At 46.6% G+C, this 60,948-nt stretch overlaps 3 protein-coding genes and 1 long non-coding RNA gene across 7 annotated transcripts; 2 read left to right on the forward strand and 2 right to left on the reverse strand.

Annotated features, from left to right (window-relative positions):
- The first annotated feature begins 127 nt into the window (after positions 1–127).
- On the forward strand, positions 128–9,794 carry C1S (complement C1s). 2 transcript variants are annotated; one of them, XM_045463086.1, is made up of 12 exons: positions 128–327; positions 1,293–1,404; positions 1,663–1,870; positions 2,002–2,179; positions 3,299–3,424; positions 3,869–4,068; positions 4,281–4,434; positions 4,874–4,989; positions 5,403–5,481; positions 5,972–6,100; positions 7,141–7,215; positions 8,546–9,794. In XM_045463086.1, the coding sequence occupies exons 2-12, from the start codon at positions 1,382–1,384 to the stop codon at positions 9,343–9,345; spliced, it is 2,088 nt and encodes a 695-aa protein (XP_045319042.1). In that variant the 5' UTR covers positions 128–327; positions 1,293–1,381; the 3' UTR covers positions 9,346–9,794. The 2 variants fall into 2 exon arrangements, with proteins under 2 accessions (XP_045319042.1, XP_045319043.1); XM_045463087.1 differs by having other exon boundaries at positions 145–327; positions 1,238–1,404.
- A 21,041-nt stretch (positions 9,795–30,835) lies between these two features.
- On the reverse strand, positions 30,836–40,983 carry C1R (complement C1r). 2 transcript variants are annotated; one of them, XM_045462587.1, is made up of 11 exons: positions 40,765–40,983; positions 39,805–40,033; positions 38,052–38,244; positions 37,581–37,727; positions 37,284–37,480; positions 36,848–36,995; positions 36,619–36,740; positions 34,596–34,674; positions 34,084–34,239; positions 32,203–32,277; positions 30,836–31,728 (listed from the first exon to the last, which is right to left on the reverse strand). In XM_045462587.1, coding segments are annotated over exons 1-11 (2,127 nt in total). In that variant the 5' UTR covers positions 40,767–40,983; the 3' UTR covers positions 30,836–30,949. The 2 variants fall into 2 exon arrangements, with proteins under 2 accessions (XP_045318543.1, XP_045318542.1); XM_045462586.1 differs by lacking the exon at positions 40,765–40,983 and adding an exon at positions 40,128–40,297.
- On the forward strand, positions 40,319–42,855 carry LOC123589934. Its single transcript, XR_006708519.1, has 3 exons — positions 40,319–40,596; positions 41,137–41,233; positions 42,430–42,855. It is a non-coding gene; the product is annotated as an uncharacterized LOC123589934 (long non-coding RNA).
- A 2,251-nt stretch (positions 42,856–45,106) lies between these two features.
- On the reverse strand, positions 45,107–58,644 carry C1RL (complement C1r subcomponent like). Of its 2 annotated transcripts, XM_045462588.1 has the most exons (6): positions 58,487–58,643; positions 57,773–58,001; positions 51,385–51,574; positions 49,575–49,688; positions 49,363–49,437; positions 45,107–46,153 (listed from the first exon to the last, which is right to left on the reverse strand). In XM_045462588.1, exons 1-6 carry the CDS (start codon positions 58,567–58,569, stop codon positions 45,381–45,383), a joined length of 1,464 nt encoding a protein of 487 aa, XP_045318544.1. In that variant the 5' UTR covers positions 58,570–58,643; the 3' UTR covers positions 45,107–45,380. The 2 variants fall into 2 exon arrangements, with proteins under 2 accessions (XP_045318544.1, XP_045318546.1); XM_045462590.1 differs by lacking the exon at positions 51,385–51,574 and having other exon boundaries at positions 57,763–58,001; positions 58,487–58,644.
- Positions 58,645–60,948: the final 2,304 nt, after the last annotated feature.

A 60,948-nucleotide genomic window follows, 5' to 3' on the forward strand; every position in this document is an offset into this window, starting at 1 on the left:
CAGTCCTGACCGGAGTATGCAGTTCTTGTTTCAAAAGCAGAGGGAGCTCCAAGATCAAGGCTGAGTTACCCTTTCCCTATGTCCTGGTCTCCCAGCCCCCCCCCCCCCCCCCCCCCCCCCCCGTTTGTTTAGATCAGGGAATTTCAGACATGCACACTGGGGTAGAGAATCATATGAACAGAACCAGGACAGGGAGGCCGGCAGAAGTTCCTGCAGAGGGAGCGTCCAGGCCCTGAGCTGCTCTCCCTGCGAGTCGGCAGGGTCGCCCAGCATGCCCGCTGGCACGAGAGAGGGGACTCACCCACTTGCTCCCATCAGCTGCTGAAGGTAAAAACCTTAAAAACGGAAGAGCAGAGCTTTGATGGAAGACAAAAGAAAGGCAGAAAACTTCACATAGGAAGGCTGCGGGCAAAGATGGGGGGGTGCTGGAAGGAGCAGAATAAAAGAAGGCAGAAGAGAGGCAACCTACTTCTCTTAGGTTGACTCCCCCTCCCCCCACCGCCACCCCACTACTTACCACTGTTTTTAGGGTTAGAAACATTTTTGGCAAGCCTCTTAACTTTGGAAAGAGATCTCCTCTTTTTAGTAAAGGGAAAAAAAAGAAAAAAAAACAAACAAACAACAAACCCAAACCCTGGAAAATTAACATAGGAAATTGAGGGAATACCTTTCCTTTCCTTTTGTGTTTCTGGTCATTCAGCTGCCCTTCTTTTCATTTCCCACCCGACCCTGTGTCAGACCACTTCTCCCAAGGTCACTGTCTTCCCCTAGTAAAAGAAGCTCTTTCCTCCATCAGTGGTCATCGGGAGCACCAAAAGAAATATGTGCGACAGTAAACATAGTAAAGAGAGCTGGCGTGAAGTGATAAGGGGGATCTTTGCCAAAAGAGGAGGGAGAAATGTCTTAGATGGATAGTCATGATGGGGAAAGACGCCTGAAAGCCTGAGTGGAAACGGGGATATTGTTTTGTGAGGGCAGGAGAGAGGCTGATAGAGAGGGGGCAGGGGTGGGGAGTAGGGGTGAAGGAGGGCAACAGGGAAGGAAGAAAATCGGGAGAAAGTGCTTATTCTTTTGGAGAAAAACTGGGAGAAGATCCTGAGAAGCAATGGGAGAAGGATTAGCTCTAGTTTTAGTCTAGAAAATGAATTGAAGTAGAACCGGGGAGGCGGGGAGAGGACAGGCCTCATGCAGTGATCAGTGTGCGGCTTTGTTTAGCTTGTGTGTTATTGTCACGAAGGTGACACTGAACCCCAGGTGACCCCACCACCAAAGAAGGTGCCTGTGTTTGTTAGACAAATACAGCCGGGCCTGCCACCCCTTTGCTCCAAAGTCCAGAGGTGCAGAGAGCCAGGACCAAGAGGCGTCCCGCCGTTCACCAGGGATGAACAAATTGCCAGAGATGCGGTAAGTCATCACGAGTCTACAGAGATGTACGTACGTGGGCTCTATTCCCTTTATCTTCCCAAGAAGACAGCGCGGCTCTGAAGCCCAGGTTTTGGTTCAGCCTAGGCCTTTTTGCTTTATTCCAACATTCCAACGAGATTCTCCATGTGCTCTTGCCCTCTTCCTTTCCCCTCCCTTCTGCCCATGACAAATGCTAGAGCACTTCACTAGTCTGCCAGCAGCTGGGTCACCCACGTCTCCGTATGTCTTTTCTTTCAGGTGCGTCTTCCTGTTTTCCCTTTTGGCATCCGTTTATGCTGAGCCTACTATGTATGGGGAGATCCTGTCCCCTAACTATCCTCAGGCATACCCCAATGAGGTAGAGAAATCTTGGGATATAGAAGTTCCTGAAGGGTATGGGATCCACCTCTACTTCACCCATCTGGACATAGAGCTGTCGGAGAACTGCGCATATGACTCAGTGCAGGTATATTATAATAAGCGCATAAAGGATAGGGCTGGGGGTGGTGGTGGAATGTTCTATTCCCTCTGTCCCCTTTTCTGACCTCCATGCCAAAATATTACCCTTTCTCAGCTTCCTTTTGATTCTTCTCTTAGATAATGTCAGGAGACTTTGAAGAAGGGAAACTCTGTGGGCAGAGGACCAGCAAGAGTCCCAACTCTCCCATCGTGGAAGAGTTCCAAATCCCGTACAATAAACTCCAGGTGATCTTTAAGTCAGACTTCTCCAATGAAGAACGTTTCACCGGGTTTGCTGCCTACTATGTCGCTGTAGGTAAGGCTCACCCCTCTTTATGTGCCTCATGGATCCAGCTAAAAGATTAGAAGCAGAACAAACAGCAATTCAGCGAATAAGGATCCTGTTTGTAACTCTTTTTTTTTTTTTTTATTTTTTTTAACGTTTATTTATTTTTGAGACAGAGAGAGACAGAGCATGAACGGGGGAGGGGCAGAGAGAGAGGGAGACACAGAATCGGAAGCATGGTCCAGGCTCTGAGCCATCAGCCCAGAGCCCGACGCGGGGCTCGAACTCACGGACCGCAAGATCGTGACCTGAGCTGAAGTCGGACGCTTCACCGACTGAGCCACCCAGGCGCCCCCCTGTTTGTAACTCTTAAGAGGTGTTGACTTGATTTGGGTCTGTCTTTCCAGGAATTGCCTTTGTGAAATTCAAACACGTGGTATCTTAGGGGTGATGATGATAATGGTAAAAATAGGTAATAAATAGTGATTTATTGAGAACCACTATAAACTGGGATTTTAAAACCCAGGAATTTTAAAATCCAGGAATTTTACCTATATTAACTTAAGCTTCACCTCAACTCTTCAAGGTGGGTATTATGATCTCCACTTAAAGATAAGGAAAGAGAAGACTAGGAAAGTTAAGTAACTTGCCAAGAATCACACGAAGAATGCGTGGTATTCAAACCCATCCAATGGCAAACAAACCTTCAAATTCTGGGTGCTTCTGTACCTAACTCCAGGTTAAAGTGAAGTTAGAACATCTCATAAGGCTGAACTGTTGTTTAGATTTAACGCAAGTGCCCAAATCCTATAAAGTGATAAGTGTACTAATTGCTCCTCCCTGAAGTAGACATTTCATCATGTTGAGCCTATAGAGTGTTGTCTCTGGAGCCGAAATGCTCTGTTTGTGAGAAAGGACAACGGTCTCTGGTATTGAGAGCTCCCTTATAGCTGTGCAATGGCAGGGCACAACTCTCGAATCATATTTCAGGAGAGTAACACAGAATAATACCATCCTGAAAGGTGATTCACTCATTTATTTAAGTAACAGGCCGCTCCTACCGTTTCTTACCCTTGTAGGGTTGGGTTTAAACTCATTCTTCCTTCTAGGTCTCTGTCCTTGACCTCAATCTTTCTCTGCTTTTTCTAGATGTAAACGAGTGCACAGACTTTGCCAATGCTCCTTGTAGCCACTTCTGCAACAACTTCATGGGTGGTTATTACTGCTCCTGCCCCCCAGAATACTTCCTCCATGATGATATGAAGAATTGTGGAGGTGAGCTTGGCATCAAGAGGGTTGCGTGTTCCCTGGGGTTTGGAATGGTTTGAGGCTTCAGTTAGATCTTTGTTGGCCTTTCTAATTTTGACTAGCCTCAGCCTTGCTTTGGCACCTATCTTTAGTTACCCATAAGCTGTGGAGGAGCCCCAAGAGTGGAGGAAGACAAGCCTACAGGGTCAAGTTAATGAATTGGAGAGGAGAAATAGATGCCTGTAAAGAGTCTACCTGGGGCTGTTCATAACCATGAAAGGCTTTATCATATGCAATGTGATGGAAACTGAGTAGGCATTGGGTATCTCTACTGATTTGCATGGGGTATGTAATTGTGGCATGGGGGCTCCAGTTAGGGATGGTTAGTTCATGAGAAGAGTCACAGAATGGAGCAGGAACTCCTTTGCTTGACCCTATATTTGATTGCCCTTTTCTCTTTTTCTCCCATAGTCAATTGCAGTGGGGATGTATTCACGGCACTGATTGGGGAGATCACAAGTCCCAATTATCCCAATCCATACCCAGAGAATTCAAGGTGTGAATATCAGGTCCTCTTGGAGGAGGGATACCAAGTGGTCGTGACTGTGCGGAGAGAAGATTTTGATGTGGAACCAGCTGATTCAGGGGGCCATTGCCCTGACAGCTTAGTTGTGAGTGATGAATGATTAGTTTTCCTCCCAACTCACACAGATCAATTTCTCCCCAAAGACAAATTGTCTTTCCTTCTGCCCCTCCTTTTCTTCTTCTCCTTCTTATTTTATGTTACTTTTATTACTTTCTTTACTTTTGTCCCCTCCATTTTACCTACCTGTATCTTTTAGTTCTTTCTCTCTTCTGATTTCACCATTTTGTTTCTTTTCAGTTTGTTGCAAGAGACAAGCAATTTGGTCCTTACTGTGGTAATGGATTCCCTGGGCCACTAAATATTGAAACCAGGAGCAATGCTCTTAATATCATCTTCCAAACTGACCAAACAGAGCAAAAAAGGGGCTGGAAACTTCGTTACCATGGAGATCGTGAGTAACCTATAAGTTGGTCTTTGGTGCTACCAAAGTCCCCGGACAATGTAAAATCCAAACAGGTAGATTGTTGTATGGATAGTTCACCTGAGATACGTCACTTCTTCAGCAAGATCTAAACCTGTCAGTGGTCATTAGAAATGCCTGGACCTCTAGGAATCCTTCAACTGGGCTTGCGGGTGCAGATGACGTGGAGTGGTTAGTATGTTCAACTTGGGGTGGTTTGTTAGTATGTACTAACACAGCTGGGAGGATGAAACTGCCTTAATGACTCTTTCCGGAGTAGGTAAGGCCATATTGTTTTAGACATCTGCATTGGAATGTTAAGCATCAGAACTAAGGATGACTGAATGATTTTAGAAAGTGTGAAGGTGATGTAAATAGAATAGAGATTCTCCAACTATTTGGTAATTTGATTCCCCCTGTTCTTTCCAAGCAATCCCTTGTCCCAAAGACGTCACTGACAATTCTGTTTGGGAGCCTGAGAAAGCAAAATATGTGTTCAAAGATGTGGTGAGGATAACCTGCCTGGAAGGGTTTGAAGTCGTACAGGTAAAGTGCAAATTTAGGGGCTTCTCCCTAATCTCTAAGTCAGGATGAGCATACTGGAATTATCTAATGGTTTACTGAATGTCCTTGTTTGAGCAAGGTATAACCCCTTTTCCATAAACAGAATACTGCAGGATCTTTAGTCCCTCCTTTTAAGTCATGGAGCTCCTTGGCCAGATTGACATTCTCCTTCTGCTTTCAGTCTTCTTGAGGAAGGGATTCTGATATGCTGGGACAAAGTTGTCTTTTAGCCTCCACTCCTGGGTGCTTTGGGTCATTCAGCTAAGATAAGATGTCCCCAAACTTCTTATGGTCAGGACTCCTCATTGATCCAAGGCCAGAGATAGATTCCATTCTTGATTTTGGCTTCTCATATCTCTCCTTATAAATTAATGGTGATGTGTATTATTCTCCAGGGAAGTGTTGGCTCGAGATCTTTCTATTCTACTTGTCAAAGTGATGGAAAGTGGAGTAATTCCAAACTGAAATGTCAACGTATGTATCTCTTTAAAACGGGACTTTTTTTTTTTTTTTTTTCCTTTCCAAGGGAATTGAAAGATGGGTTCATCAAGATTCAAATTCATGTTTTCCTCTTAGGCTTGTGAGAGAGTGGGTTGGATTTTTTGAAGAGAAGCCAGCCAATTAATTGCCAGCCCAGTTCTGGTCCTAGACTGGCCAGGTTAGCAGGCTTCTTTCAAAGAAAGAGGCTGTGAGGTTGGTAGACTTCGTAGCACCAGAGGTCCATTCCTGGCTTCTGCAGGGGCCTCCACCAACCACTGAGAAGCTACAACTCCTTATAGCTTTCAAGGGGCTATCTGATTTGGCAGGACTCAGTGACCTGGGGAGATTCAGCCCAGGTGTCCTTATGGATGTGCGGGTGGGGAAGGAGTGAGGAGCATGGCCTGGAGGATGGAACTGGCTCCAATGACTCCTTCTGGAAGGAAGTGGCTTTCCTGACCATCACTCTCCTGCCTTCCTCTGATAGCTGTGGACTGTGGAATTCCTGAACCCATTCAGCATGGTACAGTCGAAGATCCAGAAGATACTTTATTTGGTTCTGTCATTCGCTATACTTGTGAGGAGCCATATTACTACATGGAAAATGAAGAAAGTGGTAGGTTTCTTTGACTAGGGAAAAGAGGAGAAAGAGTGAGAGTTGGAGAGTGAATAGCCCACTCTTTCTGGCTTGGAGAGAATTTGGAGAAAAATGAAGGAGATGGGATGGACTTTATTCTCTTGGCTTGGTCTAGGGATGCAGTTTTCCTATGGGATATAGGATCATCCGTAGAGAATCAAAGAGGTCACCTAGCTCAGTTTCACAACTGTGGCCGGAATTCCCCCTATGATATCCGTATTCATGTGGTTATCCAGCTTTTGGCCAATTATTTAATGTAGAACCTACGGGAGTAATGCTTCCAGTGTCAAGTCACCATACCAAATGATTGCTTAAAAAAAAAAAAAAATATATATATATATATATATATATACACACACACACACATATTATATATATACACACACGTATATGTATATATATATACATATACATATGTATATGTATACTTACATATATGTAAATATATATATATATATTTAATGTTTATGTATTTATTTATTTTGAGGGAGGGAGAGCGCAAGCAGGGGAGGGGCAGAGAGAGAGAAAGGGAGAGAGAGAATTTGAAGCAGGCTCTGCATTGTCAGTGCAGAGCCTGATGAGGGGCTCACACTCATGAACTGTGAGATCATGACCTGAGCCAAAATCAAGAGTCAGATGCTCAGCCGACTGAGCCACCCAGGCGCCCCCAAATGCCTGGCTTTCTTGATGGAGAGGACTTGGCAGTACTAGATGAAAGATGGGTTAAGACATAATATGTACCACTTTGTTGCTTTTAATTGAATTTATTTTCCCACTGGAAGCATTTTTCCAATCTCTACTGTAACCCTCTTTCTGCTTAGGGGACTCTTCCTTTCCCTCCTTTGGCCGAATACAGGACAGAAGGATTGTTTCGAGGGTGTTCTCAACATTCTGTTCTAGTTGATTTGATTCGATTCCCTCCTCAAACGCCAGAGTTGTGGAGGCTCTGAATGAAAGGGGGGGATGGAAGAGAGAAGATGTGGTGGTGAGTGTGTCCTGTGTCCCTTGTGCTATTCCAGGGGAGTATCGCTGTGCTGGCAACGGGAGCTGGGTGAATGAGTTGCTGGGCACCGAGCTGCCAAAATGTGTTCCAGGTAATCAGGACTCAGGGTTGGGGAGAGACCACAGACATAGGTGGAGGTGAGGGGACCCACTCTCTGAAAGTAGCTGCAGTGTTTTTGGGAAAGGACTTAACACTCTGGGTCTGGCCCAGGGAGGTGGAGATAACACTGGGCTGTGGGCCCGCCAGGGCCTTGGGGAATTCCTCCACCGCCCTGACTCAGGCCAACTGACAGGAAATAGAAAATCAGCCAGTGACAGTTGGTGGCAGAGGGAGGGCCAGTTAAGTTCGGTAAAGTAGATGCAATAAGGGGATAAAGAATTGCTAAAAACAGGGCCCGAAAATTGAGAGTGAGGATTCCGCATGCAGAAACAAGACCAGCTGAATAGCTCAGTTATTATGTAAAAGTCTATATGGCAACAAGATATAGAGGAATAAAAGAAAGGAAGAGTTGCAGACAGATCAGAGTTGAATAGAAGAAGGCTTTCAGGCAAAGCCAGAATCATACTGATGATCCTGTAGTAACAACAGTGTTATTGAGAGCTAGGGACTGAGCTAATTAATCGCATTTATTATCTCATTCCAGTCCTTGCCACAACCCTTTGAGGTGTTACTGGTTCCGTTTCAGAGATGAGTGAACTGAATACAAGGTCACAGAGTTAGTAACAGGCAGCAGTAGACTTTGAACCCAGGTCTGTCCGAGTCCAAAGCCTGATATTATGCTCAACTCAGAGTCCACTCGGGCCGACTACTGAGGGATTTAGACAAACTGACTTGGTCTGGAATAAAATTCAGTGGTAGTTGCATTCGGTAATGGCAAAATATTCAGGCCTGGAATCAATGGGGAATTGAAATGAGTGATGAAAGAAGAGAACCCTCTCTTTGCCCTACCTCCATGGATTACTAGGAGGGCCTCGGCTGCAGTTAGGACTTCGGTACAGAAGGCGATAAGCATTTGGTCTGGGCGTCAGAAGGAGGTAGAACGCCTGCCTCCTCCATCATCTGTATGAGGAAAGAATTTCCCAGCACTGCCTCCAGTGGGGCCGCTGTCCCCATGTGCTGAACCTAGGATGAAGTGTACCTCTAGAGGGCTGTCTTCATAGTGTGAGGCACTAGCTCATTTGGACTCCTCAGTTCACACACCAGACTCTCTCCCTTGAGCCTGCCTGGCTTTGGAAAAGTGAGATGTTTGGTGATTACATTCAGGATGAGTCAGATACTCAGATGGTTGACCCAATGGAGGGTTGGCCCTATTGTGCTAGAGAATTGTGAAGCCCGGCAAGTTTTTGAGTAGTTGGAGGATCTGTAGGAGGCCAATAATTTATTTCTTATTCCCTCTCCACCTTGTTCTTGTTCTTTCCTAGTCTGTGGTGTTCCCAGTAAGCCCTTTGTAGGAAGACAGAGGATATTTGGAGGATCTGTTGCAGATATTCAAAATTTCCCCTGGCAAGTCTTCTTTTCAGACCCACGGGCTGGTGGGGCTCTCATCGATGAGTACTGGGTGCTGACAGCCGCCCACGTCGTGGAGAGAAACCATAACCCAGGAATGTACGTTGGGTCCACCTCAGTACTCCGCTCAGATCTGACAAAAACCAAGATGCTTACTGCTGAGCGTGTGATTATTCATCCGGGTTGGGAATTGTTGGATGACCCAGAGTCACGGAAGAATTTTGACAATGACATTGCACTTGTGCAGCTGAAAGAGCCCGTGAAAATGGGACCCACTGTCTCCCCTATCTGCCTGCCAGGTACCTCCTCAGAATACAATCCCTCAGTGGGAGACCTGGGACTCATCTCAGGCTGGGGCCGAACGGAGAAAAAAGATCATGTGCGCCAGCTCAGAGGGGCAAAGTTACCCATTGCTCCCTTAGAAAGGTGCCGGGAGGTGAAAGGGGAAAATCTTAAACTGGATATAAATGCCTTCGTTTTCACTAATAACATGATCTGTGCTGGAGGACAGAAGGGTGTTGATAGCTGTGAAGGGGACAGTGGCGGAGCTTTTGCTGTACAGATCCCCAGTGTAGAGACCCCCAAATTCTATGTAGCTGGTCTGGTGTCCTGGGGCCCTCAGTGTGGAACCTATGGAATCTACACACGAGTAAAGAACTACGTTGACTGGATAAAGAAGACAATGCAGGAAAATAGTCCCCCCAGTATGGACTAATCCATACATACACCACCAGCTTCTTCAAGGGCTATGACCAATCCATTTGCTTTCTGTTCCTCTCAATATTCCCACGATTTCACTATGACTGAAAAAAGACCTGGGAGTGTGATTTAAATAGAACTTGATTGTTGGGGTACTTGGCTGGCAGGAGTGTTTGAACATTACATTGTGCTGGTCATTCGGTGTGGTCTGAATCTGTGGGGGTCCTCTCCCTTGAATACCAACTATGGATAACAACACGAGAAGAATGCTCCTATCTTGCGCTATTCCCTAGTGAGTCCCCTCTCCCCCCTCCTGATGATTGCCTGGCGTTACGGTTCTGATTGTGAAATTTATTGTCGGGCATACCCTTGATTTTTTGTTTCCCCTTTACTGTTTGAAGTTCCACTTATCTTATCATACTCAGTGTCTACTATCTACTTGTAATAAATCATGTTTAAAACTCAGTTTTGGCTGACTTGACTTATTCCACATCAGGACCTCAGCCCCAGAAAAGGGCGAGGAAAGGGTTTTTGTGTCATGGAAATTCAGTCATCTAGTAGCTAATATTTAATTGTCATGAAAAGGCAATTCAGATTTTCTCCTCTCTTCCAATTGAGATTTATTGAATATTGTGGGTCAGCACGAATGTCATCAGTACAAGGTACCATAAGGTGCGTTTGAAATTAAAAAAAAAAATTTTTTTTTAACATTTTATTTATTTTTGAGACAGAGAGAGACAGAGCATGAACGGGGGAGGGGCAGAGCGAGAAGGAGACACAGAATCGGAAGCAGGCTCCAGGCTCTGAGCCATCAGCCCAGAGCCTGACGCGGGGCTCGAACTCACAGACCGCGAGATCGTGACCTGAGCTGAAGTTGGACGCTCAACTGACTGAGCCACCCAGGCGCCCCTGAAATTTATGAAACAAACCTGAACCTCATGCAGAAGTCCACAAACGACAGTTAGAATTGGCTGTTTAAGATCTTTAAGTATAAAATTTTGAGGCATGAATTATTTGTGTCTCTGAAAATTAATTTTCCTTTAATACTCATTTGTATAATACAATATTTTTTGGCATAATACAATATTATGGCTTAATAAAGAAGAAAAGAAGAAATTGAACACGCTCTTATCTGCTTTCCTCGTGGCTTTGATCAGTTGTCAGTCAGGCAACAATGCCTTCTCTGGATTAAACTCTGTGCCATGACATTATTGCTGAAAATTCTGATGAGGATGGATGGACCCAAAGACTCTCCCTTCTATTCTTTTATAAGGGAGTGAAAATTAAAAACAAAAACAAAAACAACACAACCTTCCTCCTCCCCACAAGATGGATTAGGAATGAAAAACCACCACACAATTGAGACTAGTATTTTTTTCTTAACGTTTATTTGTTTTTGAGAGATACAGAGACAGAGTGCGAGCGGGGGAGGGGCAGAGAGAGAGGGAGACAAAGAATCCGAAGCGGGCTCAGGGCCCTGAGCCGTCAGCGCGGAGCCGACACGGGGCTCGAACCCACAAACCGTGAGATCATGACCTGAGCCCAAGTCGGACACCTAACCGACTGAGCCACCCAGGCGCCCCTGAGACTAGTATTTTTAAAACTGTGGACAGGAGGCCTGTCTTAGGGTGGCAGTTGCCCTAACTGGGTGTCTTATGAAAGCCGCAGACTGAGAGTAAGAGTAGGAGTTCAGGAAGACTCTGGTCTGTTTGATGGGACGTGAGGCTTTTAGGAGACCAGTTTTTTGGTTTTGTTTTTACACAAAAAGTATGTGTGTGTGTGTTTTACACAAAAGGTGTGTATTTGGGGCCCATCAAGAAAGGACTTTCGTTTTTCATAGACCAAAAGGGCTAAATTCAACAGTTGACCTTAGACTGGAGGTTAACACATGTTGAAGTAACCAGAAACGTAACTGAAGTTCTGAAGAATCAAAGGAGAAAAAATTGAAATAATAGGGGAAAACAGGTAGCCTGGAATCTGACAAATAACAGACAAAGAAAGCCCATCCAGGCCAGAATCATCAGTCTATTTGGGTTTTTCCCTTGCTAATGAGTTGGGGTATTCCCTCATTGCCTCATCTGGGCAGAATTCCCTCATTGTTGCTGCCTTATGCAGTAGGATGGTTATGGTTTTTGCATGGTTAACTTTACTACAAGATCATTACTTCGGGTGTATGGCAGAGAGGGGTTCTAAATGCATCATCCTCAGAGACTTTAGAGCCAGGAAGGACTCGTCACCAAGGCCCAGAGAATCATGCACTGTGATTTAAAGGGTATCAATCAGGGGCGCCTGGGTGGCGCAGTTGGTTAAGCGTCCGACTTCAGCCAGGTCACTATCTCGCGGTCTGGGAGTTCGAGCCCCGCGTCAGGCTCTGGGCTGATGGCTCAGAGCCTGGAGCCTGTTTCCGATTCTGTGTCTCCCTCTCTCTCTGCCCCTCCCCCGTTCATGCTCTGTCTCTCTCTGTCCCAAAAATAAATAAACGTTGAAAAAAAAATAAATAAAAGCAGGTTAGGGGCGCCTGGGTGGCTCAGTTGGTTGAGCGTCCGACTTCGGTTCAGGTCATGATCTCACAGTTCGTGGGTCCGAGCCCCGCATCAGGCTCTGTGCTGACAGCTCAGAGCCGGGAGCCTGCTTCTGATTCTGTGTCTCCCTCTCTCTCTGCCCCTCCCCCACTCATACTCTGTCTCTTTCTCTCCTTCAAAAATAAATAAACATTAAAAAAAATTAAAAAAAGAAATAAAAGCAGGTCAATGGTCACCCTTTGGTCAGAAGAAAATGGACTGGTGGATCAGTTTCTAACGCCAGGGAGAATAGAAGGTGCCCAGAGTCCAAGAGGACTTGATGGAAGGAACCTAGTTGAAACCGGGCTAGCCCAGAAGGTGCTCGTGGAATTTTGAGACCTCCTAAATTTGCTTTTAGTGTGATTCCTAGAATCAGCAATTTCTTCTGTGGAGATGTGACTTTATACTTGCCGCATACCTGGTTTTTTTTAACCTAAAAATATGAGAAAACTATTTTTTCAACTTTATTGAGGTATAATTGACAAAATTGTAAAATATTTAAGGTATACAGTGTGATGATTTCATATACATGTATGCTGTGAAAGGTTCCCCCCCCCCCCCACCGTCACATGAATTAATTCATCGCCTCACATATTTACCCTTATAAATATTTTTTGGGGGTGAGAACACTTTAAGTTCTACTCTCTTAGCACATTTCAATTATACAGTATAGTGTCACCAGCTATAGTCACCACGTTATACATTAGATCCTCAGACTTTATTCATCTTATAACTGAAAGCTTTTACCTTTTTCCAAACTCTCCCTCTTTCCCCTACACCTCACCCCTGGCGACCACTTTTCTATTCTGTTTCTATGAGTTTGACTTAATTAATTAATTAATTATTTTTTTTAAGATTCCACATATAAGCCATACCATGCAGTATTTGCCTTTCTCTGTCTGGCTTATTTCACTTAGCATAATGCCCTCCAGATTTGTCCATGTTGTCACAAATGACAGGATTTCCTTTTTCTAAAAAGCTGAATAATATTCCATTGTATGTAATAGACACCATATTTTCTTGATCCATTCATCTCTTGACACTTAGGTTGTTCCATATCTTGGTTATTGTGATTAATGCTGCAAAGAACATTGAAGTACAGACATCTCTTTGAGATAATAGTTTGGTTTCTCTTGAATATATATCCCGAGGAGGGATTGCTGGATCATATGTATTTTTATTTTTTATTTGTTAAAAAATATGTTTATTTTTAAGTAATTTCTACACCCATGTTGAGCTCGAACTTACCACTCCGAGATCAAGAAATGCACTGTCTACTGACTGAGTCAGGCAGGCACCCCCATATTTTTATTTTTAATTCCCTGAGAAATCTCCATACTGTTTTCCATAGTGACTGTAGCAGTTTACATTCTCAACAACAGTGTACAAGTGTTCCCTTTTCTCCACATCTTTGCCAGCGTGTTATCTTTTTTTTTTTTTTTTAAATAGCTATCCTAATAGATGTGAGGTGACATTTAATTGTGGTTTTGATTTGCATCTCCCTGATGATTAGTGACACCGAGCACTTTTTAATGCACCTGTTGGTCATTGGTATGTCTTCTGAAAAATGTCTATTCAGGTCCTTTTCCCATTTTAAAATTGAGTTATTTCCCTTTTTGCCACTGAGTTGTAGTTGTTCTTGTGCTTTTGGGATATTAACCCCTTATTGGATATGTGGTTTGCAAATACTTTCTTCCATTCTGTAGTTTTCTTTTTAATTTTATTGATGGATTGTTTTCCTGAGCAGAAGATTTTTAGTTTGGTGTAGTCCTCCTTGCTTATTTTTGCTTTTGTTGCCTTTGCTTTTGGTGTCAAATAAAAAAAGTCATTGCCAAGACCAATGTCAAAGAGCTAACATTCTATGTTTTCTTCTAGGTGGTGTATGTTTTTAGGTCTCATGTTTAAGTCCTTAGGATTAAAGACTTTTTTTTCAGTTAATTTTGGTGTATGGTGTAAGATAATGGTCTAGTTTTATTGTTTTGCATATGGCAATCCAGTTTTCCCAACACCATCTGTTGAAGAGCCTATCCTTTTCCCATTGTATGTTTTTGGCTCCATTTTATTTATTTCATTTATTAAAATCTTTTTTAATGTTTATTTTTGAAGGAAAGAGAGAGATACAGTGTGAGCAGGGGAGGGGCAGAGAGAGAGGGAGACACAGAATTCAAGGCAGGCTCCAGGCTCTGAGCTGTCAGCACAGAGCCCAATGTGGGGCTCAAACTCATGAACCATGAGATCATGACCTGAGCCGAAGTCAGATGCCCAAATGACTGAGCCACGCAAGCGCCCCAATTTTTGGCTCCTTTTTACAAGATTAGTTGGCCATCCATGTGGGTTTATTTTTAGGTTCTCTATTTTTTGCCATTGATCTGTGTGTCTGTGTTTATGCCAATACCATACTGTTTTAATTATTATAGCTTTGTAATATAGTTTGAAACCAGGAACTGCCTCCTTGGGTGCCTCCAACTTTGCCCTTCTTTCTCAAGATTGCTTTGGATACGCAGGGTCTTTTGTGGCTTCATACAAATTTTAGGATTTTTTTTCTGTTCTGTGAAAAATGCCATTGGAATTTTGATAGGGATTGCACTCAGTCTATAGATGGCTTTAGGTAGTAGGAACATTTTAACAATATTAATTCTTCTAGTCCATTTATTTATATCTTCTTCATTTTCTTTCATCAGCGTTTTATAGTTTTCAGTGTATAAGTCTTTCACTTTCTTGGTTAAATTTATTCCTAAATATTTTATTCTTTTTGAGGCTACTGTAAATAAGATTGTTTTCTTAATTTCTGATAATTTGTTGTTAGTGTATAGAAACACGAGTACTTTTTGTATATTTATTTTATATCCTGCAACTTTACTGAACTTATCTATTAGTTCTAACAGTTTTATTTTGGTCGGATTTTAAGGGTTTTTCTATATGTTTTCTTGTCATCTGCAAATAGAGACAATTTTACTTCTTTTCCAATATGAATTCACTTTATATCTTTTTCTTGACTAATCACTCTGGTTAGGACTTCTGGTACTATGTTGAATAAAAATGGTGAGAGTGGGCATCTTTGTCTTGTTCCTTATTTTAGAGGAAAAGCATTCAGGGGAGCCTGGGTGGCTCAGTTGGTTAAGCATCCAACTTTGGCTCAGGTCATGATCTCATGGTTTGTGAGTTTGAGCCCTGCGTTGGGCTCTCTGCTGTCAGCAGGGAGCCTGCTTCAGATCCTCTGTCTCCCTTTCTCTCTGCCCCTCTCCCATGGGCATGTGCTCACACGCTCTCTCTCTGTCTCTCAAAAAAAAAAAAAAAAATCTCTACAATCAACAAAACTAAAAGACAACTGACAGAATGGGAGAAGATATTTGCACATGACATATCAGATTAAGGGTTAGTATCCAAAATCTATAAAGAACTTATCAAACTCAATACCCAAAAAGCAAATAACCCATGAAGAAATAGGCAGAAGACATGAATAGATAGTTTTCCAAAGAAAACATCCAGATGGCTAACAGACACATGAAAAGATGCTGAAATCACTCATCATCAGGGAAATACAAATCAAAACCTCAATGAGATACCAACTCACACCTGTCAGAATGACTAAAATGAACAACTCAGGAAACAACAGATGTTGGCGAGGATGTGGAAAACGGGACCCCTCTTACACTGCTAGTGGGAATGCAAACTGATACAGACACTCTGAAAAACCGCATGGAGGTTCCTTAAAAAATTAAAAATAGAACTACCCTACAACCCAGCAATTGCACTAGTAGGTATTTATCCAATGGATACAGGAGTGCTGTTTTGAAGGGGTACATGCACCCTAATGTTTATAGCAGCACTATCCACAATAGCCAAGTTATGGAAAGAGCCCAAATGTCCATCGACTGATGAATAGATAAAGAAAATGTGGTATATATATATATATATATATATATATATATATATATATACAATGAAAAATACTCAGTGATCAAAAAGAATGAAATCTTGCCCTTTGCAACAACATGAATGGAACTAGAGTGTATTACGCTAACAAAAAAAGTCAGGCAGAGAAAGATAAATATCATATGATTTCCACTCATATGTGGAATTTAAGAAACAAAACAGATGAACATAGGGGAAGGGGAAGAAAAATAAGCTAAAAAGAGAGGAAGGCAAACTATAAGAGACTCTTAAATACAGAGAACAAACTGAGGGTTGCTGGAGAGGTGATGGTGGGGGGGATGGGCTAAATGGGTGTTGGGCATTAAGGAGGGCACTTGCTGGGAGCACTGGGTGTCATATGTAAGTGATGAATTGCTAAATTCTACCCCTGAAATCATCGTTACACTATACATTAACTAACTTGGATTTAAATAAAATAAAAAAATATATAATACTGAAAAAAACAAATAAACATTAAAAAAATAAAAAAAAACAGGAAAAATTTTCAGATTTTCACCGTTCAGTATGATGTTAGCTATGGACTTGTTGCATATGGCCTTATTTGTTTTGAGGTACATTCCCTCTACATCCAGTTTGAGAGGTATTTATCATGCAATGATGTTGAATTTTGTCAATGCTTTTTCTGAACCTATTGAGATGCTTATATGATTTTTATCCTTTGTTTTGTTAATGTGGTGTGTTACACTGATTTGTGGATGCTGACCCATCCTTGCATCCTTGGAATGAAGCCCACTTGATCATGCTGTATAATCCTTTTAATGTTGATTATTTTTTTGAGGATTTTTGTATTTCTCTTCATCAGGGATTTTGGTCTGAACTTTTCTTGCAGTGTCTTGTCTGGCTTTGGTATCAGGGTGATGCTGGCTTCATAAAATGAGTTTGAAAGTGTTCCCTCAAAAAGGAAAAGTTTGAGAAGTATTGGTGTTAATGTTCTTTAAATATTTGGTAGAATTCATTGGTGAAGCCTTCTGGTCCTGGGACTTTTGTTTGTTGGAAGGTTTTTGATTGCCAATTCAATCTCTTTACTAGTAATCGGTCTGTTCACATTTTGTATTCATGATTCAGTCTTGGTAGATTGTACGTTTGTAGGAATTTATGCATTTCTTTTTAGGTTGTCCAATTTATTGCCATATGTTGTTCACAGTAGTGTGTTATGATCCTTTGTATCTGTGTGGTATCAGTTGTAATGTTTCCTCTTTCATTTATAATTTTATTTATTTGAGTTCTCTCTCTTTTTCTTAGTAAATCTAACTAAAGGTTTGTTTGTTTTGTTTATCCTTTCAGAAAACCAGCTCCTAGTTTCATTTTCTTTAAAAAATTTTTTTAAATGTTTATTTATTTTTGAGACAGAGAGAGACAGAGCATGAACGGGGGAGGGTCAGAGAGAGAGACACACAATATCTGAAGCAGGCTCCAGGCTCTGAGCTGTCAGCACAGATCCCGACGTGGGGCTCGAACTCATGGACCGTGAGATCATGACCTGAGCTGAAGTTGGACGCCCAACCGACTGAGCCACCCAGGCGCCCCTTAGTTTCATTTTCTATTGTCTTTTTAGTCTCCATTTATTTCTGCTCTAATCTTTGTTATTTTCTTCCTTCAACTAACTTCAGGCTTAGTTTGTTCTTTTTCTAGTTCGTTGAGGTATAAAGTTAGTTGTTTATTTGAGACGTTTCTTGTTTCTTAATGTAGGCATTTATCACTGTGAACTCCCTCTTAGAACTGCTTTTGTCACATGCCATAAGTTTTGGCACGGTGTATTTCCATTTTGTTTTATTTTTTAAGTGTCTTTATTAATTTTGAGAAAGAGAGCGTGAGGGAGGGGCAGAGAGAGAGGGAGATAGAGAATCCCAAGCAGGCTTCCTGCTGTCAGCACAGAGTCCCACATGGGGGCTTGATTTCATGTACTCTGAGATCATGACTTGAGCCGAAGTTGAGTCAGAGGCTTAACTGAGCCACTCAGGTGCCAGTGTATTTCCGTTTTCATTAGTCTCAAGATGTTTTTTGATTTCTGGTTTGATTTATTCTTTGACTCATTGGTTATATTCAAGAACCAATGAATTTTCCAGTTTTCTTCTTGTCATTGATTTGTAGTTTCATACCATTGTGGTCAGGAAAGATGCTTAATATGATTTTAATCTTCCTAAATTTATTAAGACTTGTTTTGTGACCTAACGTGTGACCTATCCTGGAGAATGTTCCATGTATGCTTGGGATGAATGTGTATTCTGCTGCTGTTCTAGGGTTGTTCCGTAAATGTTTTTTGGATCATATGATCTAATATTTCCTTATTGATTTTCTGAAGGGATGATCTGTTGTTGAAAGTGGGTAGAGAAACTTTATTTATTTTGCTCAAATCCATGAATTCTGTCATTTTTTACATGATGTTTAAAAAATCATTTTTGTTTGAAATATAGATTCACAGGAAGTTGCAAAGATAACCCAGTGAGATCCTGTGTGCCCCCCCATTGATTTCCTCTAATGGTTACATCCTATGTAACTATAGTACAATGTCAAAATCAGGAAACTTCTGTTGGTACAATGTGCGTGGATAGTCTTGTGTGAGGTTATAAAATTATAAAGTGGTCACTTGTGGAGATTCATAATCATCACTGCAATCAAGATAACAGAACTATTCCATCACCAGAAAGAATTCCTTTATGCTACCCCTTTATAGTCACACTCTTTTCTTTTTTATTTTCTTTTTCAATGAAAAAAAAAAAAGACAATTTTGAAAGATCCAGATTTTCTCAGTTGTGCCAGGGGGCCAAGGGAATTGAATTTCAGGCGTGCCCACCCTTCAGCCAGAGAAGGAGGGCGACTAGATAAATGATGGGGGACAGTGGAACTGTGGCAACAGGAACCACAGTGGGAGAACCCAAAAGGGGAGAGCATAAATTTAAAGTGAGAGTCCCCTAATGGGTCTTGTTTCCCGGGGTGTAGTTTCTGTTTTTAAAATCTCTTGTTTTACTACAAGGGAATACAAAGGACACAGAATACCAACGACTGCCAGTAAGGCACTGGTTCTAATTTTAATCACTTCATTCTGTCTGACCTCTAAATAGGCTGTTTGCAATCCCTATCTCCCTTTATGTTTAGCGTGGAAGCAAATTATTTCTTTTGTCTTCACTGCTTGGGACTGACTGGTGAGATATTTTTGGCATAATATGCTCAGGTTTTTCTGGGTATCCATCTATTCGTGGGTAAAATAAAAATGTTTCTTGATCTCCCTGGATAAAAAGCAAGAAGAATCTTTTTAAAAAAAATTTTAAAGTCTTTATTTGTTTTTTAGAGAGAGTGCGAGTGGGGAAGGAACAGAGAGAGAGAGATACACAGAATCCGAAGCAGGCTCCAGGCTCCAAGCTGTCAGCACAGAGCCCGACGTGGGACTTGAACTCATGAACTGCGAGATCATGACCTGAGTGGAAGTTGGACCCTTATCCAACTAAGCCACCCAGGTGCCCCCAAACCAAGAAGAATCTAAGGTTTCCAACAGGAAACAAAAAAGAATTTTTAGAATAAAAATTTATAGAAGCCAGGGTAAAAAGCAAAAATTCCTTGAGTAGATGTTTGAGAGAAAACACAAAATGAAAGAGAAAGAGAATCTTGGGATCACAAGAGACCAATGTCCCAAAGAAATCCCGAAGGAAAGACTCTGGTCTTCTCATGGAACCAAGCAGAGGTGGTGAGTGTGGAGAAGAGCTGAACCTTAGAGGCTACCCTAAGAGAGATTTCGGAAAACAATAATCATTTAGCTTGGGTCTAGGTGAACTCTGCTTCTAATTTGGGGGTGTGTGATTGACGTTCTCTACTTGTGACACAAATTAATGAAAAAATAATTGGGGGGGGGTCGCCTGGGTGGCTCAGTTGGTTAAGCATCCGACTTCGGCTCAGGTCATGATCTCACGGTCCGTGAGTTTGAGCCAAGTGCCCGGCTCTGGGCTGACAGCTGGGAGTCTGGAGCCTGCTTTGGATTCTGTGTCTTCCTCTCTCTCTGCCTTCCCCTGCTTGTGCTCTGTCTCTCTTTCTCTCTTTCTGTCAAAAATAAATAAACATTGGGGCGCCTGGGTGGCGCAGTCGGTTAAGCGTCCGACTTCAGCCAGGTCACGATCTCGCGGTCCGTGAGTTTGAGCCCCGCGTCGGGCTCTGGGCTGATGGCTCAGAGCCTGGAGCCTGTTTCCGATTCTGTGTCTCCCTCTCTCTCTGCCCCTGCCCCGTTCATGCTCTGTCTCTCTCTGTCCCAAAAATAAATAAACGTTGAAAAAAAAATTAAAAAAAAAAAAGAAGGAAAGACAAATATAAAGATACTTATTTCCAAATTAATCTATAATCCATTCCCATTCTAATAAAAATCCTAAAGCAGTGTCTGAATGGATTCTTTAAAATAAATAAATAAATAAATAAATAAACATTAAAAAAAATTTTTTTTTTGGGGGGTGCCTGGGTGGCTCAGTCGGTTAAGCATCCGACTCTTGGTTTTGGCTCAGGTCATGAACTCACAGTTTGGGAGTTCGAGCCCCACATCAGGGTCTGTGCTGACAATGCAGAGCCTGCTTGGGATTCTCTTTCTCTCCCTGTCTCTCTGCCCCTCCCCTACTCACTCTCTCTGTCTCTCTCTCTCAAAAATAAATAAATACGCTTTAAAAAATTAAAAAAAATTTTCCCTAGCAATTTATGGCATTGTGTTAGTTTGTCATGGGTGGCTGTGAGCCCTTTCCAACCTCCTTTCCTGGTCCTTGGCTGCTTGTTCCCCTTTGGTCATCCTGTGCTGTCCTTACTACCATCCTTTGGTGCAAATAGATATAAGTCAACTCATCAGGTTGACCTGTATCTAAATGTTGAAGGACGTTTGCTCCTTGTTAATGACATTGCAGTCATCAGTCAGAAATGGGAGGGACTACTTGAAGTTGGGGGGCTTAAAATTTTCCCGGGACCCTAGAAATCATACCACATCCTTGTTTCTGTGCCTTTAATGATAGTAATTTTTGTTGCACTACATCAGACTGAGTGAAAGTTGTGTTGAGAAAGTAAAGGGGTAAAAAGCACGATTCTAAGATCACGGTCACAAAGAAAGACCTCGCCCTCTGGTTGTGGAAGTTAAAGCAGCAAAGTGCCAGGAGGACATCTTCCTGGTACAGCTTACAATATGGCCGACACTGTGTTAGGCCTGTTACCTGTATTTTCTCATTTAACTGTTTGATATTTGTATGAGATACTATTGTATAAAATTGGTATGAGATACTATTAGACAAAGAAACTGAGGCTGAGTTCGAGCCCCGCGTCAGGCTCTGGGCTGATGGCTCAGAGCCTGGAGCCTGTTTCCGATTCTGTGTCTCCCTCTCTCTCTGCCCCTCCCCCGTTCATGCTCTGTCTCTCTCTGTCCCAAAAATAAATAAACGTTGAAAAAAAAAAATTAAAAAAAAAAAAAAAAAAAAAAAGAAACTGAGGCTGAGAGAGGTTAAGAAACTTGTCAAGTTACCATGGGTAGAAAGAGGCCAGCCCCCTTGACACAAGAGTGAACTCCCTGAACTACTGCACCTCTTGTAGCTTACTCAGTTGGTGACTGCATTTTTCTTCCCCAGCCTCCGTTCCAGGGCTGGCATTGTGTGACTGCCTTCCTTGAGCCCCCTTATCACGTACAGACCATGCTCTTCTCCTGGCCTCTTAGTTTTTGAAGCTCATGTCCGTATCATCAGACCGTATCATCTACACCTACACATTGTTGTGGTCATTCCTGGAACCTGGGTCATTCCCCTCATTTCTCAGTCACTGTGGTAACTGACTGTCATTCTAACACTATTCCTGTCATAGTTTTTATCAATTTCAGTGTATAGATAGGGGATCCCTCTAAAGCTTTAGCCTTGTAGTTCCACAAATCTTCTTCTCTAACACCTTTATCTTCCACTTCATCTCAGCCACACATTCCCATGGTCATGCCTAGATAGACCTTTTCATTCCCAATAACTGCCACCTCTCCTATCATCCCGACTTCACACATCCCATTCTTTTGCCACCACCTCCTATTTTTCCAGGTCAATTCCTATATCCCACAATACCAGAACACTAATACATCAGTCCTACTGCCTATTTACTGCCCATTACCCGCTCCATACTTAGTCTCCTCTTTACCCAGCTTAAATTCAATATAATAACTCTTTCACATGCAACTTGGACTCCCGTGCCCTTCTGTGGTTTCAATATATTCACGTGGCAAAAAGGAACCCCTCTAAGCCTTGTATTGGTGCAGCTGATAGTGGCTGGCCGAAGACATACAACCGAACTCATACAATGGTCTCACAACAGTGAGAACAGCTATCTCATTTTAATCCGTGACCATGAATCTCAAGTGGCCCCTTAATGCTCCCCGGCAATCAAAATTCCCTAATCCGTTCTCTCTCCCACTCTCCCTGATGACTTTTCATTGCTTCTTTTCTCTCCTCAACCCCCCATTCACACTCTCAGCGGATGACCCTGTTTTCTACTTCACCAAGACAAGTGAAGAGTTGGAAGAACTACACATTTCTGTCACCACACCTACTGAAATACCAGCTTCTTACACTCTGCTTGCCTGCCTGTTAGCGCAGATAACATAGCCATGCTTCCAACCGGATTCTATCTCTCGCCTACTTCCATTGATCACCATCATTTTCCCTCTCTCATGTAACTCCCGTCAACATATAGACATGCTGTTCTTTCTCTAATCAAAAAAAAGCCACCCTTCTCTTACTGCAGTTCTTCCAATAGCTTGCCCTGTTTCTTTGTTCCCTTTTGCAGCAAATTTCTTAAAACAACTGATTATGCTCTTTGTCTCCAGTTCCTCCTCTTCCACTCGCTTTCCAACTCCAACTCCAGTTTGACTTCCCGCCCCGCATCCCCAACCCCCCCCCCCCCCTGCCCCAACCACCATTCCACCAAACTGTGCTTTGCTGGCTCTCCAGTGACCTTGGCATTGCTCGATCCCAGGATCAATCCTCAGTCTTCATCTTGACCCAGAAACGACGTTGGCTAAGTCAATCAATTGATCAGTCCTTTGCCTGGATACACTTCCTTTCCTTGGATTCAAAATTCTGGACTCTACAGTTTTCCTCCTACTTCAGCGGTCACTATCTTAGTTCAATCAGGCTGCTATGACGAAATATTATAGACTGGGTGGCTTAAACGATGAGTGTTTATATCTCATGGTCCTGGAAGCTGGAAAGTCCAAGATCAAGGTGCTGGCAGATTCCCTTTTGGTGAGGTCCTTCCTCCTGGCTTGCAGTCAGCCGCCACACTGTGGGCTCACATGGCTTTTTCTTGGTGCCTATGTGCAGAGAGAGATTTTCCTCTTCTTTTCCTACCCTCATGAGCTTATCTAAACCTAATTACCTCCGAAGGGCCCCACCTCCAAATACCAACATATTGGGAGTTAGGGCTTCGACATGTGAATTTTGAGATTCACATTTATTCTGTAACAGTCACAACTTCTGAGCCTTCTTTGCTGATTTTTCCTGTTCTCCCAGACTTTTTATAATGACATGCCTCAAGGCACAAGCACTGGTTCTTTTCTCTTCTCTACCTTCACTCCCTTGGTGGTTTCATTCAGCCTTGTGGCTTTCAATACCCATCTATGTACCTCCCAGTAACTCCAAACTTGACATTTTTAGTTTAGAGCTGTTCCCTCAACTCCAAATGTATGCATCCAACAGCTTATTCAGCATATTTTGTTGGGTGTCTAACAGACATTTATTTAACTTTCTGAATACAGAAGATAGCAATTGTTTTTTTTTTTTTTTTTTTAATTTTTTTTTTTCAACGTTTATTTATTTTTGGGACAGAGAGAGACAGAGCATGAACGGGGGAGGGTCAGAGAGAGAGGGAGACACAGAATCGGAAACAGGCTCCAGGCTCTGAGCCATCAGCCCAGAGCCCGACGCGGGGCTCGAACTCACGGACCGCGAGATCGTGACCTGGCTGAAGTCGGACGCTTAACCGACTGCGCCACCCAGGCGCCCCGATAGCAATTGTTTTAACCTCCCAGTCTGCTAATTCTTACAGTTGTCAGTTTTTGCCTGGTTTTGATGATTTTTCTTCTCATTACGGGTCATATTTTCCTGCTTCTTTGTATGCCTCATATTCTTTGATTGGTTGCCAGACTTTGTAAATTTTATCTTGTTGGGTGCTGGATATTTTTGTAATTCTATAAATATTCTGGAGCTTTGCTCTGGGACTCAGTTAAGTTACTTGGAAACAGTTTGATCCTTTGGGGTCTTGCTTTTAACATTTGCTAGACAGGACTGCAGCAGCATTTAATCGAAGGCTAATTGTTCTCTACCACTGAGACAAGACCCTTTCACATGCCCTGCACAATGCCCCGTGAATTCATTTTGGCTGGCAGGATCCAGCACTTTTCCCAGCCCTGCTGATCGCCTGGTACTGTTTCGTCCGATCGTGTCATACAGCTTTATTCTCCATCCTTGAGTAATTTCCTCACTTATGGGTGAAGACTGGTAGGGAGCTTTCGCGGATCTCTGGCGTTCTTTGTGGCTTTCTCCTTTCTGATCCTCACTTCCGTGAACTTGAGTGGCCTTGGTCTCCCTTCACTTTTGGCTCAACTCAGGGAGTCAACTAAGCACGACCTGGTTTTCACCTTCCAGCACCTCAGCTTGGAAACTCTCTCCAAGAGCTAAGCTGGGGCAGTGGTAGGGCTCAGTCTCTCAGGGATCATTGTCTTTTGTCCCCTGAAATTTAGTGTCTGGAGAACTATCGTGGCATATATTTGATGTGTTTTGCCATTGTTGCTGTTGTTTGTTTCAGGAAGGAGGGTAAATTTAATCCCTGTTACTCCGTTTTGACCCTAATCCAATAGGCATCTGATGTCGACATGTGCAAGACGCATCTCCTCATGTTTTTCACCAGACCTGCTCTTGTAATCCTCTGTATCTCTTTGACTTCTTTCTTTTCCTCATCCAGCTTTCTCCAGTATTTACTCCATCAGGAAATCTTCTGGCTCCTCCCGCAAATTTTATCCGTAATGTGATGACTTTATTTATTTTTTATTTTTTTAATGTTTATTTATTTTTGAGGGAGAGACAGAGAGAGATGGAGAGAGGGACAGAGCATGAGCGGGGGAGGGGCAGAGAGAGAGGGAAACAGAATGTGAAGCGGGCTCCAGGCTCCGAGCTGTCAGCGCAGGGCCCGACGCGGGGCTCGAACTCAGGAACCGTGAGATCCTGACCTGAGCCAAAGTCAGACACTCAACTGACTGAGCTACACAGGTTCCCCAATAATATGATGACTTTAAATCACCTCCGCTGCTAGCACTTGGTCTGAGCGACCTTCACTTCTTGCCTGGATTATCATAATTGCTTCCTAACCGGTTCCCTTTTATGCTCTTTCCCACCTGGAATCTGATCTCAATTCAGCAGCCAGAGCAAGCTTTTGAAAATATGAATTCGTATTACTCTGCATTGACTGCCTCGGCAATTCTCTAATGGTTCAAGCATGTTCTTGTCTCAGGACCTTGGCACTGGCTCTTTCCTCTTCCTGGAATACTTTTTCCCTAGATCTCTGAATATCTAACTTCCTTCTTTGCCAAATGTCCACCTTCCCAATGAGGTTACCCCCGCCGTTTTTTGTTTTTTTTTTTAAATTTTTTTTCAACGTTTATTTATTTTTTGGGGACAGAGAGAGACAGAGCATGAACGGGGGAGGGGCAGAGAGAGAGGGAGACACGGAATCGGAAACAGGCTCCAGGCTCTGAGCCATCAGCCCAGAGCCCGACGCGGGGCTCGAACTCACGGACCATGAGATCGTGACCTGGCTGAAGTCGGATGCTTAACCGACTGCGCCACCCAGGCGCCCCTCTTTACTTTTTACTAAAGCATCCACATGGCTTAAAATTGGAAAGATCAGAGTACACAGTGAAAACTTTTCTTTTTACTCCTGTCCTCTCCGAGAGATCACCATTGTTTCTTGCATATCTTTCCGGCAATATTTTATAGGTATAAAAGCGATACATACCCTCTCCTCTTTTTGTACAAATAGTATTTTATACACCCTGTCCTGCTTTTTACTTTTTTCATTTATCTTGGAGATCGAATGGCTACATTGTATTTCATTATTTGGATATTCCATGATATGCTTGGAACTTTGCTGCTAGACCTTTCAGAATCCAGGATTCTAATACTTTGCTGTCATAAACCGCACTGCAATGACTAACCTTGTCCATATATCATGTATCTCACATGTGAGAATATCTGTGGGAAAAATTCCTAGAAGTAGCATCGCTGGGTCAAAGGCATGTGCACTTGTGGTTTTGATAACATGTTGCCAAGTTGTTCTTTACGGGGTGTGGACCACATTCCAATAAGCAATGCATGAGTGACTGTTATCTCCACATCTTCACCAACATAGTATATTATCTCTAAAAAGCTTAAAGCTAAAAGTATGGTGGGTTGGGGCACCTGGGTGGCTCAGTCAGTTACGTGTTCAGCTCTTGGTTTAGGCTCCGTTGATGATCTCACGGTTTGGGGGCTCGAGCCCCGAGTTGGGCTCTGTGTTGACAGTGCGGAGCCTGCGTGGAATTCTCTCTCCCTCCCTCTCGGCCCCTCCTCTGCTTGGTCTTGCTCTCTGTCCCTCTGTCTCTCTCTCAAAATAAACAAATAAATAAGTAAACATTTAAAAAATGGCGTCTTAACTCTTTTCCTTTTTATGAGTTAGCTTACGCCCCACAGCTTAATCTTAATTTGTATTTCTTTTTCTGACGTCTGTTCATAGAGCATTGCTTTTATCCTTATTTATGCATTTATTTTTTTAACTCTGCACACCTGAAGGACAAGCCGCACCTGACCTTGGGTGAGGGGAGTGGGAACCAGGAAGGTCAGAGCAGTCCCTGGACTCTGCTGGGACGACCTTTGATGATTACAGTAAGGACAAAGGACTCAGAATCTTACATTTGCCAGGAACCTTAGAAATGATACAGTTCAATGTTTTCATTTTTGTTTCAGGTTTTGTTCTCACTACCTCCGCCTCTTCCACCCCACCCACTCCACTGCCATCTCCATTGGGATCCTGCAGGCACTTGGCTTCTGAAAAATGCGGGTGACTGCAATTAACGTGTGTTCCTCAAACACTGAACACCCCCCCCCCCCCCGTGTATGCTTTTGTGTAGACCGTGTGAAAACATGTTTTCCTGTCATATTTGCCTCTACAAGTCTGCAATCTTGACATCTAAAGTGCTCTTTTTAAAAAATATTTTTAAATGTTTATTTATTTTTGAGAGAGAGAGAGAGAGAGCATGTGGGAGCGAGGGAGTGCAGGGGAGGGGCAGAGAGAGGAAGACGGAATCTGAGGCAGGTGCCAGGCTCTAAGCTGTCAGCATAGAGCTCAACATGGGGCTCGAACTCATGAACTGTGAGATCAGGACCTGAGCTGAAGTTAGATGCTTAACCCACCGAGGCACCCATGCACTCCTCTAAAGGGCTGTTAAAACCTGAAAGTGTTTAAATAATTTGGCACCAAAAGTTATTTAGTGGCAAAACCTGACCTGATGGGTAGCTATTTAGAGTCTTTGCCTATCTCATACACTGACAATATTCAAGTGTTTTTCAGAAGAATGATTCCCTTTTCTTGTTGCAGATTGTTGCCCTAGACCCTGCTGGGGGCATGATGTAACAGTCTGCTACATTTCTGAAATCTGTAAAATCTGGAATATTGAAAGGCAGTTGGCCCTGAGGGTGTCAGATAAGGGATTGTGGACCTTCATTTGGACTTAAAAATTCTCACTACTCGGGAAAGTTTTAACTCTGCACTGTTTTTTAAAATTCAGGCTTGTGTGTGTCAGTTCATGTAAAGCTGTTCAAACAAGTCCAGAAGAGTCAGTTGTGCAATAACATCCTGATAACATTCTATTATGAATACTTACAATGCTTATTCTCAGTTTCAGGTTCTTCCCTGACCTTTAAGCATGTCTTGGGACGCCTGGGTGGCTCAGTCGGTTGAGCGTCTGGCTTTGGCTCAGGTTATGATCTCACCGTTTGTGAGTTCGAGTCCCACATTGGGATCTGTGCTGACAGCTCAGAGCCTGGAGCCTGCTTCAAATTCTGTGTCTCCCTTTCTCTCTGCCCCTCTACCGCCTGTGCTCTCTCTCTCTCAAAAATAAATAAACATTAAAAAAAATGTGTCTTAAGTAATACAAGTTATCTAAAAATATTGTTTTTTTTTTAATTTCTTTTTTATGTTTTTATTTTATTTTTGAGAGAGAGAGTGGGAGTGGGGGAGGGGCAGAGGGAGAGGGTGACACAATCAGAAGCAACCTCCAGCCTCTGGGCTGTTGGCACAGAGCCTGACGTGGGGCTCGAACTCACGGACTGTGAGATCATGACCTGAGCTGAAGTCGGATACTTAACTGACTGAGCCATCCAGGCACCCCTAAAAATATTGTTAATCTTTCAACTTGGAAACAAAAATGTCATATCACTTCTTTAAAAAAATTTTTTTTAATGTTTATTTATTAAACATTTTTTAAAAATGTTTACTTATTTTAGGGGCGCCTGGGTGGCGCAGTCGGTTGAGCGTCCGACTTCAGCCAGGTCACGATCTCGCGGTCCGTGAGTTCGAGCCCCGCGTCGGGCTCTGGGCTGATGGCTCGGAGCCTGGAGCCTGTTTCTGATTCTGTGTCTCCCTCTCTCTCTGCCCCTCCCCGGTTCATGCTGTGTCTCTCTCTGTCCCAAAAATAAATAAACGTAAAAAAAAAAAAAAAAAAAAAAAAAGTTTACTTATTTTAGAGAGAGAGAGAGACTGACAGACAGGACGTGAGCAGGGGAGGGGCAGAGAGAGTTGGAGACACAGAATCTGAAGCAGGCTCAAGGTTCTGAACTGTCAGCAGAGCCCAAGGTGGGGCTTGAACTCACGAACGGTGGGGTCATGACCTGAGCTAAAGTGGGACTGACACTTAACTAACTGAACCACCCAGGTGGCCCTCATTACCACTCCTCCCTTAAGAGATACTTAGAGGGGCGTCTGACGGGCTTGGTCAGTGGAGCATGTGATTCTTGATCTCAGAGTTGTGAGTTCGAGCCCTACATTGTGTGCAGAGATTACGTAAAAATAAAATCTTTAAAAAAACCAACGGGCACCTGGGTAGCTCACTCGGTTAAGCATCTGGCTTTAGCTCAGGTCATGATCTCACGGTTTGTGGGTTCAAACCCCTGTCGGGCTTTGTGCTGACAGCTTGGAGTTTGGAACCTGCTTCAGATTCTGCCTCCCTTTCTCTCTGCTCCTCCCCCGCTCATGCTCTGTCTCTGTCTCTCTCTCTCAAAATAAATAAACATTAAAAATAAATAAATAAAAAAACAAAAAAAGAAACATGTAGAAATTGTAAAGGGAGCTTTTATTTGCTTATTTTTAAAATTTATTTATTTAAAAAAAATTTTTTTAACGTTTATTTATTTATTTATTTTTATTTTTATTTTTATTTTTTCAACGTTTATTTATTTTTGGGACAGAGAGAGACAGAGCATGAACGGGGGAGGGGCAGAGAGAGAGGGAGACACAGAATCAGAAACAGGCTCCAGGCTCTGAGCCATCAGCCCAGAGCCTGACGCGGGGCTCGAACTCACGGACCGCGAGATCGTGACCTGGCTGAAGTCGGACGCTTAACCGACTGCGCCACCCAGGCGCCCCTAACGTTTATTTATTTATTTATTTATTTTTTTAAATTTTTTTTTTCAACGTTTATTTATTTTTGGGACAGAGACAGAGCATGAACGGGGGAGGGGCAGAGAGAGAGGGAGACACAGAATCGGAAACAGGCTCCAGGCTCTGAGCCATCAGCCCAGAGCCCGACGCGGGGCTCGAACTCACGGACTGCGAGATCGTGACCTGGCTGAAGTCGGACGCCCAACCGACTGCGCCACCCAGGCGCCCCACGTTTATTTATTTTTGAGACAGAGAGAGACAGAGCATGAATGGGGACGGTCAGAGAGAGAGGGAGACACAGAATCTGAAACAGGCTCCAGGCTCTGAGCGGTCAGCACAGAGCCCGACGCGGGGCTCAAACTCACGGACTGTGAGATCATGACCTGAGCCGAAGTCGGACGCGTAACCGACTGAGCCACCCAGGCGCCCCTAAATTTATTTTTTAAAGAGTGTTTCTTATTTGTGAATTTTTATTTTTTTATTTGAGAGAGAGAGAGGAAAGAAACACTTGAGGGAGGGAGAGGGGCAGAAGGAGAGAGGGTGAGAATCCCAAGCAGGTTCCATGCTCCGCTTCCACTGGGAGCCCGACTCAATGTGGAGCTCGAAGGCGGACTCAATCCCACGGTCCTGGAATCGTGACCTGAGCTGTAATCGGGAATCTGACACTCAACCGACGGAGCCACCCGGGCCCCCTGGAAAGGGAGCTTTAAAAAAAAAAACTGTTATATTTGCAACTACATGTGTGGGGAAATCAGGATTTTCTTCTTATATAATCAAAACAAAATTAGAAATAAATTGTTATCTACAACCCTAATTGTAAATGTGTGCGTAAACATTTTTGATTCTGATTGTCTTCTTAAGTATTAAAAAAAAATTTTCTTACTGTTTAGTTTTGGGAGACGGAGAGACAGAGTGCAAGCAGGGGAGGGGCAGAGAGAGAGGGAGACACAGAATCCGAAGCAGGCTCCAGGCTCCGAGCTGTCAGCACAGAGCCTGACGCGGGGCTCGAACCCTGGAAGTGCGGGATCATGACCTGTGCTAAAGTCCGATGCTTAACCGACTGAGCCACCGAGGTGCTCCTTTTTTAAATATGATCCTATTAAATATTTTTATATTGGTTAAATACTGCTTTTAACTTATTCTGCACACTGGCATTTCTCATAAAATTTTCTTTGGAAAGAGTTTCAATTGCCCAAGGGTATAACGACAGAAGAGGACAATGATAACTAGAGATTGTGGAATACATCTTCTACAATCCTTGGAGGAAATAAAGGTGACCTTTGGGTTGTTTCAGGGATGGGATTATAGAAAAGAGCATTTATTTCACACAGTGTCTTTCTGCATCAGTGATTTTAATATGGATTCTTAGTGGTTATCAATAACTGGTCAGATCATTTTTTTTTTTTTTAACGCACTGCTGTCTGGATTTTGACCTAGTGAATTGTGGGCTCAGCCCTCTCCCTCCTCCTCCCCCATCTCCTTCTTGATCCAGTCCACGTAGTTGAGTAATTTGGTGTAGAAGCCATAGCCCCTGCCACACCCGATGCCCCAGGATACGATGCCCGTGGCCACCCAGCGATCATTGTCCTCATCCTTCACTGCAAAGACCCCTCCGCTATCGCCCTGACAGGCATCCTGCTTTAGAGACGGGTCCCCGGCACAGAACATGTTTTGAGAAAACACATCGTTCCTATTTTTTTTCCGGAGCCAGCTCTCACACGCCTCTCGCCTACCTACGGGCAGACGGATAAACTTGAGGTCATAGGAAAGCCTCTCCTCCATTATCCCAAAGCCACTGACATAGCCCATGAGGCCCCTGTCATAGAAGGTCTCGTTGTCAGGGAGGCAGATGGGGAGGAGGTTGGGCCCCAGGGTGACACTATTTTCCAGCTCCAAGAGGGCGATGTCCGCCTCAAAATTGTTAGACTCGTCCTGGCGGTAGTCTGGGTGAATGCTGACCCTGCGGACAGGGTGGTTTGCTAGTTTTGTGATCTCTTCCACGTTTACGTGGCCCAGGAACACATCCCTGGTGGCGTTATTTTCCCCGTTGTAGTCCTTGGGGTAGAGGGTGTGGGCAGCTGTGAGGATCCAGCGGTCGCCCAGCAGGGCCCCCCCGCCTGGCCCGTAGATGTTGGTGTATGCCTGCCAGGGGAAGTTGCCCAGCTTGGCTCTTTGCCCTCCAATGATGCGCTGCTTCTGTTCCACGGGATTGACGGGTTTCCCACACACTGGAGAGGAGAGACAGAGAAGGCAAGTTCAAGTCAGTCCGGCCCCGGCCTGTCCTCTTTCCTTCTGTGATCAGGCAGTTCCCCCCTGAGGCCTTTTTTTCTGGCTCCGGGGGCCGTTTCCTCTTTGTTCTCCCATTCCCACCCTCCCCCTGAGTCTTTGGCCTTTGTCAGCCTCTCCTCCTGGCTCTGGTTTATTTCTTCCTGGGGGTTTTCTTGCTCCTTTTTACTCCCCGATTCCCCATCTGCTCAGGGAAAAAGCGGGAATGTCAGGACCGAGTCCAGTTGTCTGGGTCCCTCTGTCCGTTTCTCCTGGGCCTTCTCCTTACCTTTCCCCTTTACTCCTCCTGTCTATTTTTGACCTCAAGCTGGAGTGTCTCTCCATTCACTTTGTCTCCATGCTCTGTGCAGGCTCTTCCTGAGGCCCCGCAGGGTTGCCAAAAGCACTGGGGATGGCCCCAGAGGGCTTCCACTCACCTGGCAAACACCGAGGAATCTTTTGTCCTTCCTTTTCATTCTTCCAAATGCCCTCGGCGGTGCAGGTATAGGCCCCTGTGGAAAGAGGGGGCGATGAGCAGGCTGGGAGATGGTGGGCAGGAGAAGCGGGTCGCAGAGGCCAGTAAGCACAGAGCGCGCTAGATGGGGAGAGGGGAGATCCGGAACCAACACGGACAAAGGGAAGGTTGAAATACATAAGGATGGGATATCACAAGTGTTGTGAGGCTCCCTGCGTATATTTTTTTGGTGTTGACATTCGGTGAAAAAAAATCAGAACATTAACTCTACGTTTGATGTGCTCCCTGTTTGTGAAGGTAGACATAAAAACCGGAAGGAACATTTGAACGTCTTGTCAGTGACTGCACCTTGAAAGTGGGTTTGTAGATAATAATGGTGGCTACATTTTCTGATGGCTGACGGAGTACTGTACCTGTTGCTAAGCACTTTCTTGACATTATCTCCTTGAAGCACCACCAGTGACACTTTCGGGGATGCATTATTATCCTCATTTTTGTGGATGAGGAAAATGAGCTGAAATAGTTTGCACAAGGTCACATAATTTCTAGGTTACAGAACCAAGATGCAAACTAAGGATTGTCTGACTTCAAAGCCCAGCTCTTTAATAATACTATATAATTTCAATATAAGATTGTTTCTTTTTTTTTTGGATGTTTCTAACCTACAAAGCATGTCATTTATTTTATTTTATTTTATTTTATTTTATTTTATTTTATTTTAAAAAAGCTTATTTATTTTGAGAGAGAGAGAGACAGAACGAGTGAGGGAGGAGCAGAGAGAGAGAGAGGGGGAGAGAGAATCCCTAGCAGGCTCCATGCTGATAGTGTGGAGCCCAATGCGGGACTTGAACTCACAAACTGTGGATCATGACCTGAGCCAAAATCAAGAGTGTGACGCTTAACTGACTGAGCCACCCAGGCGCTCCTAGGATGTGATTTATTTTATTTTATTTTATTTTATTTATTTTAATGGTTATTCAGTTTTGAGAGAGAGACAGAGACAGAGACAGAGTGTGAGCAGGGGAGGGACAGGGAGAGAGGGAGACCCCGAACCCAAGAAGGCTCCAAGCTCTGAGCTGTCATCCCAGAGCCTGACATGGGGCTTGAACTCACAAACTGGAAGATCATGACCTGAGCAGAAGTCGGATGTTTAACTGACTGAGCCACCCAGGCACTCCTGATTTATTTTAAAGAAAAGTTTGGAAGATACGTTTGAGAGTCATTTAGTAAATCTAAGTGCAAAAAAGTTGCAACATAGGGGCGCCTGGGTGGCGCAGTCGGTTAAGCGTCCGACTTCAGCCAGGTCACGATCTCGCGGTCCGTGAGTTCGAGCCCCGCGTCAGGCTCTGGGCTGATGGCTCAGAGCCTGGAGCCTGTTTCCGATTCTGTGTCTCCCTCTCTCTCTGCCCCTCCCCCATTCATGCTCTGTCTCTCTCTGTCCCCCAAAAAATAAATAAACGTTGAAAAAAAAAATTAAAAAAAAAAAAAAGTTGCAACATAGTAGCCTGAGGGGGTGTTGGAGGTGGTGGGGATGGTGGTGGTGGAAATGATGGTGACGGAGGTCGGGATGATGACGCTGCTTGCGCGGGTGGGAATGATGATGCTTGCGGTGAGAAGGAGCGGACCGTTTATGAGATTTGAGATTTTCTTTGTATCGGCTCAGGTGCCTCCTTATTCAACCCTACTAGATGCCTCTTGGCATCGTACTTTAAGCCCCTGAAGCCAGTGTCCTGGGAAGATACCGTCATATGCATCCATTCTCGAGGGGTTATGTTGGAAGAAATCTCGGAAGATGTCCCGAGAAGATGGAAGGGAGGAGGCTGCCATTTGCATGGGTCCCTACCTCGCTCGGTTTCACTGATGCCTCCTCTGGTCTGCATCTTGTAATAGGGCTCCCGGCAGTAGTACTGGATACGGGCCTGGTAGGTGTTCACCCCCTTTGCGGTGGTGTAATTGAAGTCCCCGTTAGTCAGGCTTTGGGGCTGCCCACAGTCCTTGACTTGGAGAGAACACAGGGCCGTATGAGAGCTGAGAACGTACTGGGACTTCAGCGGAGGGACCACGAGTTGTCTGCCCACAGAACAAGCTGAGAACCTCAGGGCAATACGGTCGGTGGGGGGAACTTATGACGGCTGGGAACGGGATGGAGTGAAATTCAGTTCTGGGGAGAGCCCCCCAATACCGCTGAGCGGAGGGCCGACTGGTTCCTGCTGTGGGCCATAGGCTTCAGAGGACAAGTGGGGGGGACAGGCCTTTGGGGAGAGGCTTAGCCCAGGCCCCCTCTTCCTTTCACATCCCAGGTCCCCCTGGCCAGGGGGTGGGAGGAGGGGCAGATACTCCTGAGTTGTGACTTACTCTTGCATCTGGGCATGGCACGGTGCCATGTGCCATCGTCCTGACAGACAGCCGTGAAGGACAGCAGCGCCTGGTTTCCCTGTGTGAGAAGAGGGACAGAGGTAGCTGTGTCATTAGTACAAGAAGGCGCTGCGGTTCCCTTCCCGCCTTTCCCCACCCCGGAGCAGCAGCCAGTGCAAGAACATCTCAAACTCGCAGACCTCAGAACCTCTGTAGGTGCGGCTCCTTTGTCCTTCTCAGACCAGGGCTACAGAGGGGAGCCCCGAGTCACACGGGAGCAAGTCAGAGCAAGGACTCATTGTCAGGCCCAATAATCCTCTCTCTAGACTGTGGCCTTTTTCCACGGAGGCCCATTTGGACTCCACAGGTTTAGATTAAAAAAACAGCAAGACTGGCTGGGTGTTTTCTGCGTTGGAACAAAACACCGTGCCCTGAAGAAGAACCATGTTTCTCCTCCTTTGGAGTACCCACCGGTCTCGGCCTGCATCACTTCCTTTCTCCTAGACCGCAGTTTTCTTTCTTTTTTTTTTTTTTTTAATTTTTTTTTAATGTTTATCATTGAGAGACAGAGAGACACAGAGCATGAGCAGGGCAGGGGTAGAAAGAGGGGGAGACACAGAATCTGAAGTAGGCTCCAGGCTCTGAGCTGTCAGCATAGAGCCCGACGCGGGGCTTGAACTCGCAAACTGCGAGATCATGACCTGAGCCAGAGTTGGTTGCTTAACCCACTGAGCCACCCAGGTGCCCCTAGACCGCAGTTTTCTGAAGGGCAAGGGCCCAGCCACTTTCCAGGGTGCTTGAGATACTGATGCGTGCCAAGTGCTATAGTAGTTGAGTAGATAGCAGGCACAAAGCAAGAAAATGGCACCCTCTGAGATGAAAATTAACCGGACCCTATGAATGAGTTTTATTAAGGCCGACAAACATCCCAGAGAGTTAGCCCTGGAAAAGATTGCAAGAGAGTGCGTACGAGAACAAGGATGTTTCAGTGAAATGCAAATAACGGGAGACAAGCTGTGTGGCTTGCTTTAAATTCTATGATGTGAGTCACACATGCCAAGGTAAGGGTGGTGACAGCAGAAGACAGGGAGGGTTGTCACGTGAGCGAAGAGTACGGGAGTCTCCAGTCTTCTGGGCCTGGGCCAGCCAGTCCTCATGATGTAGCTGGAGACATCCAGGGGTAAAAAGCAACTCGTCTGGCTAGCTCAGCTTGATGCAACATTCATAGGTAGGCTGCATGAAGGCTCTCGTGAATATGCGTGTTTCTTTTTACTGACCTCCTGCATCTAGAACACCGCCTGACCCTCGGTAAACACTTAAAATGTTTGCTGAATGAATTAACTACTATTTGAAGGCATACCAAAGATCTTCTCTCTGATTCTGATGAGGTTTTCCAAGTGGATCTATTGAACAAAGATGGGATGTCCAGTCCCGTGCCCCTGCCCAGGGGTCACTCTAACTTTCATGTCTTTCAAAACCGCATTTTACTTTACCGGATTTACTTTACCGGATTAACCAATAAAACCACGTTCTTTACTGCACCCGCAAAGCTGAGAACAGGGTGGTGGGCCCAGGCTGAGAACCTCATCGTACATAAAAAAGCCCTGGGGCGAGAGGCGGGAGATTTGGTTCCAGTCCCTCCTGTACAAAATCTGTGATGCTGAGCGAGTCACTCCTTGTACTCCTAATTCTACCGTTACTGCCCAAGGTTAGTAGTTCATAAACTTGGCTGCACATTAGCTTCGAGTGATCCTGATGCCCTAGGTGACAGGCCGAGGAATCAATCTCCAGGTCAATGGAATCAATCTCTTTCAGGGGACCCAGACATCAGTATTCATAAAATTCCAAGTGTTCCCAGTGTATAGTCAGATTTGAGAGCTGGCAGACCAGGTGACCCTTCCAGCTCAAGCATCTGTGAGTCCAATCGGGACTGAGCCTAAATCTGATGGGGTTGCTGAGCTCCCCGTGTGAATTGCCCCTGGAAGTCTGGGCCAGCTGTTTTCCCTCAGCCTTGGGCTCTTACCTCCACAAGCTGGTAGCCCTGTTTGCAGGTGACAATGAAATAGTCACGGAACTGGTATTGAGGCTGCAGGTCCTGGATGATGGTGAACTTGTCTAGGGTCTTGGGCTGGGGGCACTTGATGACTGTTGGGGAGACCAGAGGACATATTCATGTCAGAGCCACTGTCTCTTCTACCCATCTGATTCTGCCCCAGTGCTGCCTAATGGGAGAGGCCCCCGGGAAATCTTACTTTCAGTCGTATAATGCAGCTTCCAGCCTCGGCTGTCCCCCGAGTCATCCGTGAAGAACAGCAGATCCACGGCATTGCTGCTGCTGTCAAAGTCAGCGGGTCTTTGCTTCCCACAGAACTCGCCGATATTCCTCCCACTGGCATAGATCTGGTGGGCAAGAGGTGAGGGCCATCTCTCTAATTCAGACATTTCCCCACTGAGCCAGGAGGGCGGCGGTGGTGGGAAGTCTGCTTTTTGTGTATGCTTTCAGCTGGAGGGGGAAAGGGATCCCTAGGATCCACACCCAGTTGTGTGGGAACTTGCCTAGCCCATGTGTGACGTTGGTCATTCCTGTCCCGATTGGCCAGAGGATCTAGCGGGAAGCAGGGGTGAGGGGTGCCGGGTGAAGAGGGCAAGGAGAGGAAGGGGGTCTCTCAGGGAGTAGGACGGCTGTACCTGTAGCTGGTCATAGGGGCAGTGCACTTGCTGGTGGTCATCGATCTCGAAAGGTTCCAGGAACTTGAGGTGGAGGGTGAGGCCGCGCTCTACCCGGATGCTATAGTTGCAGCGCAGGTCAGGGGGGTAGGGCTTGGGGTACTCCAGGCTGGAGACATAGCCCGATGGCTCCGTGTACAGCTCACTGCTGCACTCGGCTGTGGGAGCAGAGCCGGGTGGGGGTCACCGGAGACTCTCGGGCTGGCCAGCAAGCCCTTGCTCCGTCCCTGCCTCCCTTCCACAGTGCCCCAACCTCACCCTGGCAGGAATGCCCATTCTTCTGAAGCTCATAGCCTGGACGGCAGGAACAGAAGTAGCCACCAGGATAGTTATGACACAGGTGCTGGCACTGGGGCTGGAGATTCTCCTCAACCGAGTTGCGCTGGGCGGCACATTCATCGAGGTCTGGAAGAGATTCCAGAAGGAGAGGTTAAATTCCTGCCGGGGATTTCTGTAATGGCTCTGCTCTCAGAGAGATCCCTCACCGGAGGCCGAAAGACAAAGTCATCTCTTGGCCACCTGAACTTCCAGGCCTGTCTAATAATGTCTTCTGGAAATCCCCCAATGGTGACAGAACCCAGGTTGGCAGGCCCCTTTTGGACAAAGCTCTCTTGAGGGGAAAAGGAAGGAAGGACAGGCTTCCTACTCCTTTGGATTCAAGATTCCCCTTTTCTGGTCCCTAGTCCATATGACTAAGGCCAGAAAAAAAGGCACCCAGGGACCACTCACCCACAGCTTGGTAGTAGGCCAGGAAGCCCTTGTAGAACATAATGGTGCCATTCTCCTCATTGGAGAAGTCCGTGTGGAAGGTCAGCAGCATCTTGTTCCCTTCAGACATAAATTCCTTTGCTTCTGGGGGGTTGCCTAGTGGAGAACCCAGTTGCCCACAGAACCTCCCCAGAGTTTTCTTGTCAGCAGAGATCTGGTGGAGGAAGGAGAAGGGGCGGGAAGAGGAGCTGTTGAGGAGACACGTCCCATGAGGAAGGTCAGTGAAGGTCCTCCTCTTGTCCCAAAGAGCGAGTGTCCCAAAGAGTTCCGCTCTACTGGTGGAACAGCCTCTGCCTGGTTTCTGCCTGCCAGGCTCTGGCTGTTGTGAACTTCTCCCCACCCTGGCAGGACTTCCATGGTGCATCTGAGTCTCCCAGTGGGTAACTCCTTGCATGTCACCCTGTGCCTGGTACATCATCTCTTCCTTGTTCTACGTCCCCCAGCACGTTTCAGACCTTTCTTCATTTCCACCACCTCCCGTGCTCGTCTTCCACTGGAATCTGGTTGTCTCTACCCAAGTCTTTAGCATTCCTTCATTCCGAGAGCCTGACAGGTCTGCTTTATTTGCTGTCTAGTTATTCCACCTCACCTTATGCAAACCATTCATATCCCTCACGCTTCATGACAGACTCAGCTGAGAGTGAGCCTCTCCAGCCTTCATATCGGCAAGCATCGCCTAGATTCCCTTATCTTTCCTTTCGTAAAAAAATTTTTTTTCATGTTTATTTATTTATTTTGAGAGAGAGAAATTGAGAGAGAGTGTACACAAGTGGGGGAGGGGCAGAGAGTGGGAGAGAGAATTCCAAGCAGGCTCCACGCTGTCAACGCAGAGCCGGACTCGGGGCTTGATCTCAAGAACCCATGAGATCACGACCTGAGCTGAAACTGAGTCAGATGCTTAACCGACTGAGCCACCCAGGCGCCACCCCCCCACTTTATCTCTTTCTTCACAGGTTCCTTAACCCCTCAAAAGTGGAAGACATCCTGCCCCCACCCCATCCCTCTCTATCCCTACCCTGGAGACCCTTCCCCCAACCCTGCAAACTTCTCAAGTCCTCTGGGTTAGGAAGATGTATCATTTTCCGATCATTCTCTCATAGCCTCCAGAGGGTATACCCTCCTGGGAATGGTATTTATCAGATGTGTGTAGGCTCTACTTGGATCCTGAACCTTGAATCTCATTTTTATTGGATATAGAAAGTTGAGACTTGGAAGGCCTTGTTGGTTGTTTCAAAGGTGAGGAGACTGAGCCCATTAATTTTGCTGAGGGCTATGTTTGAGCTACTACTGCATACATTTCTCTTCCCCATGTTCCTGTTTAGGCAGGCAGCCATGGTGATATTCTACATGGAAACAGGGAAACTGAGGCACAGCTGTTTTCCAAAGACTCCCAGAAAGTCAGCAGATGGGGAAGGTTTTTCTGACTCTTGTGGACAGTACATTTCCTGGAAGTGGGACCTGTACATTCCTTCCTCCATGTTTCTCCCTTCAGGGCTCACTGAGGGCCTCTAAATCCAGTGGACCCCCCCCCCGCCACACACACACACACATCCAGGGTGTCACCTGACTCTCAGAGCTCCACTTGGCCATCAGCTCTTGAAGGGCTAGGGCTCTGTCCATGTGTGAGGAATACTATCCAGGGTGGTTAGAACACAAGTCCTCAGTTTCCAGAGACACCCAGCTCTCCCTCTGCCCTCCCAACCCGATCCCATACCTTGACATAGTCATAGAAACAGCCTTCAGAAGGCTCCAGGTCAAACTGCCAGAAGACGAGCTTCACCCTGAATCCTGTGGGCACCGTGATCACCGTGGTTTTCTCAAAGTTGTTGGGGTAAGGCTTGGGGTACAGAGGAGAAGTCACCTCCCCAAAGAGCTTCTGAGAAATGGGGATGGAGCCTTCCACCCTACAGAACAGGATCATCACCAGGAGGTATAAGAGCCACCTGCCGAAAAGAAAGTAGGTGTCTGTAGGGCTGGAGGGGTGCAGCACCCTTGCCATTTTGGCAGTGACTGGGGTGGGGGCTGGGATGGTCATACCGCTCGGCATTTTCCACTCTGGCCATTCTAGACCTCATAGAGATGTTCTCGGTGGGGGTGGGTGAAGAGGGGAGGCTGGTCTCTGCAGCCGCTGCATTGAGTATTCCTCCCCCGGGGCAATGTGCAGTCCAAAGGTTCATCATACTCCCTGTCCTCTCTCCCCATCCTCCTCCCCTGCCCTCTCGCAACACTCCCCTCCCCTTCCCGGAATAGGGCTGGCTTGGGACCAGTTAACTGAGGGTGAGGGTTTCCAGTCATGGCTCTCTGATATGGCTCCCAAGGGCCAGCAAAGGCCTCTGGGAGAAACGGCCTATAGAATATGGAGTCACACACAGAGCGCACCCCTCCTGGGCAGAGTGGGTCTCCCCATCTTGCTGCTCCCCTGCTATGAGCTGGGAGGAAGAAGAGAGCGTGGCCATCACCTCACGTGTGTAAGGTCTCCTTTTGTCCTCATGAAGAGGGATGGAAGGTATGTGTTTGCATGTGCCCGCGTGTGCATACTGGCATAAGGTAAGATATACGGGGAGGGGAAGGGTGTTCCTGTCTCCCTGAATAAATTTGGGAGCAGAGTTGCCCAGGATTCTCCCTTCTGGCTTCTCCCTCCCTTCCTCCCTGGGTCCCCATCAGCCTTACTCACATTTCTCCAGGCCTGTTTTTGGATCCTAGACTCTCCTGACAGCGTCTTCATCCACTCTGCGTGGAGGGAGACAGCGGTCATGCAGAGGAGGGAAGGGGGAGGGAATGAGCGTGGAGGGGAAGGGGGGTGGGAACCATTCCCGGAGGAATGTTGTAGGGAATGAACTATTTGCATAAACAAAATGAAAAAAAAGTCTGTTTCCAGTTGAGTAGAGTTTTGGTTTTGAAATCCCTGATGGTGGCGCCACCTGCTGGCCGATCTGGGGAAGGGCTAGGGAGACGGGCCTGAGTTTCTCCAGTGGAGACAGCTTTTGGTTTGGAAAACCCAAACCTCGCAGTTTCTAAATCTGATCTGAATTTTCATTTTCTTCAGGGACCGCCGTTGTCTTTACAAGGTTCCTACACCAAAGGCAGTGGAAATCGCTGTTGAGGGAGACTCTCTTTTCTGCATCGCCTGTTCCATCAATCTGGTTCGTCCTGCCCTTAGTCACCCAACCGCCCTGGTCCAGGAATGGCTAGGATTTTCATGTCCAGGAACAACGAGGTAGAAGAGGGCATTGCAGGAGTGGAAAGAAGAGAATGGAGTTTGTTTGCATTGGGGCCCCGGCCTACTCACCCTTGAAGGACAAACACTGAACGGGGCTTGTTGTGTCAGGGTGACCCTAAAGTAGCACTAGGGACTCTTTTAAGATGCTTCCTCCCCACTTCAATGAGCTCAGGCCTGCCAGTGAAGTTGGCTTTTAGAGAGGCAAGGGAAGCTGAACGGGGGTAGAGACATCTCTTCTTCTGGGCATCTGGTCAAGTGTTGGAGCCCCTGAGAGTCATGGCTGCCTAGGGCTAGCCAAACAACAGTGTGGTTGTGGACCAACAGTGACTTGGCCTTTTCTGAGAGAAAGCCAGGCCCTGGGGCCTGGGCGGTGGGGGGGGGGGGGGGCTCTTATCTTTCTTGTGCTTCAGGGCATAGTCTCCTAATTAAAAGTATGCTCTCTGTGGAAGCCTTTCTTTCTCAACTCGCCATGGCTCAAATATCGTATGTGGCAAAACCAAAATACCAATATGGCACCATATTTTATAGGGCAGCTCAGGCAGAACAGTCGTCTGGGTTTTTAGACCTTCGGAGTGTATCTCGCTTGTTTCTCCAATGAGATTAATCCCTCCATCCCTCCACCTACCCACTCATTCCTCCATGTACGGACTTACCTATTTAGTGTGCCAGGCACTTTCCCAGGCAACGGATAGCAAGGACTCACAAAGATGGGGCAGTTTCCCATTAGGCAGTGGCCAAGTCGTCGCTGAATGTACTTAGAGAGCCGGCACAGGGAAGACGCAAGGTCAACCAAGGTGTGGAGGGTTTCTCCAGCAGGCCTGTACGTCAGAGCTGAGGAATGGATCTGATGGCAGGGCTGATCCATGACTTAATCCCTGACATGACCCATGACCTTGTCAGGTTAGGAAAGGCAAAAAAATAGAGGAGAGGGATAAGGACCAGATCAGGAGACAAGAAAGACGGGGAACGTTGCTTAGCGAATTGCGCGTCAGCAGGCTGACAGCGCTGTGCGTATGTCTCGTGTGGTGTTCACAGTGGAGGCAGAAAAGCAGAGGTTATAGGTTAAGGAGCGGTGGTCCAATAAGTTAAGTTTTAGTTGAGCTTTCCCATCCGTCCCAGGGATCCTGAGTTATGTCCTCATGTAGACAACATGACTGGAAAGTGACAAACCTGGGGCGCATCAGCTCAGTCCCAGCCCTGCCTCCCCACTGCCCGACCACTGAAAGGAACCCTTGACTAACTTACACCAAGGATAGAAAGAAACAGCCAAATGAAGATTGCTTCTGCCTTGGCCTAAAAACCCGTATCGAAGATGGTCTATTTTATTGTTCATTCCTCTCAGGATTTGATTCTGGGGGGAAAAAGTTTCTCTCCTAAAGTTATGGTAAGTTTCCTTCTGTGGATATATCTAGATCTAGACAGATGGCTCTATATAGATATAGGTATATAATTTTTGGCTTGGCTGGGAGAAACATCATTTTTTACAAAAATCTTTTAAAAATTATTTTAATTTTTGAGAGAGAGAGAGCATGAGCAGGGGAGGGACAGGGGTGGGGGGACAGAAGATCTGAAGCGGGCTCCTCACTGACAGTTGGCAAGCCCAACACGGGGCTCGAACCCACGAACCGTGAGATCATGACCTGAGCCGAAGTCAGACGCTTCACCGACTGACCCCCCAGGGGCCCCAATTTTGTTTATCTTTTCAAAAAACCAGCTGTTAGTTTCACTGATCTTTTTTTTTTTTTTTAATTGTTGTTTTGGTCTGTATTTCATTTATTTCTGCTTTAATCTTTGTTATTTTCTTCCTTCTGCTAACTCTCTATTCTTCTTTTTCTAGTTCCTGAAAAAGAAATGTATTCCCATTTATAATAGCCTTAGTGTTTATTTATTTTTGAGAGAGAGACAGAGTGCAAGCAGGGAAGGGGCAGAGAGAGAGGGAGACACAGAACCTGAAGCAGGTTCCAGGCTCTGAGATGTCAGCACAGAGCCTGACGCGGAGCTTGACCTCATGAACTGTGAGATCATGACCTGAGCCAAAGTCGGATGCTCAACCGACTGAGCCACCCAGGTACTCCTCATTTTTTCAATAATAAAAATAAATAAAATAAAACTAAGATATGCTCATTAAATACAGTTTGGCAAAGTTTAGCAAACACAAAAGATTAGGGGAAAACAAAACAGCCAAAATTATGCCAGCTACAACAACTTCTGATTAATATTTTTGGGTACATTTTTTTAACTTTTAGGCTATTTTTAATCGTCTTTTATACTCTAGGTTTGAAAATGGTTTTAAAAAATCGACGTAACCACCTGTATGTACAACTTTGCATCCTGCTGTTTTTCAAGATCAATTCAACCTTTAACCACATAGCTAACTTGACCTTCAATGTTAGCACATTGTCTCTCTTCTGTGTTCTGGCATTAATTTCCTATTTCCATGTGAACAACTGTACTTTACTCGGGTCTTGCGCTGTAAATCACCTCGAGTCCTTACTACAAGTTAAAGAGTTGGTCTTCTCAGGTGGAGCCTGGACCGGGGTGTCCCATGGTGCTGGAGGCTGTCTGTAGAAACATCCAGCCCCGGGCTGGGCTCAGCTTGGTGTCCGCAGGAGGTGCGGCCGGCAGGAAAGTGTGAGGAGGTGCATCACGATGCATTTGTTAAAGACCTGCTTCTGTGAAGTGCCCTCTCTCTCCTGTCTCCAGAGACATTAAAAAAAAAAATCACTCTTGGGGTGCCTGGGTGGCTCAGTTGGCTGAGCATCCCACCGAAGCAGGAACTCCCAGGGGGCGTCCGTAAGGATGTGGGGACTGGGTAGGGGAGGTACAGGAGGTCTTGAGGACAATCAGGAGGTATCATGGTGTACCAGAAAGCAGACGGCCTTCGCTGTCCGGTATCCGCTGGGGGTTTGGGGCAAGCCACTTTCTCTCTCTGGGCTTCAGTTTCCTCATCTGTGAAATGTGGCCCGTAACACATCCATGGCAAACCTGGTGTGACGAGTCCATGAAATAACATGGGAAGCACCTGGTGTGCGGCAGATGTCAAACAGAACGAACTATTCACTTCGGTAACTGCAGCTAGGAGATAGGGGGAGGGGTGAAGCCGACACTTTGAACACGGGAAGGTCCACGAAAGGGGCTTTGGAATGTTTCAGAAATAAAAGCATTTAGGACCACATCCCTCATACTCCACGTGAACAGGGGGATGAGAAGGTGACAGACTCCCAGGAGAGTACAGAAGAAGCCATGTCAGCAGGAGATGAAGTTTATTATTACTATTTACTTTATTTATTGAAAAAAATTTTTAATGTTTTTATATATTTTTGAGAGAGAGAGAGAGAGCGCGAGAGAGCAGGGGAGGGGCAGAGAGAGAGGGAGACACAGAATCTGAAGCAGGCTCCAGGCTCCGAGCTGTCAGCACAGAGCCTGATGCGGGGCTCGAATTCCAGGACTGTGAGATCATGACCTGAGCGGAAGTCGGACGCTTAACCGACTGAGTCCCCCCAGGCTTTATTTTATTTTTTGAGAGGGAGAGAGAGGGCGCAAGTGAGCGAGGGGCAGACAGAGAGAAAGAGAGAGAATCCCAGGAGGGGAGAGAGAGAGAGAGAGAGAGAGAGAGAGATGGGGCTGGAGCTCACCCCATATGGGACTGGAGCTCATGAAGTCCCGTGAGATGATGACCTGAGCTGAAATCCAATACTTAATGACTGAGCCACCCAGGCACCCAGAAGATGAAGTTTAGAGACTGAGCCACCCAAGCGCCCGGAAGATGAAGTTTAGAGACTGAGCCACCCAAGCGCCCAGAAGATGAAGTTTAAAGGCAACCGGCTGAGATATACAGGGATTCCTTGGTCGGAGCACAAACTCGCAAACTGGAAGGAAGGGAGAGGATGAGGAGGAGGGGGCCTTGGGAAGGAGGAGGAGTTCTGTCGCATGAGGGATAGGGCAGCAGGAGCTCGAATAGAGATTTTCTGCCCCCATCCCCGTCCCCGAGCCCAGTCCGAGCTCCCAACCCTCTCCTTTCGGGGTGGGGGCCTCCAGAGTTGAGGGTCACTGCTCAAGCGCCCCCAGGGTCAGTCCTTCCCCCCCATCACTCCTTTGATCCAGTCCAGGTAGTTGAGCACTTTGGTGTAGAAGCCATAGCCCTTGCCGCACCCGACGCCCCAGGATACGATGCCCGTGGCCACCCAGTGATGGGCGCGCTCATCCCATACCGCATAGACGCCACCACTGTCCCCCTGGCAGACGCCCTGGTGCCTCATCTCATCCCCAGCGCAGAACATGTTGTCCGAAAACACCTCAGACCTCTGCTTCTCTTGGAGCCAGGCCTGGCAGGCCGCCCTCGGGGCGACGGGAAGCCTGGAGTACTTCAGCTCAGTGGTTAACCAGCCCCTCTCCACGCCGAACCCACTGACATAGCCCAACACACCGCTGCGGTAGAGGGTCTCACTGTCGGGCAGACAGACCGGGAGGAGGCTGGGCCCGAGGGGGACGCTGTGTTGGAGCTCCAGGAGGGCAATGTCCCCGTTGAAGTCGTGGGACTCGTTCTGGCGGTAGTCGGGGTGCACGACCACACGGCGCACAGGGTGACTTCCCAGCCGCAGCATCTCGTCTAGGCTTGTGTGGCCCAGGAAGACATCCACCCTCCGGTTCTTCCAGGGAAAGACGCTGTCCTTGGGATAGATGGTGTGGGCGGCGGTGAGGATCCACCTGTCGCCCAGCAGGGCCCCCCCTCCACGGCCGTAGATACTGGTGAAAGCTTGCCAGGGGAAGTTGCCCAACTTGGCTTTGGAGGAACCGAGGGCCTCCTGGTTCTGGGCGATGGGGGTGAGTGGCCGGCCACAGACTGGAAGAGAAGAGGGGTACGGGTGACATCAGCAGCTGCATCAGGATACATTTGTTGAACGGGGCGCCTGGGTGGCTCAGTGGGTTAAGCCGTCAGACTTCAGCTCAGGTCAGGATCTCACTGCTCGTGAGTTCGAGCCCCACGTTGGGCTCTGTGCTGACAGCTCAGAGCTTGGAACCTGCTTCGGATTCCGTGACTCCCTCTCTCTGCCCCTCCCCTGCTCATGCTCTGTCTCTCTCTGTCTCTCAAAAAATAAATAAACGTTAAAAAAAAAAAAAAAGATACACTTGTGAAAGACCTGCTTCTGTGAAGTGCTCTCTCTCCTGTCTCCACAGATACTTAAAAAAAAAAAAAATCACTCTTGGGGTGATGAGCATCCCAGTCTTGATTTTGGCTCAGGTCATGATCCCAGAGTCTTGGGATTGAGCCCTGTGTCGGGCTCCACGCTCAGTGTGGAACCTGTGTAGGATTCTCTCTCTCCCTCTGCCCCTCTCCCCTGGTCTCTCTCTCTCAAAAAAATATCACTTATTTATTTTACCTTAATAATGGGATTAAAGGGGCGCCTGGGTGGCTCAGTCGGTGAAGCATCTGACTTCGGCTCAGGTCATGATCTCGCGGTTCGTGAGTTCAAGCCCCGCGTCGGGCTCTGTGCTGACAGCTCAGAGCCTGGAGCCTGTTTCCGATTCTGTGTCTCCCTCTCTCTCTCTGCCCCTCCCCCGTTCATGCTCTGTCTCTCTCTGTCTCAAAAATAAATAAACGCTAAAAAAAATAAAAATAAAAAAAATAATGGGATTAAAAATTTTAATTCCAGTGTAATTAATTTCACGTGTACAATATAGTGATCCAACAACTCTACACATTACTCAGTGCTCATCAGGGTGAACTGTACTCTTGATCCCCTTCACCGCTTTCACCCATTCCTCAGCTATTTTTTAAAAAAAATTTAAAAAATATAATTTATTGTCAAATTGGTTTCCATACAACACCCAGTGCTTTTCCCAACAAGTCCCTCAGCTATTTTAAAGCCACTTCTCTAGACTCTTGGTGGGGCCAGCCTGAGCACAATCATGCAGCAAGCCGAGGTTGTCCTCAGCGTCTGTTGTCTTTGTTTTCTGTGCCCTTCCTTCATTTTTTTATTTAATTTTTCTTCAGTTTTTTTTTGGTAATTTTTATTTATTTATTTTCAACATAATAATTATATATATTTTTAATTTACATCCAAATTAGTTAGCATATTCTTCTTTCATTTTTATTTTTTTATCTTTTATTTATTTATTTAAAAAAAATTTTTTTTTTCAACGTTTATTTATTTTTGGGACAGAGAGAGACAGAGCATGAACGGGGGAGGGGCAGAGAGAGAGGGAGACACAGAATCGGAAACAGGCTCCAGGCTCTGAGCCATCAGCCCAGAGTCTGACGAGGGGCTCGAACCCACGGACCGCGAGATCGTGACCTGGCTGAAGTCGGACGCTTAACCGACTGCGCCACCCAGGCGCCCCTCTTCTTTCATTTTTAAAAAAATTTTTATGTTTATTTAGTTTTTGAGAGAGTGCAAGCGGGGGAAGGGGAAAGAGAGAGGGACACACGGAGTCCGATGCAGGCTCCAGGCTCTGAGCTGTCACAGCACAGAGCCTGATGTGGGACTCCAACTCACAAACTGTGAGATCATGACCTGAACCAAAATCGGATCCTTAACCGACTGAACCAGCCAGGCGTCCCGACCTTCCTTCATTTTTAACATCTTCCACTATTACCGGCCCTCCCACCCACCCCCCAAAACAGTGCTCAGGCTGGTCCGAGAACCTTCTGAGGGTCAGGAGTGAGACCTGAGAAGTTTGTTCAGACTGGGTTAGAAAGGCAATGCTTTGGACTCAAAAAAGTGGGTTTCAAAAACGGTGAACTTGAACCCTTGTATTTGCTGGTGGGCGTGTAAAATGAGGCAGCCACAGCAGAACACGGTCTGGCAAGTCCTCAAAAAGTTAAACATACAAGTATGATGGGACCTAGCAATTCCACTCACAGGGATAGACCCAAGGGAACAGAAAACATATGTTTACACAGAAATGTGCCCACGAAGGCTCATAGCAGCACGATCCATAAAGGGCAAAATGTGGAAACAGCCCAAATGTCTTTCATGTGATGCTTGGGTGAGCAAAAGGCAGGGCATCCCCACGACAACGGACTCCCATTCAGCCACCAAAGGGAATGGAATCCCGATACCTGTTCCCACATGGCTGAGCCTTGAAAACGTGACGCTAAGTAAAAGAAGCCAGACGCAAAAGGCCACATACTGTAGGATTCCCATTATAGAAAACATTCAGAACAGGCAAATCCATGGAGACAGAGAGTAGATTAGTGGTTGTCACGGGATGGGGAAGGGTAGATGGAGGTATGGGGTTTCCTTTTGGGGTGATGGAAATGTTCTGGAACTAGTGGGAATGGTGGGACGAGCTTGCAAGCATATTAAAAATGATTGCATTGGAAATTTTTAAACGGTAAAGGTGGTGAATCTTATGTTACATAAATTGTATCTTAATAAAGAGTCTTTAAGAAAAAATGGTGGACTTTCTGGCACTGTGACATCTAGGTAGGGAGATATTTTGGGGACAGAGAGCCTGTCTATGTATGCTTCAAGCAGACCATCCCAAGAGACGGGTTTCCCTTATTTCCACTCTGCGGACCCCTCTTCTCCTGTACTGTCCCATTTGATGAACTTCCTTCCTGCTTTTCCTCAGTTATCTCTTTTGTTGTTGTCGTTAATTTTGTTTAATGTTTTCTTTGTTTTTGAGAGAGAGAGAGAGAGTCAGAGCGTGAGCCGGGGAGGGGCAGAGAGAGAGGGAGACACAGAATCCGAAGCAGGCTCCAGGCTCTGCGCTGTCAGCACAGAGCCTCACATGGGGCTCGAACCCGCGAGCCGTGAGATCAGGACCTGAGCCGAAGTCGAACGCCCAACCGACTGAGCCACATGGCCGCCCCTCCTTTCTCAGTTATCTCTTGATCCTGAAGAAAAAGAGACAAGATCCTTGCCTTTCCTTCTCTGGGCCCTCCTGCTTCCCCTTTCCCCCTGCACTTCTGCCTTTATCTCTCCCTTTCTACCCCAAGGCTTAAACCCCCGTGTCCTGCGCCCACAGGCCCCATGTGCAGCTGAGACTTCTTTGGGAAGTGGCCACCACGGGGGGGGGGGGGGGCGCTGGTAGGTCACTACTCACCAGGTTCACAGCGAGGAAGCTCCGCCCTATCCTGTGTCTCCTTCCAGAGGCCCTGGGTTGTGCAGGGGAGTGCCCCTGAGGAGTGAAAAGACAGGAGGCAAAGAAACAGGCTCAGACTTGGGAGGTGGGGGTGGCGGGCGCCCAGAAGGCCTCAGGCCTCTTGGTGGGAGTGAGGCAAGTAGGAACCAGTTCCCCAGCAGGTGGGGGCTTACCTGCCGGCACTGCCTGATAGTAGGGCTCCTGGCAGTGGTTCTGGATCTTGGAGGAGTTGTCTTCAGCTATGCTGATGGCCTCAGAGCCCCCACTGGGCCGACTGTGGTTCACCCCTGTAGGAAAACAGTGGTCATAAGGACCTAGAGCTGGCAACCCCGGGACCGATTCTGGCCCACGGCCATATTTTAGTTTGACTTGCACAATCTTTTGTTTAGAATAACTGAAATGGGGCGCCTGGGTGGCTCCATCGGTTGAGCGTCCGACTTCGGCTCAGGTCATGATCTTGTGGTTCGTGAGTTCGAGCCCTGCGTCGGACTCTGTGCTGACAGCTCAGAGCCTGGAGCCTGCTTCGGATTCTGTGTCTCCTCCTGTCTGCCCCTCCCGCTCCCCTGATCATGGTCTATGTGTCTCTCTCAAAAAGAAATGAACATAAAAAATGATAAATTTTGAAAATAACCATGATAAATAGGGTATAGGGAAACAGGTAGTTTCAGACATGGCTAGTCAGTATATATGAGCAAGACTTCTTTGGAGGGAAATTTAGCAATACCAAGATTTAAATTGCAAGCGTTTTTTTTCACCTAACACGTACACTTCTAAGAATTCACCTTCATACACGTGCTCAAGGTGTATAAACAAGGAAGGATACCCTTAGCAGCAATGTTTGTGGCAGCAAAGTATCAGTGGAGGGCTGGTTAAATCAATTGCATGCATCAAAGGAATATTGTGTGGTCATTCAAAAGAATTAGGCAATGCTAGCCACATGTACATGGGATGATCTTTAAGACACATTATTGTGTGAAAAATACTACATTTAAGACGTTTCATCAGGGGCGCCTGGGTGGCTCAGTCGGTTAAGCGTCTGACTTCAGCTCAGGTCACGATCTCGCGGTCCGTGAGTTTGAGCCCCGCGTCGGGCTCTGGGCTGATGGCTCAGAGCCTGGAGCCTGCTTCCGATTCTGTGTCTCCCTCTCTCTCTGCCCCTCCCCCGTTCATGCTCTGTCTCTCTCTGTCTCAAAAATAAATAAACGTTAAAAAAATTAAAAAAAAAAAAAAGACGTTTCATCATCAGGCAATCCTTTCCTTCCCTGTAAGAATATGTATAATTGAATGGCATAGATGTCTTTGGAAAGATACCAGGAAGTGGACAACAGGGTTGTTTCTGGACAGGGTAGCCAGGGACTAAGGGCCAGAGATCAGAGGAAGACTTACTTCTTATATTATTACCGTATTACATTATTTTTATTCACCATATTATGTTATTTAAAAAAATTACCATGTGCTAGCAGTATCTTTCCAAAAAAATCCGAGTTACCATTTGAAAATCTAGAATTTCACTTAAAAATCTGGAATTTTGGGGGTGGCTGGGTGACTCAGTCGGTTAAGCGTCCGACTTTGGCTCAGGTCACGACCTCACAATTTGTGAGTTTGAGCCCCACGTCAGGCTCTGTGCTGACAGCTCGGAGCCTGGAGCCTGCTTCAGATTCTGTGTCTTCTCCTCTCTCTGCCCCTCCCCTGCTCGTGCTCTGTCTCTCTCTGTCTCTCCATAATAAATAAACATTTTTTAAAAATCTGGAATTTTTGGCTTCATTTGAAGGATGAGATGATCTGTACGTATTTGTCCTAGAAGTCTGCATGGAAAGGAGTGCTGGAACCGAGCAGTGGCTGCTCTTTGAATTGGGGCACAGGTGAGGCCGGGAGGGATCACTGGTCCCTGCCTCAGTAGTCACTCAAGCTTCCACATGTCACTTCAGGATACTAGGGGCCATGGCTGTGGGCAGAGGCTGCACCCCCAGGACAGACACTCACCCACAGCTTGGTAGAGGGCCAGGAAGCCCCTGTGGAGGCCAGTAGTCCTGTCCTGAGAGGAGGCGGGTGCTCGGAAAGTCAGCCGCAATCGATTCCCTGGGGACACAAACTCCCTCTGACCAGGGGGGCTGCCCAGCGGGGAGCCCTGCTGCCCACAGAACCGGTTCAGATCCATCCCACTGGCTGTGATCTGGAAGGGGAGGGTGGGCAGGCAGGTGTGGGGTGAATCTGCACCACAGGGTCACGTCCTGGGCGTAGATTCTAGAAGGTCTGCCCACCTCTGGGGCCCAGAAACTGTCCCTCGGGGAGATTTCCTCAAGTAGCTTTCTGTTGCATCACTGACGCCCAGGTTTCTTTCATCCATGACCAGATACCTCGCACATTTCTTTTGCCTACCATAATTACCTCAAAGCCCACCATAGTTACCTCCTTTCAAGAAGCTCCTTGGGAACCCCAGGGTTTCTTCAAACAGTCCACTGGATTCTCAATTCTAAGAAGGCAGGAATTACATCTATTTTGCTCACCACTGACTCTCTGACGCTCCAAATGGTACATAGAGCGCCAGAGCCTTGAATCAACAAATATACAGACGTAAGTCCTTCCCATCCAGCCTCCTCCACTCCCATCACCTTCCAGTTCGAGTAACTTCCTAGGACCAACGTCTGTGAGGCAAAGACCCTTTGCAAAGACTGAGCCCCTTGGGTTCCTCGCTTTCCTGTTCTTCTTTTGGAATGTTCCTCCGCCTATACTCCATAAACTTAACTGTGGCCACTGACACGGTGTGAAATCTATGGACACGGTGTGTGTATGTTGGCTATTGTTGCTTAATATGTTCTTTGAGCAGGCTGTCTCTGCTTCTGTCCCTTCTGGCTGCCTCCCCCCCGGCTCAAATCCCTTCCTGTGGGTTCCCCAATCCAAGGAAGGGCACCTTGGAAGGAGTCCCCCCGGCCCGTGCTTCGTGCCTAATCTCTGTTCTGGGTGCACCGCTCACCGGTCAGCTCATTTGATTTCTGAACCTTCCTGTTGACACACATACTCTGGGTTCTTGCTAGCTCTCTGCTTCCTCATTCTCTCCGAATCTCGATTTCCCTTCAGACTCCATCCAGCCCGTCTCTTCGTGGTCACAGCAGCTGGGTGGAAGTTGGCACAAAGCAAAGTTTTGTCCCAATGCTTTTGCTTCCTTACAACATCAACAAAACGAATCTCCCTATTTCAGAGACCTACCTCTTGGGGAAGAAGCATTTTACCCTAGAAAACGGTCTTTTACTGATACACGTGGTTGTTAAATGCTCCAGTTTTCTTCTTCCCCTACCTTACGAGCTGTCGGCTACCTAAAGTCACTTAAGAGTCTAACTAGCAACGTAGAATGAACACCCGACTGCGAGTCATCAGACTTGTGTTAAATTCCAGACTTTGCCCCGACTCCCCCTGTGACATGGCGGGGGGCGGGGGTTTCTTAACTACCCCAGCTCTCAGTTTCCTCCTATCAAGCGAGACCTCCCATAAAATGGCCTGTAAGGCCTCTTCTAGCCAGGACAACATCACGCCCTATGATAGCTGTCCAGCATCTGCACGCTGGAGCCACCTGCTCGTTCAAAATTCATTTTGTTGTGTGTTCTACAGAGGCTTGGGTCCCGCTCATTCTTTCGTTTAGTCCTTTATTTATTTTTTTAAGTTTATTTATTTACTCTGAGAGAGAGAACACGAGCTGGGGAGGGACAGAGAGAGGAAGAGAGAGAGAATCCCAAGCAGGCTCCACGCTGACAGCATGGAGCCCGATGCGGGACTCGATCTCATGAACCGTGAGATCATGACCTGAGCTGAAATCAAGAGTTGGACGCTCAACCAACTGAGCCACCCAGGCGCCCCTCATTTATTCCTTTAATAAAGAGTTATCGGCTATGTTCTATGTGCTAGGCAATAGAACACCATGCTAGGCGTTGGTGGCGTATAGATACAAACACACAGTTCTGCTACCGAGGAGCCCACGGGCTCACTGAGTACACCGACAAGTAAAAACAGAACTGAACTACAGGGTGTTGAATTCTGCATTTGAGGTGTCTGTGTGCTTTGCTCCGGACGCAGAGAGGAGGGAAGAGTCCTATTCCTGAGCTTAAAGTCCCTCATTGACAAGGGAAGAGTCAGGCCAAGATCACAACTGTCCGTGACTGAGAAGAACGGGGCTCACGGTAGGTGCTCAACGGACAAAGGCTGAATTGAAGGAAGTATAGTCCCGACTGCCAGTTAAATGTGAAGCACGACACACACGCATTTATCTCCTCTCCCACCTCAAATCCCACCAATGTGACAGCAAAGGGATAAAATGGTATTACGTGAGCAAGGACAAAAAAGAGAGAGGACGACGTGACAGCGGATGAGAGCTGTCCACACTTTGGAAGATAGAATGGAGATGGACCACGGCAATGAGTCTGCAAGGATAGAAACCAACACAGAGCGGGCAGATTCTCATCACACAACCCAGGGAGGTTCCAGAAACTGGGGTAACCAGGAGCCCCTGAGGATGAGGACGAAGGAAGGGCTGATGGAAAGCCTACGCGGGGAGACCTCAGAACTCTGGATCCCTTTGCCCACCCTGGGCATCCGGGCAACTCCTCTGGCTCATCCTGGCAGATGACCTGAGCGTGAGCCAGACAGCCTGGACTTGGGGTCCGCCAGCACACTTGACGGAGGAGGTGAGAACCACGACTGAGAGCAGAGGGATTAGGTGGAAGTCCACGTGTCAAACAATGAGATTCCCTTCTCTGCTTGTTTGCCAGAATGTCAGCAACCCTGAGCAGGAGGCCAGAGGATTCTGATCTGAGGTCGGCTGTCCCCAAGGAAAATACTTCTGCGAGCTAATATCTGGGAGGTGCCCAATAGCACAAATAGGTCACCGTGTTGATAACTCTATTTCCGAACCTGTCACTGCACAAATTTTAGCTGCCCACACAGAGAATTCAGTGCCAGCCAAGTATTTCACCCTTAAATATGAATGGACAGCCAAGGATTATCAGACATTATAGGATGGTTTCTTTTTCTTTTTTTTTTTTTTTACTTTTGTTTTTTAACCTTTATTTATTTGAGACAGAGGGAGACACAGCATGAACAGGGGAGGGTCAGAGAGAGGGAGACACAGAATCTGAAACAGGCTCCAGGCCCTGAGCTGTCAGCCCAGAGCCCGACGCGGGGCTCGAACTCACGGACCGCGAGATCGTGACCTGAGCCGAAGTCGGACGCTTAACCGACTGAGCCACCCAGGCGCCCCTATAGGATGGTTTCTAACACAAAAAACAGAGACCAAAACAAATGAACAATAAAAGGGAACTTGGGTGAAGCAGAGATAATACAAGGAACAGAAGAAACATTTAAAAATAATCCCTGTAGAGGGAAAGGAGTAGATATTGCCTCAATGAGACAAGAACAGTATTCTGTAAAAAGGCACGTTTTGAAGAATGAGCTTTTAGACGTGAAAAAAATATGTTAGCAGAAAAAAAATTAATTAATGTTATTTAAAATGAGGAAATCTCCCAGAAAGTGGAACGAAAAGAAAAGGAGACGGAAAACAGAACAGAATGGATTAACAAAACGAGAGAATCAGTCCAGAATCTACAACAACTCAATCACAGGAGTTCCAGAAAGAGAAAATACAGAAAGCAGACATCTGGAGCTTATTTAACAAATAATACATGACTGGTGGGTGGGGAGATAGGTGATGGGGGTTAAGGAGGGCACTTGTTATGATGAGCACAGGGTGTTGTATGTTGAGTGTTGAATCACTATATTGTACACCTAAAACTAATATTACACTGCATGTTGACTAACTGGAATTTAAGTAAAAACTTTAAAAAATGATTAAGTGATGAAAAAGAAAAGTACAGCATAAGGAATGTAATCAATAATCAATAATATTATAATAACATTGTATGGTGACAGATGGTGACTACACTTATTGGGGTAAGCAGCGAGCAATGTATAGAATTGTGTATTCAATATTTTGTACAATTGAAACTAAGATAACATTGTATGACAACTATACTTCCGTAAAAAAACAAAAAAACAAAAAAACAAAAACAAGAACATTCCCAGAATTGAAGGATTAGATTTAAAAAGTCTCTACGTTAGAGGGCGCCTGGGTAGCTCAGACAGTTAAGCATCCGACTTCAGCTCAGGTCATGATCTCATGGTTTGTGAGTTCGAGCCCCGCGTCGGGCTCTGCGCTGACAGCTCAGAGACTGGAGCCTGCTTTGGATTCTGTGTCTCCCTTTTCTCTGCCCCTCCCCCGTTCATACTCTCTGTCTCTCTCTCTCAAAAATAAATAAACATTTAAAAAGGAAAAAAAAGTTCCTACATTAGGGGTGTCTGGGTGGCTCAGTCGGTTAAGTGACTGACTCCTGATTTTGGCTCAGGTCATGAACTCACGGTTGTGAGATCAAGTCCTGCATTGGGCTCTGTGTTGGGTTCCATGCTGGGCATGAAGCCTGCTTAAGGTTCTCTCTGTCCCTCTGCCCTTTCCCGCCACCCCTGAAACTAACTAACTAAATAAAGTGAACAAACACAAATAAAAATAATAAAAAGTCTCTAGGTTAAAAAAAAACCCTGTACAATCAGTAGAAAAAGACTCATATCAAGGCTCATCAGAATGAAAATTTAGAAAATTGGCAATAAGGAAAATGTTCCAAAAGTTCTGGAGAGAAAGAACTAAGGACCAGGAATCATAATTGTACCAGCCTAACAACACTAGAGCAAGTAGACAGTATCATCCAAATTCTGAGGGGAAATGACTTCCAACCCAGCAAGCAATCCAAATCAATTGTCCATCAATGGTGAGGGTAGAGCTGGGACATTCAGGGTATGTACGATCCTTTACAAGTTATTTTCTCTTGCTCTTTCTGGAGCAGAATGTTCTCCCTCCAAATGGGGTACTATACCAAGAAGAGAATGATACGGGATTCAGTTCCAACACAGGACACGTAAAGGAAATGCCCAGAAGGAAGGGTAGGGAACTCCCAGAATGCCTGAGGCTCTAGAGAGCAGGGGGCTCAGACTGAAGAGAGAAATCACCAAGAGCTCTTCAGGGGGATGTCACCAGTACAAAGGAGGACTAGAGATTGAGATGTGTTCGGTTGATTGTGTCGATTATATAGAGAGGATATTTACTGTCCTGGATGAAAGTCTGGGGAGATTAGTTACAGACAGAACTAAAAATCAAATCAAAAACAAACAGAAAACCCCTAAAATTCCATGTGGTTACCGACTCCTGGGAGACCCAAAAGTTGGAGAAACAAGGACACAGAATTATGGTACACCATATGCTCAGAAGTGAATATTTTAATTGTTTTAATGTTTTCTTTATTTTTGAGAGAGAGAGAGAGAGAGAGTTAGAGCGGGAGCAGGGGAGGGGCAGAGAGAGAGGGAGACACAGAATCTGAAGCAGGCTCCAGGCTCCGAGATGTCAGCACAGAGCCCTACGTGGGGCTCAAACTCGTGAACTATGAGATCATGACCTGAGCTGAAGTCGGATGCTTAACCGACTGAGCCACCCAGGCACCCCTGAAGTGAATGTTTTAAAGTCGAGAGAATGCAAATAATGAGTACAGAGTTAACTAGAAATGCTAATGGTGATTGACAGGGATGACGGGGGTGGGGACATGTGGAAGGTCTAAGAGAGGTAAATAGAGTCCTCATCTTCTATAGTTAGATATTAAGTGATCAGATGCAAAAAAGTAACAATAAGCATGCTACTTATACATATGGGCGTAAATGCCAGACGGAGCAGCTACATGAACTGTAGGTGCTTCCCTGGGAGGGGCAGTGGGGCTGGGAAGAAGGCTGGAGACGCTGTTTTCCTGATAAGCCTTGGACTATACTCATTTTTAAAATGAACTATGTGCACGGTATTATTTCGATAGGAATAAAATTTAACCCAAGAGACAAGATAAGAGGCCGTTTCTAGAGTGTTCTTATTCTGCAACTTGTATAGTCACCTCATCTTCTGTGATTATTTACGCCCAGCCTCCTGATCTGACAGAGCCTGCACTCCACCAATACTCGATGGATCTTTAACGACTGATATGTGAGTCCCTGCTCTTTTACTCCAGGGTTTGACAGTACTTGTGTGTCCCTCTGTACGACTTCCAAAGGCAGGGAAGTCTTTTTTGCTCTTTTGCTCTGTGGGGCCCACACGGTAACGCGGGCAGGGACAGGGCCGCTGGTTGAAGGCTGTGCCCTGGGGCAGATCCTGGCCTCCCAGGTAAGCTGCCTGAGCCCCTGACTTGGACTCTTCAGCCATCTTTTGCCATTGAGGGCACAGCCACACCCCCCTGCCTCTGGGCTCCAGGCCAGGAACCTTCCTCCCCAGAGTCCCTCCAGGACCCCCACCACAGCTCACTGTGACAGAGTCCTGCCCGCAGTCCTGGGACGGCTCCAGGTCAAAGTCCTGGAAGACAAGTCTCACGGCGAAGCCCTCTGGAGCCTCGATGTCACTGCTGCTCTCTTGGCCTTTGACATATGGCTCTGGATACCCGGGGGATGTCAGCTGCTGGGGTAGCTGCTGGGCCAAGAGCACGGAGCCCTGTGTGGGGCAAGCCTGGAGGACTCCCCAGAGGAGTAGCCACCACCTGTGCGTGGGTGAGAGCAACATGTGGCCACAGAGCTGTGGCCTCAGTCCTTGGGGCCTCGGCACCTGCTGGCCACTCCCTCATCGTCCCTCCTCACCCTGAGCCTCCTAGCTAGCCTGAGCTTGGACTGTGAGTTTTCCACCATTGCTCATCTCCCTGCCGAGTCTCAATCAAAGTAGGGGGCTGCTCCCTGCTTCAGCAAATTTCAACCCCCCCCCCCCCCCCCCCCCCCCCCCCCCCCGGGGATCTGAGGGAGCAATGGTGGTAGGAGGGAGGGACATTTCAATTTCAATATGTTAGTTTCCTGGCTCCGACAGGAAGGCTGGGGAAGGCTGCTAGAGGCTACAGGCAAATTCCAGCTCCCTGGGCATTAATTGGCTGTGTGTGTGTGTGTGTGTGTGTGTGTGTGTCCTTGGGTCTGCCTCCCCCTCCCCCGCTCCAGGGCCACTTCCCTTTCTTCCAGGCCTCTTCAAGGGCACACTCACATCTTGCCTCGGCAGCTTGTGGAGTGGGGGCTTCTCCAGAGGTAATTTCCCCACTCCGAGACCAGGCATCTGGAACTGGACATCTGGGAGGCTTGGCCCACGCCGGGGGACAGGAGGTGGGGCTGGGGAAGGCCTTGTGGGGGAGGAGGGAGAAGTTACTGGAAATGAGTTAAGTAATTCGCCGCAGTTCTTTTTTCAATTCTCTGAGTTGCGCGCCACCTGCTGTCTGATTCAGGAATAGTTTGCCCACCATGATTTAGAGGAAAGACCTCTCCAAAACCACATTTGCCCTCAGAAGACATCGGGGGCTGGGGAAGGCGCTGACTCTGGACTCTCGTGTACTACTTAAAACTAATTTTTGCCTCATGCATGTATCACACGGTAGGGTGGCTCCCTGTGAGTTAAGGCCATCACCTTTAATGGCCATATGTCTCCCTCCCTGATTTTTCCACTCATTTATGTTACCAGACTGCGTCTTGTAGAAATGAAAGTTTGTGACCCATGAACTGGAGCTACTCCTTCCTCCTCTCTCCTCATCCAGGATGGGTGGGGGCACTTGCTGAGGTTGTCTTTTGAATTCTGCCCACAACCCCCGGGAGCTGCTTGTCCAGTGGGGTCATGCTGGGGCAGGTCTGGGGTCAGGCCCAGACTCACGCTTCTTTCGACAGACGCCAGAGGCCATGGCTGGGGGCAGAGCCCGTCCTCCCTGCGCCTCCAGGAGGGACACTCACCCATGGCTTGGTAGGGGGCGGGAAGCCCTTGTGGAGGCCAATGTTCCTGTCCTCAAAGGAGGCAGGTATGTGGACGGCCAGTATGCGGAGGACACAACTCCCTCTGACCAGGGAGGGCCGCCCAGTGGAGAGCCCTGCCGCCCTCAAAACCAGCTCAGAGTAGCCCTGCTGTGATCCCAAAGCGGAGGGGTCGAGGGGGGCGGGCAGGCAGATGTGGGGTGAATCTGCAGCACCGGCACAGGGTCCCATGCTGGGCGTGGACTCCAGCCCCGTGGAGGGCACACCTGTGTGTGTGTGTGCCCCGTCTAGGCACGCCCGCACACCTCTGGGGCTCAGAGTTATAACTAACATGATGGTTTTGTCAAATAGTTGGACTTACCCTTTCCCCCTCCATTCTGCCAGCCGCAAAGGCTGCCATATGCCGAGAATGGTTCCTCACCCACTCCAATGCTCTTGGTCCACTCTGCTTTCAAGAGGCTCTCCAGAAACCCTTAGGGACACTCCCAAGCCATGCACTGGGCCAGCTACTAGCTCCATTAAGGCAGGGACTGTGGCTACTTGGCTCACCGTCCCTGATGGCTAACACGCTGCCTACCCGTGCGCTTGAAACTTGACTCTGTGGGTAGAAGGTCCCTTAGCTGGCTTCTTCTCTTCCCCTTCCACATTAACCCTCAAATTCCCCTTCTTCCAGCCCCACTATCACCTTGCCAAGTACTTTTCTGCTACCAGTCTTGGGGACCTGACTTTCTGCTTCCCCTTCTTTTGCAGGATACTTCCCTTACCCCACACAGGCAACAAAACACACAGGGCTGTAACACAGGCATCTAATAAGAGAGTGAGAAAAATCTAAAGGTACAAAACATACCAAAAATGGTATACCTCTGTGATATTTTGTAATCCTGTGATAGCAACAAGCAGCTCCTTCCAGGCTCTCCCTGGGTCATCCCACATGACCAGGCTCCTTTTCGAGCGCCATCCCTCTGGGCTACCCTCTCTCCTGGAGCATCCCTCTGCCACCTTCAGTCCAAGGGGGAGCTTGGGAGGCAATCCCTCTCACCCCCATTTCAGAAGGAACGTCTACTCTGGGCCCATGCACACCACTCAGGTCCCTGGTCATGTGTTCTCCTTCTCGTTACTTCTTCCTTCATTTGTCCCTCACCCCCACTGCTTTCCTCCCTTCCTCCAGGCCTTTGATCCTCCTCCCCCATCCAAGCTTTAGCTCTGACAGCTTCCTCTCCTCTGAGCCTCACATCACCCCATCTTTCTGGGGAGCCTCTGACTTGAGAAGGCAACTAACTTCCTATTGAACTTGGGAAGCTGTATTGCTCCCAAGTAATAGGGGTGCAGTGGAGATGGTGCCCCCAGATATCACGGTCAGAGCATTTGTCTTCCTTATATCACCCCCAGGGAAGGGGTGCTGTGGGCCACAAATTCCAAATCCCCTCAAGTTAATTGAACTTGGGGTTAAGCTACTTCCCCCTGTTTCTTTTTCCAGCTCTTCCCACAAGGCTGATTCCTATCTTTGCTGGTCAAGGATTCTTCTTGTTATTTCAAGTGATCACGGACCCTTGGGGCACCTGGGTGGCTCAGTTGGTTAAGCATCCTGCTCTTGATTTCAGCTCAGGTCATGATCTCACAGTTTGTGGGATTGAGCCCTGTGTCGGGCTCCATGCTAACAGTGCAGAGCCTGCTTGGGATTCTCTATCTCCCCTCTCTCTTTGCCCTTCCCTT

The sequence above is a fragment of the Leopardus geoffroyi genome, chromosome B4 (assembly GCF_018350155.1).
Source record: "Leopardus geoffroyi isolate Oge1 chromosome B4, O.geoffroyi_Oge1_pat1.0, whole genome shotgun sequence".
NCBI lineage: Eukaryota > Metazoa > Chordata > Mammalia > Carnivora > Felidae > Leopardus > Leopardus geoffroyi.

Excerpts from the sequence above, each read along its gene's own strand:
- C1S (XM_045463086.1), top strand. The coding sequence starts at position 1,382 with ATGAACAAATTGCCAGAGATGCG. Across the intron at positions 1,405-1,662 it reads AACAAATTGCCAGAGATGCG|GTGCGTCTTCCTGTTTTCCC; the intron begins GTAAGTCATCAC and ends CTTTTCTTTCAG. Across the intron at positions 3,425-3,868 it reads TGATATGAAGAATTGTGGAG|TCAATTGCAGTGGGGATGTA; the intron begins GTGAGCTTGGCA and ends TTTCTCCCATAG.
- C1R (XM_045462586.1), bottom strand. The coding sequence starts at position 40,270 with ATGATGAACCTTTGGACTGCACATTGCCCCGGGGGAGGAATACTCAAT. Across the intron at positions 36,741-36,847 it reads GCTGCATTATACGACTGAAA|TCATCAAGTGCCCCCAGCCC; the intron begins GTAAGATTTCCC and ends TCTCCCCAACAG. Across the intron at positions 34,675-36,618 it reads AGGGCTACCAGCTTGTGGAG|GGAAACCAGGCGCTGCTGTC; the intron begins GTAAGAGCCCAA and ends CTTCTCACACAG.
- C1RL (XM_045462588.1), bottom strand. The coding sequence starts at position 58,569 with ATGTCCAGTTCCAGATGCCTGGTCTCGGAGTGGGGAAATTACCTCTGG. Across the intron at positions 49,689-51,384 it reads GGCCCTCTACCAAGCTGTGG|GGGTGAACCACAGTCGGCCC; the intron begins GTGAGTGTCTGT and ends GTTTTCCTACAG. Across the intron at positions 46,154-49,362 it reads GCTTCCTCGCTGTGAACCTG|TCTGTGGCCGGCCACTCACC; the intron begins GTGAGTAGTGAC and ends CTTCTCTTCCAG.